This window comes from Leucoraja erinacea, chromosome 27 (assembly GCF_028641065.1).
Source record: "Leucoraja erinacea ecotype New England chromosome 27, Leri_hhj_1, whole genome shotgun sequence".
Taxonomy (NCBI): Eukaryota; Metazoa; Chordata; class Chondrichthyes; order Rajiformes; family Rajidae; genus Leucoraja; species Leucoraja erinaceus.
In genome coordinates, this window is record NC_073403.1 from 24,706,438 (window position 1) to 24,777,271 (window position 70,834).

At 42.3% G+C, this 70,834-nt stretch overlaps 1 protein-coding gene across 9 annotated transcripts; it reads right to left on the reverse strand.

Moving 5' to 3' along the window:
• Positions 1-8,595: 8,595 nt before the first annotated feature.
• Positions 8,596-56,892, reverse strand: ubtf (upstream binding transcription factor). Of its 9 annotated transcripts, none has more exons than XM_055657309.1 (21): positions 55,992-56,892; positions 53,637-53,735; positions 46,552-46,724; positions 45,553-45,636; positions 40,848-41,003; positions 40,642-40,706; positions 39,454-39,574; positions 38,524-38,634; positions 36,807-36,940; positions 34,662-34,803; positions 33,807-33,848; positions 33,492-33,620; positions 28,546-28,701; positions 25,840-26,010; positions 20,476-20,586; positions 18,565-18,647; positions 17,491-17,680; positions 15,270-15,317; positions 14,854-14,928; positions 12,213-12,350; positions 8,596-10,936 (listed from the first exon to the last, which is right to left on the reverse strand). In XM_055657309.1, exons 2-21 carry the CDS (start codon positions 53,689-53,691, stop codon positions 10,838-10,840), a joined length of 2,283 nt encoding a protein of 760 aa, XP_055513284.1. In that variant the 5' UTR covers positions 53,692-53,735; positions 55,992-56,892; the 3' UTR covers positions 8,596-10,837. The 9 variants fall into 9 exon arrangements, with proteins under 9 accessions (XP_055513284.1, XP_055513287.1, XP_055513286.1 ...); XM_055657312.1 differs by having other exon boundaries at positions 53,637-53,731; positions 55,987-56,892; XM_055657311.1 differs by lacking the exon at positions 55,992-56,892 and adding an exon at positions 55,561-55,751 and having other exon boundaries at positions 53,637-53,731.
• Between the last annotated feature and the right edge of the window lie 13,942 nt (positions 56,893-70,834).

Below are 70,834 nucleotides of genomic sequence, written 5' to 3' on the forward strand. Positions count from 1 at the left end.
AAGTGCTGGAGAAACTCAGCGGGTGCAGCAGCATCTATGGAGCGAAGAAAATAGGCAACGTTTCGGGCCGAAACCCTTCTTCAGACTGATGCCCCAACAGCTGGAGTAACTTATCGGGACCAGCAGCATCTCTGGAGAAAAGGAATAGGTGACGTTTATCCATTGCTATTCACCTATTCCCTTTCTCCAGAGATGCTGCCAGTCCCGCTGAATTACTCCAGCTTTTTGTGAATATAAGACTGGTCTAAATGATGTCTTTTGCTTGGAGTCACTTGTTCTTAAAAATTAAGTCAAAATGAACACCGCTGAAATCCAGAGTCTTTAGGAACAGTATAACTGATTATTTGATCTAAGAACAATGTGTGAAATATAAACTTACAAGCAGAAGCGCAGACAACAAAAGATAGCCTGAGAAAAAAATGGTATTGTTAGAAAAGTCAGTTAGAGATAATGGAGAGGATTTGCAAATCAGCCGTACTTCTTCCAATTTTGAAAATTACAAATATCTGGAGCAGAGATTGATTAAAGAGTAGACACAAAAGCTGGAGTAACCCAGCGGGCCAGGCAGAGAAACGGAACATGGACGTTTCAGGTCGAGACCCTTCTATTGATTAAAGAGAAATTTGGAGTTTGAGCGAAAGCCGAAGATTGTACTTGGATTTTTTAAATTAATTTGCTTCAATGTTTATTTTAAATAATCACCCGTGATTGGGGTTAACATAAACAACAAAAATTGAGAACGACGTAATTGACAGGAAATGCAAAGACATTATTTTTCTTGTTGTCTAGAGGCTGAGGACTACAACGAATAGTATTTCAGTTTATATTAATTATTTAGATGAAAGGACTGTAATGCATCCACATTTATAGACAGTGGAAATCAAGGTGTGAAATTGAGAAATTAAGCCGATAGGAATGCCAATTGCGTGCAAAGGGATGTGGGCAGATTAAGTGGACAAGAACACAAGAACGTAGGTGGTATTATAAAATGGACAAATTGCTTTAATTTTCTACAAAAAGACAATTCCAAGAGCACAGAGATAGGCATAACTCATCTATGTGGTCTATCTGCACTAAACCCGATTTGTCTAATGCTGTCCCAAATCCCTCTAAACATTTCCCATGCAAAACAAATGAGAAAAACAAGTAAAATTGATGTTCAGAAGGATAGCTCATGACCATGAATCACAATATAAATGCATCAGCACAAGCCATTATGCAGATTTTTGGGTTATAAATATACCAAGTTCATGACCTTGACCAGAATTTATGCCTCCTCAATCAAGACTATACCTGCATTATAGGATATCCAGGTAGATATGGTGGTGAGGGCAGCTTTTGGTACATCGGCCTTCATCATTCAGAGTATAGAAGTTGGGACAGACGATAGACACAAAATGTTGCAGTAAATCAACGGGACAGGCAGCATCTCTGGATGGAAGGAATGGGTGATGTTTCAGGTCAAGACCGTTCGTCAGGTGTCGGGATGTTATTTTACAGCTGTGCAAGACTCATAAGATCTAATTTGCAGTTCAGTTTTGGTTACGCTGCTAAATGAAGGATCTTGTTAAGCTGGACATAGTGCAGAGAGTCATTTGAAGACTTCAAGAGTGTTTTATTGACATATGTCCCAAAACAATGCAAATCTTAGTTGTAGCAGTACTGACTCTGTAAATCCAAAAATAACTACCAAAAAAAGATAAATGAAACAGACAAATAAATAGTAATAGTAGTGTAAAGTAAAAAATAATGCTCTCAAGTCTATATTGTTCAGAGTATATTTGAAGGTTATAGTGTTTAATAGCCTTATGATTGCAAGGAGGCTGCTGCTCTTGGTTCTGGATGATAACGGTTTCAGGCTCCTACACCTTCATCCTGATGGCTAGAATGAAATGAGAGCGTGGCCAAGGTGGTGTAGATCTCTGATGCTGCTTGCTGCCTTTGAAGCGGTTACTGTTGTATAGAAATGTAGAAAATAGGCGCAGGAATAGGCCATTCAGCCCTTCGAGCCAGCACCACCATTCAATATAACCATGGCCGATCATCCAGAATCTGTAACCTGTTCTGTATCTGATCATCCAGAATCTGTATCCTGCTTTCTCCCCATAAGCAGCAAGACATACTACAAAGTTCACAGTGTACACATACATCAGCCCTCCTGCAATGTTTTGATCCTTTAACGCTTTAGAAAAATAAAGTGGACATTACCAGAAATTTCACCGGTCTTGCCCCAATGGCGGTTGGGGCGACACAGTGGGGCAGTGGTAGATTTGTGGCCTTACAGCGGCAGAGACCCGGGTTTGATCCTGACTAAGGGTGGTGTCTGTATGGAGTTTGCAAGTCCCCCTGTGACCACGTGATATTCTCCAGGTGCTCTGGTCTCCTCTAAAGAATTGCGGGTTTGTAGGTTAATTGGCATTGGTAAAAACTGTAAATTGTCCCCAATGTGTAGCATAGTGCTAGTATATAGGATCGTTGTTCGGCATGGACTTGGCGATCCAAAGGGTCTATGTTTAAAGACTAAAAGATGCACACAACAAATGATCAAGTTGCATCAAAACTACAATCCCTCATACTTAATCACAGCTCATTCCCTTTAATTTTAACCCTCACTGCAATCGACAGCCCTTGTTCAGTCACTTGCTTTGCAATTCCATTCTCCATCACCTGCTCCCAATTCACCAGGAGAATAAAAATATTGTTCATTAAGACTGTAGGTGAGCTAAAGTACATGCATATTTAAATACTAAACAAATGCTGGAGGGTTAAAGTCGCTTCTGTGTGCAGATCCTTTTGATGGCGAAGAGGTCAGTACCTGGGACAGACTGGGCAGTGTTCACTTTTTGCAATCTTCTTAATTCCTGGGTGTTCGACTTGAATAACCAGGCTGTAATGCAGACTGTGCGCTCGACTGTAGTACACCTGTAGAGATTCAATAGAGTATTCGTTGACATACCGAATCTCCTCAATCTTTTAAGAAAGTAGAGGCATTGATGAGCTTTCTTTATGCTTGCACCAATGTGCTGGATCGAGAATAGATCTTCAGAGGTAGTTTGCATGCGTAGGAATTTTTTACTCTCTCCACCAACGTCCCATCGATGAAGACGCGGTTGTGGATCCTCATTCTTCCTCATCCAAAGTTCAGTCAGTTCCTTAGTCAGTCGATCAATCTCCCACCTATACTCTGACTCATCATCATCTGTAATTTATCCAACAATGGTGGTGTCATCGGCAAACAAAGATGGGAGTTTGAACTGTGTCCAGCTACGTTGCCAGGACTTCAGGGACCGACTGGTACCATTGATTGGAACATTTGAGGGATATGGGACAAATATAGGCAGCGTAAATGGTGCAAGTTGGGTCAGTTGGGCTAAAGGCAGTTTCCATGCTGAATGACCCCGTGTACTGGACTGACCCCCACCATGGCTGGATGTTTCTTTGAGAAGCGATCGAGTGTACAGCAGGCATAGTCCGTGGGGTTTAGAATGCAAGGAAACTTATTGAAGCAAAGTTATTGGGCAGTTTTATAAGATAGGATGTTATCGCTGGGTACAGGATCTCACACCAGAAAAGTTAATCGAAATAAAGTGTATGGACCAAGTCAGAAGTGGAAAATGTTTTAAGATTTTGAATCTTTTGGAGTTTGCTACACCAGGTTGCAGTGGATGTATAGTAATTGAATACACTCAAAACATCAATAAATGGTTGAGCAATGAGAAAATCATAGGATGGTGGTGAAGTATGGGAATGTGGAATAAAGTAGATCAGGTATGATCTCATTGAATGGCAAAGCACACGCATATGCGTCAGTTATCTTCTGCTCAGACTAATCAGTCGAAGTTCGATGTTAACACGTTAATATTGATGTTATTATTAACGTGTTAACACAATATAACTTACAAGAACATTTCCACCACCGGGGCAAAACCAGGGGGGGGCCACCATTGGTTGTTCATTCGTTTGTGCCGCTGCCCGCTGGTTCAGTCTTCTCCAAGATCTATTTAAGAAAGAACTGCAGATGCTGGAAAAATCGAAGGTAGACATAAAATGCTGGAAAAACTCAGCGGGTGAGGCAGCATCTATGGAGAGAAGGAATAGACAACGTTTCAGGTCGAGACCCTTCTTCAGACTGATGTGGGGGAGGGGTGGCGGGAAAAAGAAAGGAAGAGGCGGAGACAGTAGGACTAGAAGGAGAGCTGGGAAGGGTGAGGGGGAGGAGGGAGAAGACAAGGGCTATCTAAGATTAGAGGTCAATGTTGATACCGCTGGGGTGCAGACTACCCAAGCGAAATACCCAAGCTTGTTTCCTCACTACATTTACTGCTGGCTCCAGTCGCAAATCTGAGTTTCAGTGATCTGTGCAAGGCATTCATTGATGCTGGAATTGCATTGTGGAAATTGGAAAACAAATTTTTAGAGAAATACACAGAGGAACACATACCAAACGAATTATCATTACGGAAAAATAATGTTGACAGCAACTTCAACATTGTTATGCAGAAAATTAGAGATGAAGTTGCATGCAACAAAATATGGATCTCAATAGACGAGACAACCGATGCTGTGGGGAGATACATTGCCAATGTGGTCATCGGTACACTGGAGGCAGGTCAACCATCAAAGAAGTATTTGTTGATATCGGAAGAATTGGAGAAGTCAGACAGTTCGACTATTGCTCAGTTGTTTACATCTTCACTTGCTGTACTTTGGCCAGAAGGTATAAAGCACGAGAATGCTCTTCTGTTTGTGACTGATGCAGCTCCATACATGAAAAAAACTGCTCATGCACTTAAAAGTTTTATTCCCCAAAATGTTGCATTTGACATGCTTAGCTCAAGGACTTCATAGAATTGCCAAGCACATACATAGCTTGTTTCCGAATGTCGATCGCCTAGTTTCCAATGTCAAGAAAACCTTCCTCAAAGCACCGCCATGTGTCCAGTTGTTCAAGGAAATGGCACTCGAGATTCCGCTACCTCCTCAGCCCGTTTTGACTAGGTGGGGTACATGGCTCTCCGCTGTACTCTACTATGCTGCAAATTTTGAAAAGATAAAATAAATCATCAACTGTTTTGAAGAAGAATCTGCTGCAGTCCGGATCGTCAGTGAAATCACGCAGAAAAAGTCCCTCCACCGCGGCCTTGTGGTTATTGCTTCCAATTTTGCAAACTTCCCTTGAGAAACGTGGCAAAACACTAGTGAATAACTTGCAGGTTTTCAATTCCTTGCGATGTAGGTAAAGATATACAAGGAAAATGTGAGAGAGTGATTTAGCTAACAACGATCTTGAAGAAATACAAAACGTAGCTAAAGTTCTCAAAGGTAGTTGTTATGCACAAGATATCGACATGAATATAGAGTCTGTAGCTTGTTTCGGGTATCCACCAGTGGCCTCAGCTGAGGTAGAAAGAAGTTTTTCACAACTGAAGCATATTCTGTCTGACGACATAGTTTAACACCAGATAATTTGATAAAAATGCTAGTAATTATGTACAACTAGGCAACTGGTCATTTAATGTAGTTTACCTTTATATTATCATTTTTAACCATATTTTGGTGGTGGAAATAAATGTCTTTTTATGCCATTTTTGGCAATAAATGCCTTCTCTATGCCTTTTTTGTAATTTTATTATGCCTTTTTGCCTGCCTATTTCAGTGTTTTAGCGCCTAAACATCCTGCCTCTAGCGATCACTCTTGCAATTCCATAAAACCTGAATATTCCCCAATAACCAGCTTCCACCATCAAAAAAGCTTTTATTCTCAAAATATCTTACTGCCCAAGCTGTACAAGAGAAAATAACTCAGATTTCTATGACCAGTGGTTCCCAATTTGCTGTCTCCACAAATGCCTTGCATTGAAATTTGAGATTGTCTTCTGTTCTTGACTTCCCATTCAAGGGAACCATTTTAGTGTTTTTAAACAGGTTTAGAAGTTTGCTCACTTCTCTACTCAAGAATGCAAGCTACAGCAACGCTATCATTCGTATAATTTAAACTCTTCATGCTTTGAGTGTTACTTCATCTATATCTTCTAAAATATTACAGGATCGAGTGTCAAACAAAGGTTTTGCTTTCTGCTGATTCCACCACAATCATGAGTGGTTAATCTCATATTGAGTTAGTACATGTCTATGATCCATTTCACATAGACCCCATAAACACCAGTTCCAGTGACATGCAGAGGCTGTTGCCCCTGATTTTAGGGATGTCACATTGACCAACATTACTGTATCATATTAACTCTAGTCAAGAAAGCCAGGTTATCCCCTGGTCAGGAGTCACTTCCACCCTCACCCCACTCCACTTACCTAAGATTAACCAAGAGTGTGATTACCTGATGCTTTTCATGACAGAAAAGCCCGATCCTTAGAAGTGCACAAAATGCATAGCAAATCGACGGAAACCTCCAAACTGCATAATGCTCTAGTATTCCTGGCCTCTAGTCCGTACTCTATGTCCAGAGGCAAAAAACAATTTTATTAGCAACATGCTGTGGTATTAGGATTGCTTGTTTGATTAACTTGCCCACTCTGCTCTTCATTGTTTCAATGCCATTGCTGGAGATTGGACGGTCCTAAGATGTCACTGTTCTGAGCATTTTTTAAATCCCCAACATTCTCTCGATTCCTTCCGTCCAATTGAGATATAAATGCATCACATTTTTGAAAAGTAACGAACTCATCTTGTCCACAGTGCTAGGCTGTACAACCATTGACGTAGGTTTCAACACAGACAAATAACAAGGATGAATTTTCTTCCTCTACACACATTCTAAATACTCTTGCTATAATTCCAGCAGCAAATACTCCATGGATGGCAAATTATTATTATTATGCCAGCAGATTCGAGCCATCTCATTTAGGTCAGGTTTGAAATTAGACTCATACAATTGGAGTATGTATTTAAGAGAGTCTTGCAGGGGAAACTTAAAACAAGAAACTGGCCTGACACCTCTGGCAAAGATGAGGTGTACCCAGGAAAAGCAGACAACACTAAAGTGTTTTGCTCATTTATCACACTGAAGAGGCTGCCCCACTGCGGCGACCTAATCTGCGAGTTTAGAAGAGTTTGCCCATGACTCAAACTCGCAGCATGGTCGACACGTCGTCCTAGGAGGTCTTATGAGGTCATTGGAACTCTCCTTCATGCTCGAGGGAAGTTCCCGCATACTCGCGGCCTCAGTTTGGTCGAGGGTAAAATTTCAGCATGTTGAAAAATTTTCCGCTAGTAAAAATTGGTCGGCAAGCTTCTTTTGAACTTGTAGTGCAATGGAGTGGGATCACTATGTAGTTACAGGCAGTCGAGGGCAGCAGTAGGCAATCTCCTTCACTAACCGGGCACCCCCCCTCCCCCCGCTTTCCCTGGCTGCCGCCTTTGCGATGTGTTTGTGCGTGTGTGTGTGCGCGCGCGCAGTCAGTCGATCCAGCTCGCGGTTTCAATGCTGACAGTCAATCCAGCTCCAGGTTTTTCAGGCGAGTGCCCTCAAGCTTGAAGGTCGAAGACAGTCGCTGAAAGGTTGCGTCAGTGGGACAGGCCGTTATGTGATCTTCCAATTTAAAGCAGTTTAGATTTCTCTGCACAACTGTGAATTCAGTTAAAACATGGTATTAAATTTCATGTTTAGTTTAGTGATACAGTGCAGAAACAGGCCCTTCGGCCCACCGAATCGACCAGTGATCCCCGCACATTAACACTATCCTACGCACACTAGGGACAATTTAATTTATACCAAGCCAATTAACCTACAAACCTGTACGTCTTTGGAGTGTGGGAAGAAACAGATCTTGGCGAAAACCCACGCGGTCACGGGAAGAACGTACAGACAGAACCCATAGTCTGGATCGAACCCGGGTCTATGGCACTGTAAGACAACAACTCTACCCCTGCACCACTGTGATAAAATGTCAGGAAAGTTCTCATGTTAACTTTAGCATTCAACCATAAAGCATGATTGTTAAGCCTTTATTTAAAAAATCATTCGCAAGGTATGGATATCACCAGCATTGCTAAGATTTATATTCCACATTGACTCTGAAGTGAAATCAGTGATTCAAAATGTGTTTTGTCTAAAAAGTTATTAAATATAAAATGTGGAAATAAACAAACCCTATTTATTTAAATTATCATTCAAACTCATGCCTGTGTATCAATGGTCCAGAAGTGTCACTACTGTCCGAGTGACTTAACCCACTGTACTCACTATGCTGAATGTGGCGGAAGGAATTGCAGATGCTGGTTTCCACCAAAGATAGACACAAAATGCTGGAGTGACTCAGCGGGACAGGCAACATCTCTGGATAGGAGGAATGGGTGACGTTTCGGGTCGAGACCCCTCTTCAGCCAAGCTGAATGCCTGCTGCACTGCAACAAGAAAACATTTTCTCAGAGCCAGAGCAGGCAATGCAGCGAAAGGGTACAAAATTTACCATGTATCTGATCATGCTTTTTCAACACTTGCCATCATAGAGTTCTCAGCAAATGTACAATCCATAGAGAATCAAAAAAATGCGTTACATTGTGTTCTTTTTCCTCCTGAGCAAAGTGTATGCATGTATTTCCAGGGCAAGATCAAATAATTGTATTCACCCAGCCAACAGGTTCTTTTTTTTTTAATGGTTGCCGATAACCATTTAAACAAAAGGAACGTTTTCCCTATAAAATGTTTCAGAAGTTCCAACATCAAATTACAAGAATCTGCAAATACAAATCAGTGAGGCATTCTCTCTACAAAACAATCTTTTAAATATTAGAAAAATTTCCAGAAGGTCACAGAAGCTAAAAGTAACATGGTACGTATGGGTTACTAGCACAGCTTCACGGGAGTGCAAAAATGCACTCATTTCACCTCTTACAGTGCACACGCCCAGTGCTCCTGGCCTTACTGTAAGAACCAGAAAATAAAATGGAAAGTAAAGCTGCAAAATACAAACAACATTATAAACAGATACCATACATCCTCATTCAAACCCAATACATGTACGACAAAGTGCCTCTTTTAGTACCCTTTAAAAAGACATCCACCCGGCTCTGAAGCTGGGCACAAGCTGAAAGGTATTCAATCATGATCTGGACTTTAAGCAAAGCTGCAGTTGGAAGGAAGGTTCAGTCGCATGGTGTTCATCCATCCACCCCCACACCCCCCTCCTCCTCTCCCACCCTATTACACGGAACTATCATAGGCTTACAATGGGAATACACGGGGCAGGGGGATGGGGTTGGGTTGCAGAGACCACAAACTCTCTCCTTGCTCCTCCTTTTCCAAGCTGGGACTCGAAAACCTATTCACACTTCCTGTAGCATGAATCAACATATTTCTTTCCAATCCCCGAATTTGTAATTATTCCTTAATTCTGGTGTGCAAAGAAATTACAAACAAAAAGTCTCACCGTGTGTGTGATGCAAAGAAAAGTGCTAAGCTTGTATTTGTTAGAGATATTGCAGTACTGTAGTGTTCCAAACCCAAGTCGGCTATGCATGTGACCCGACTTCAGCAGCTCTGCGCTGCCTCTCTTGAAGGTACTCCGGTACTGAAACCTTTCAACTCTACAATTCAAAAGAAGGATGAAACAGTCTATTAAAACCTCACAATAGGCTTTGCATTTGGTTTCGTGACAAGAGTTAAATGTCCATTCCATTCAGAAGTGACAAAACAGAATGTGAAATTACAAAGCTACTTGCAGTCTTCTGCTGCAAGGATCTAGAACATCAAGATTAACTTCCACCAATATAGTGACGCTTCAATCAAATCGGATTGACGGCCTAAAATGGTACAAAATACTTAGCCTCTGCAGTTTACATCCCCCATAAGTTAAACACTATAAGGAAAGGACTACACATGCAGAAAGAGTAGTCAGAAAGTGTGTTGGGAAAAATCAGAGTCCTTTGCAATATTGAAGGGCACTGGGCAATGGGAGCACATTTCATCCTTCTGTCTGAAAATGAACGAGCAATTGCTGTGGTGCAGACTTCTCAATAACTCCGAAATCTTCTTAGTAATGTGAACATTCACAAATACCAAAACCTCCCTTAAAAACATTCCTTTGTATTTACAAGCTGCAACATCACAAAATACTCGTCACCAAGTTGAAGACAAGTTCTGGCCTGTCCCACTGTCAGACTCATCTCTTGCCCAAATGGAGCGCCTGGGAACTAGACTTGGGGGAAATATCGAAGAATAGATGGCTTCAATGCGTGCCATGAAACCACTGACTTTTCTGTTCTCCTCGAGTCGTGAAACAAAAAAAAATTGTACACGGGATCAGGTAAATGAGGCAGAAACCGAAGTTCACGATAATCATATTTAAAAAAAAAAAAATTCAAAGCTTCTGTCTGGCAATGCAAGTATGAATGACCTGATAAACCAAACATAGTTTTAAATACCGAGTGACTTCACTCTCAACACACTACTTTGATTTTGTGTGCCTAAACCTCTGATCCCAAAATTTATTCCACGCCATGCTAGAGAATTTGCATGTCAGTTTTTTTTTTTTTTTTTTTTAAATGGTCCTGAACGTTGCTCATTAGCACAAAGATGGAAGGTAATTTCTGAATAATTTGTTACTGGGATTGTTCCAGCGAAAAACCACCACAAAATCTTTATTTGGTCCATTCTTACTTGCATCACTAGTGGTTTTCAAGGAGCTGAAAGCAATTCAGGAAAGCTCAGAAAATTCGTTCCACGAAACTGACTGGACAATGATGGCTGGATCACATCAGATTTTAGCATGTCTGCTTCTGCCATTTTGTCTCTCAAACAGTGCTGGTAGTGGGCACGAGGGCTCATCTTTAGGCCCCTGATAATTTCCAGTACTGCCTGGAAGATCAACGCAGAACACTTCAGTCAGAGTCCGAGTCAGAGGACTCTTCAGACGAAGAACTACTGCTGCTGTCGGACTGGTTTTCATCTCCCTCTTCATCCTCCTCTTCGTCTGCATTCTAGGAAGTAAGCATGGAAACGTTCAGTATGCAATGGTTTACGAGTGGACTTCCTACCGTTAAAGCTAAACATTAGTGGGGACGAGGAATGGTGGAGAAAGGGGCTAAGGGAAGTTTGCTACCAAGGGACAAAATATCAAAGACATTTTTGCAATTTCCAAGTTAAATACAAGTTCATTTATGTGAAGAATTGATGACGTCCTTTGTTATAATCCATTGAAAAATGATAAAAAGCAACTTTGTAAAACAGGTACAGAAAATGTAAAATTAAGTTATTAACCGTCCAATAAACCACAATGGGTTTTCCAACAACACACATAATCCAAGACAGCATTTAAAAAATCAAGCTGTACAGTTTTCTCTAATTCACGCACTGTAGTCTCAAGTCAATGTTGACATTGTGCGACATGTGCTGCATAACCTTATGATTGCAAGTTTGGCAGTTCAATTCTATGTATGGAAATTTATTGGCAAATACAAATAACTAAAAGTTAGTACTTAGGCTGATACAAAGTATGATTTCTATCACCAGCAGCCACACCAGGTTTGGAACTTAACTGGTTATTAACAAACATTAGATAAATGGAGCAAATTTGGAGCATGGAGCACCTTGTTTACATATCTGTTGTACTGCTGCTGCAAGTAAGAATTTTATCGTTCCATTTCCGGACATATGACAATAAAACACAAAGACTTTGGGAGATGGATTTTGCATTCTATTTGCCTTCATCCACATGTTTAATTCCTGTGAGAATGTGTCCTGCATTTGTGTAACTCTCTCTATTACTCATGATTCCTCTGACATAGATGTCAGTTTCCCTACACATATGCTGTGGTGACAGTGATTAGGGCAGCACAGTGGCGCAGCGGTAGAGCTGTTGCCTTCAAGCGCTAGAGACCCAGGTTCAATCCCGACCACTGGTGCTGTATGGTGTCTGTACATTCTCCCTGTGACAGCGTGTGTTTTCTCCGGGTGCTCCGGTTTCCTCCCACACTCCAAACACGTCCAGAATTGTAGGTTAATTTCCTTCGGTAAAAATTATAAATTGTCCCGAGTGTGTAAGATAGTGCTAGTGTACGGGGCGATTGCTGGACAGCGTGGACTCGATGGGCGGAAGAGCCTGTTTCCACTTTGTATCTCTTAAGTGTCTTTAAGCTACTATGTCAGATTCTGGTGATATCCACCTCTTCAAGTTTTAATCAATTTGAGGTGAATCCCAACAATCTACCCATTCAATTTAATAGTTCAATTCAAAAGGAGAATAGTTCAATTTACCCCGTCCGCATCATCCTCTTCACTCTCCTCATCACTGTCAGAGCCCGAGGAATCATCAGAATCTGAAGAATTGGCTTTCTCTTCATCATCCTCGTCATCATCGTCATCATCATCGTCATCATCAGAATCGTCCGTTTCCTGCAACAACCAATATCAACAGAATATATACACGTCAATCCTTTAAATCTCACGCTCCACATTATCACACTTTATAGACCAGTTTGAAAGTCCAGTGTTGATTTTTGTTGAGTGGGGGAAAAAAAAATCCATGCTCAGATGAAGAAACATTTCCAAGTAACTAAGATGAAAAATAATTGCTGAACTATGTTGCACTAACTAAACACAAGATGAACTGCCACCTGTCCAAGTGTTATGAAGTCAGGGAAACGCAACTGTCAATGTTACTTAATTAGATAGCCTTGCAAAATGAGAATGCTAGTTCGCTCTGGTCATTTTAACCGAGCCCAGCACCGCACAGTGGCGTAGCAGTAGAGTTGTTGCTTTACAGCGCCAGAGACCCCAGTTAGATCCTGACTACGGGTTCTGTCTGTACAGAATTTGTACGTTTTCCCTGTGACGGCGTAGTCCTCCAACATCCCAAAGGTTTGTAGGTTAATTGGCTTTGGTAAAGATTGTTAACTGTCCTCAGTGTGTAGGGCAGTAGTATTGTGTGGGGTGATAGCTGGTCAACACGGACTCAGTGGCTGAAGGGCCTGACTCTTTGCTGTATCTCTAAAGTCTAAGATATGGAGAGGCAAATGAATGAGACCCTTCTGCTATTTCAGCTGATTAGCAGCAACTTATTTTGACATTTTCTTGTCCAATGCAGTGCCACACAGCGTTTAGCAATCAAGGCAGGGAAGAACACCACAGGAACAGTTAATCTTGGGGAGGTTTATGCAAATGATCAGGGAGAGTGATCGTCACAATCCTACTGGGTAGTTGAGTGATGTTTCCTGGGAATTTGTAACGGATTACAGCTTTTCATCACAAATGTTTGGAATGTTGGTGCTACATGTACATACTAATTGAATAGATAACGTAGGAAGATACAAAGGGACCAATTTATTTTCGGGACATCCGGGTATAAATCTAAATAGAGTTGAAATAAAGGATTCAACATAACCAAGTGGCCCAACAGGTTTAAGAGATGGGGTTTAAATCAATTTGAAGAATGTGTTCAGTAGTGGCCGAAAACAAGTGGGTTCGGTGGACAATATAGTTGAGAATTTTCTAATAGCATACTTGGCAACTCTTTAAGGCAAAAATCGAGTTTTTGCAATTCCAAAAGCAATGCAATTATAAACACTTTGTTAATAGAAAAACAACATTCCAATTTAAAGCCTCGTGTTAAGCGAACACTAAGGCACCTCCCAGAAGCCGCAGCTAGCAGAGCAGCTGGAAATGTTCTAAATTCAGATGTAAACCTATACAACCAGACACCAATGATCTTACACATTATCTGTCAAGATGAAGCTTGCAATTAAACAGGGCCATTAAATTAGCCGCTAGCTGGGGAGCGCACACCAATACAAGGTAAGATGTGGCTTTAGTGACCTCTCCATGCAATAACCACCATCAATAAATTCAGTCCATTTGATACTGAAGAATAGGAATATTAATGCCAGAAAAACGGCAAATTACGTGAAGATGCAAGGAACTGTAGATGCTCCAGCACTTTGCTTTTTTTTGGTAAACAAGCATCTACGGATCCTTGGAAAGTATTTAGCAGTTTTTCTGGCATTAAAATTCCCATTCCGCAGTAATAAACTAACTGAATTTACAGTTGAAGAATTGATGGGGGTCATTGATGGAGAGGTCACTAAATCAGCATCTTACCTTGTATTGGTGTGCGCTCCCATGTTAGCAGCAAATATTATTTCTTTGATTTTGAATAAAGAAGGGTCCTGACCCAAAATGTCACCCATCCATGTTCTCCAGTTGCCTGACCTGCTGAGTTACTCCTCATGAAATTTTACTTTATTGTATTGTATTTATAAACCAAGATTACACTCTGGACAGGTTTTGTTTCGGGTCAGGACCCCTTTTCAGACAAAATTCATGCATAATAAGTGCAAAATATCCGATATACATTTTGCTTATGATATCCCCAATTTTCATGATCAGTTGTATGCAACCTTTAAGGAAGTGGAGCATACAAACTGTTGGAAGAACTCCGCGGATCAGGCAGCAGCTGAGAGGGGAAATGGACAGATGAAGTTTTGGGTCAGGACTCTTTCACAGTCAGAATGTTCATTCCCTCCACAGATGCCGAGTTCCTCCAGGTATTGTTTTTTTTAAATTCATGAATCATGAATCGACTTTCCTGCATCTCTAAACAAAGTTACAGTTGCTTTTGCACCCAACAAATATCACACTTCAAAGCTAACATTTACCATCAACATGTTTTGGCACTAGGATATCGTAGAAACTAGAAACTGCAGATGCTAATTTCCAAATAAAGACACAACGTGATGGAGAAGCCCAATGGATCAGGCAGCATCTCTGGAGAACATGGATAGGTGACATCTCAGGTCAGGACCCTTCTTCAGACCGATTATAGAGAAGGGTCCTGGTACATTATCAAATCCCGAACATTGTAATAAGCCTACTGTCAAGTCAAAATGTTATAAACACTTACACTTGCATTCTGTGCTGGTATTGCAATTTTCATTTTGGGATTTGGAGTGGATACTTTTGCAGTACCTCTGCGTTTCTGTCAATGACACAAGTTCAAACATAGTTAAAAGAATCAACGATCAGTATTAATAAATAATTTCCTACTGCCCGCCCCTCATTCAGATCGAACAATCATTAGTATAAACGGAAACACAAACCCTACACTCCACCCCTGTATAGTTCAGACTTAAATACAATGTACCTCAACAATTTCCTTGTAATTAGGACATGTTAGTTCACAGGCTGCAAAATGCAGCACTCTTAGTTTATGACAAAAAACAAGCCAGTAGAAAATAAAAACAGAACTAAATACAAATTTCCCCTGATAAACATTTTTAAAGAAAATAAGTCTTAAGTTTGTGAAATGGGATTGCTTACATTTGAAGTGTACTCCTTGTATGCAGCTCTCTCTTGGGGCGATATGCTCTGAGGAAATAAAGCAATATCTAGGATCAAATATTATACTATCCAGTTCAAAACAAAAATGCCTTCTCGAAGTGGCTTCAAAGCCCACAATGCCAGACTCCGCTTTCTTATGATGCATTTGCAATCCATTAAACATCAGATAATGAGCATCAGTGAGTCCATTTAGAAGCCTGTTAATTCAATTTTAAAAAGCAGAGTAAGAGCAGAGGCACCAAAACATTACTGAGTTATCAGCATCGTCAAATGGCAGAGATTGGGTGAAAGAATATTGCTGGGCTGAAGGCATACGTACACGGTCTATGCTGAGAAAGTGAGAACCAAATTCCCAATTGATAATTTTCCAATATGGTAAACTAGGACTGATCACTATTCAATGCAAATTCTGGAAAAATGTCATTGCCCTTCAGTCAAAGAAGCACCCCCTTCACTTTATTCCTGCCATTCCTCTTAAAGATAGCGGAGTCAGGGGATTTCGGGAGAAGGCAGGAACGGAGTACTGATTGGGGATGATCAGCCATGATCACATTCAGGGCCGGCCTTAAACCGATTGGAACGATTACTCCCAATTGGGCCCTGCGCCGAAGGGGCCCCCGCGCTAGAGTAATCTACCCCGGGTGGAGGGGGGGAGAGGGGGGGAGAGAGAGAGTAGAGGGGTGGGGGGGGAAGAAAGGGGTGGGGAGGGGGAAAATGGAGAAAGGGGGGAGGGGGAAGGGGTGGGGGGGGGGAAGTTCGTTCAAGGGGAAGGGGCAGCGGAGGGGGAGGAACCCCTCCAGGGGGAACCATGGGGTGGGAGGGGGAAGAAATGAAGAAAGGGGGGGGGAGGGGGGCTCCAGGGGGAAGAAAAAGGGGTGGGAGGGGGGGGAGGACAGGGGTGGGGGAATGGACAGGGGGGGATCGTTCCAAGGGTTCCGGGGCAGCGCTCCCACCCCTCCAGTCACCATGCTTCATGCACACAGCCCTGGCTCCACCCCTCTCTCTCCCCGGGGAGACACGGTGAAATACAGGGATCGCCGGGCCAGGGGTTGGAGCAACGTTTACAAACATTGGCCTCAGCTCACACCCGTCCGCCCGGACCCCCAGCATCCGCTTCCGCCGCCGGCCCTCTCCCTCCCTTCCCCCCCCCTCCTTCCTATCTCTTTTCCCTTCTATCCTTCGCTCCACCCCTTCTGTCTCTCCTTCACCCCTCCTTTGACACACACACACACACACACCCACACACTTAAGTCAGGATGGGGAAGACTACCCAAAGAGTAGGATGGGGCTGAAGCCCAAAATTTCATGCCTGGACTGGTTTTTCGCCAGTGGTTATTGATTTCCCAGGATATATTTTATTACATTTTTCATTTCACACTCGACCATTAAGTCGCATGCACTTTTTGAGCGCATATTTTGATTACTTTCCATTCTACCATAGAGATATAAAGTCTATAATAACTTTAATAATATTTCTATTATTCTACAGACCTTGGTTGGGAACCTGGGGCTCACCAAAATTGTTCCCAATTGGGCCCCGCACCTCCTAAGGCCGGCCCTGATCACATTGAATGGAGGTGCTGGCTCGAAGGGCCGAATGGCCTACTCCTGCACCTATTGTCATCACTCTGCTATTCACTAGGTGACCATTTTCACTGTTTTCTGCATCCTTTCCAAATTATTCAAAGAGTGCAGCACAGTGGTGCAGCTGGTAGAGCTACTGCCTTGCAGCACCAGAGACCCAGGTTCAATCCTGACCTCGGGTGTTCTCTGTGTGGAGTTTGCGCGTTTTCTGCCGTGTCTGCATGGGTGTCCTCCAGGTGCTCTGGTTTCCTCTCACAACCCAAAGACGTATCTCTATGAATTGCCCCATGTATAATAGAAGTGGATGAGAATGTGGGATAAAAGGACTAGTGTGAACTGGTTGGTGTGGACTTGATGGGCTGAAGGGCCTATTTACATGTGGCATCTCAAACCTAAACCATATATTAATATTCTGATGAATGCAGACCAACTTCAGCCATAGTGTGCAAGAGGGAGAGAGATAGCTTGATGAAGCAACCAACTAGACAGATCTGTTCACTACCTGATCTATTGGTGGTTAGAAAATACATCAGCAACTGAAAGGGCAAAATATAATTCAACCATGCCAACTGCAACACTCTCCACATTTGAGCTGCAGACTGGAAAGTCATGCTACCTTAAGCCAGGCCTCGAGAATTATTTTGTATTGACATTGTTGTTCTTCTGCCATCTTCTTGTAACGGTCCTTTTGAGCCTGAGAGACCTTCCGCCATCTTTTCCCAATCTCCACCATCCGGTCTTTGAGATTCAAGTGGTTCAGTTCACCGCCTGTCAGTAATTCCTGGGAAAATTTCTGATAGCCATTCCTGAAACACAGAAATAATAATTCATTATATTAAATTTCCTCGGGCACCAAGTGCTAAAATAGATTTGACTTAATGAATATTTAGGATAAATTTTAACTTTACAAAATGTATTACAATCCACTTCTTTACAGGCACTCAGAAATATAAAAAATAGGTGCAGGAGTAGGCCATTCGGCCCTTCGAGCCAGCACCTTTCAATATGATCATGGCTGATCATCCGGAATCAGTACCATTCTTGCTTTCCCCCCCCAAGCAGCAACACATACTACAAAGTTCACAGAGTACACATACATCAGTCCCCCCCCTCCCCCCCCCGGCAATGTTTTGATCCTTTAACGCTTTAGAAAAATAAAGTGGGCATTGCTAGAAATTTCACTGGTCTTGCCCCAATGACAGTTGGGGCGGCACAGTGGGGCAGTGGTAGATTTGCAGCCTTACAGCGGCAGAGACCCGGGTTCGATCCTAAGGCGCTGTCTGTATGGAGTTTGCATGTTCCCCCTGGGACCACGAGATGAGATTTTTTTCCTGTATCGTTACTCTGTCCGTACTGTGGCCTAACATTGCAGAATTGGCAGCCTGGAGACCGGCCGTCGCTCCAAGCCGCGGGAGTCTGCGGCACTTTAATATCGCGAAGCTTGCCATCCCTTTGCCGGGGATCGAAGCTCCAACCGCGGGGACTTTAGCATCGCGAAGCCTGCGGTCTGTGGTAAGAAGAGTCCGACTCGGGAGCTCCACGCCACTCCATAACTTTTATTTTACGTGGCTGTGTATCTTGGTGCTTTTCATTTAGTATGGCTGTCTGGTAACTCAAATTTCACTGAACCTTAATTGGTACATGTGACAATAAACTGACTGATGCCTTGACCATGAACGGCAATACTTACATTGGTGGTTTTTTAGGTTCTCCCTCAAATTTGATTTTCCTGTTCACGTTTGTTGCTGGTGCTCGTATTTCACTTAGTTCTTTCTGAAAGAGAATGTTCACAAAACAGAATTCAACAACAGAATTTCTAGGCATTTTTGAAGCGAAAAGCAGAACACATTGACCTTTTTCATATGTAGGCCACTGTTCAAAAGATTTTCCACTTTCTTTATTACCACAATATCTAGGCAATCTTAATCCCAACAGTAGTGGCACGTGTAATAAAGTGACTGTCATATCAATGGCATTCCCTACTGAAAAATTCTGTATTCTTTTTATGCACTTTTTTTTAGTTGAAAATATGGCGTGCAGAATGAAGATAAAACACAATGTATGTAAAATTCACTTGAATTAAAAATTAATTGCTTCCTTATCTGTTAACACTTGAGTGTAAATGATGGCCATTTCCTATACAATTGGCTTTGTCATGGGCTGATCCCACGCACTGGGCTGCATACTTTCAGGTCACAAATAATGGTAATCACACTTACACTTTATTTGGTTTGCATCCTTGCAATCTTAGTTTTACCACATTATTATAAAACTCCCTGAAACACCAAGGGATTGGCATCTCTGGTGGCCACAAGTGAGCAGTCTCCATTTTCCTGAGATCACTGAGTCACGCATTTGAGTTTCATTGGCATTAATTTTGATGGCAGCAAGAGTAAAATTAAAGATTACCGGTAATTCATTAAATAAAGTTCCTTTGAAGCGTTGCTTCTACACCTCTGGCCAACAAATGGGTTCTCCGACAAGCAAAATAAAATCACCACACAATAAGCCCCTGCGATTGTGGTCAAATTACCATACTGTCATTGGCTACTCCATTAACTGACCAAAAGTACAGTCGTTTTCAATCAACCCAATGATGATAGGATTGGATAGGGAGGGAAGCACAATGATAATCTATGAATGAACACAATCTAAATTGTGAAGTTTTTACTATAAAGATTTACAAAATGTATCAACAAGTAAATCAATGATGTTCAAAGAGAAACAATGATCAACATAAAGCATGAGATTGGTTCAAAAATAGAAATGGTATAGTGGTCAGTGTTATATGGTCTTTGATACCAATGACAATAATTCTCATTGATTCCCATTGTTGTTATACCCTCAGTCCTTTAAGTGTCACTGAGGCTGTTTGATCAGACATTTTCTATATATGTCCCATTACATATACATCCCATTAGAAGATATTTTGTTCTGGTACCATTCAATTTCCAGTAATGTGAAGTACTTACTTACTGAATTAAGAACCTTTGCAAATCACAACAAATGTAGATAGGTTATGTTGATGACACAACTGAAGTGCTTTCCAATCTCTCAAAGAGAGTCCAAATTTTTTTTCTTAATTCTGTGTTCACGATATATTAAAAAGCATCATGAACATTTCCTCAAAATTATCAAAAGCACTCAAGGGCAGCAATCGCTGCTTTCCAAAACTGCATCCAAACGATCCATGCCCCAGATGCAGCACCACTTAGGCACATTGCCGCCCATGCAGCCAAGAACTGGGCAGAGGCAAAATGGAGTTGAGAGTCAATGCCCATGTGGAACTGGATTGAGATTGGTCAGAAGGGTTGCTGCTGAAGACGTTTGGAGCACACGGCAAGTGCTACATTTTTCACCCTGCAATTAAAATGGCTGCCAAGAGACAAATACTGCCGGACTACTCTGATGCAGCAAAGAAGGGTTACTACCAACTAGGGCAGCGCTGTGATAAACCCGAGCAGAAACACAAGTTTGGCAGGTTGTTTCTCACTGTGAACCAGCTGTTCAATGAACAGCAGGTAATTAATTCCCTAAATTAGCCAGGAGCCTGTTGCTTTAGCATCGAACTTGGTTTAAGGAGGAACAGAGAGGAGTGTACCTCATATCGCTTTTGATCCTCAGCCGCCTTTTTAATCCACATTAATTTCTCCTTTTTCTCCATCGCACTCCAAGTTGCCTCCATCGCTTTTATAGCCTTAATGCGATCATTCTAAAAAAAAAGCAAAAGACACACCATGAAGCCCAGCATTTTTTTGCAACGTCAAGACATGGTTCAGATCACAATCAATCTGACAGCATGCGCTTTTAAATGCACTCGCATTGCTTCAAAAACCTCCATTCTCTGGGAGTACGGGTTAAATAAGTCCCAAAAGAACTCTGGGCATAACTGGTGTGTCTATTAAGAAATGAGGGCAAAACAGTGGCCCTCAAGAACAGTGCTGAAGTTGAAGAGTTACATGCACTGTGCAAAGTGCACATCAACAGCACTATAAACTGCACAGACAGTAAACAGATCGTACGAATCACCAAGATGTCAAGATCAACCATGCCACTGCACTGATATCTCAATTTCCTCGTATGCGGAAAGGGAAGACTTAAACGTTAGTCCATAGTCTTCAAGGCCACTGATTCAATTTGAAGAAAGAAAATGCTCAAGAAACAAGCAGTCACATTTTAAAGTGGCCACAAATGTGAAGCGTTTTGATAGATTTAGGGGATTATCCACCCTGAACATGGTGTCAAAACTTGGAAGACTTCAGTGCAGCAGCTGAATTCTCCACGAGGAGTTTTAGACCCAGAATTGAACTCGAGGAACAGAAAAGCATGGATGCCAGGAAGCACGAGTCAGCCAACATTTCCATCAGGGTGGTGAGAGTGTTGCAAGGTCAGGCTCATCAGCAATAACATTTTTAATAATGCAAAACATTATTGATAGATAAATCTGGCTGGAGGGAAAATACGTGGTGTGGTCAGTAATCTAAGCCAGAAATGTCACATCTATGCGCCACATTAACCTGACATGTGCAAATTGTCTTTGCCAGTGCCATTCAAAGCTGAGAGTTCTGGTTAGATGCTAATTTGTTTTGGGACCAATTTTGCTCTTCAGAAAATGAATTTTTTACTAATCAGTGCAAAATAGTTCATGCTGAAGTCTATAAAGTACTGCTAATTTAGTATACGAAATGTTTAAGAAGGAACTGCAGATGCTGGAAAAATCGAAGGTAGATAAAAATGCTGGAGAAACTCAGCGGGTGAGGCAGCATCTATGGAGCGAAGCAATATGTGACGTTTCAGGTCGAGACCCTTCTTCAGACTGATGTTGAGCTGGTGGGGGTGGGAAGAAGAAAGGAAGAGGCGGAGACAGTGGGCTGTGGGAGAGCTGGGAAGGGGAGGGGAAGAGGGAGAAAGCAAGGACAACCTGAAAATGGAGAAGTCAATGTTCATACTGCAGGGGTGTAAACTATCCAAGCGAAATAGGAGGTCCCGAAACGTCACCTATCCCAACATCAGTCTGAAGCAAGGAGCAAGATGTTCTGCTCCTGCAAATTCCAATGGACTGACGCAATGGAGCGTGACTTCCGCCATTTCAGTAACTCAGACCCGACTTCAGCCATGCCTCTCGCAGTGTGATTTATATATATATATATATATATATATATATATATATATGTGTGTGTGTGTGTGTGTGTTTGTGTGTGTGTGTGTGTGTATGTGTGTATATGTGTGTGTGTGTGTGTGTGTGTGTGTGTGTGTGTATATATATATATACACATATACATACACACATACACACACGCACATGCTCACACACATGTGTATATATACATATATATAAATAGATATAGATATATATATATATATATAACACACACAAACCTGAGCCTCGAAGTTCTAACTCTTATATATATATTCATTATATATGCATATATGTGTGACATACATACATAAATAAATATAACACATATTCTCTTGTTTCTTTCCTGCGATCTCTAATTATTTGTTGAGCAACCTTTTTCTTTCTTTCATTTATTTATTCAACCTATCTCAACCTATCTCTCTTTCTCTCCCTACAAAATCCTAATATTGTGAATAAAATATTAATGAACACAAAGGCTGGCGGGATAGGATCAAGGGCTTGGTTTAGTCCGGGGTCGGCAACCTTTTTTTGCATATCATAACTATCGTAACTTTTAAGAAACATTTAGACAGGTACATGGATCGGACAGGTATGGAGTAGTCATAAGTTTACAACATGATGGTAGCCTGAAATTTGGCAAAATTGTCTGCAATTTGGTAATCACACGCTGAGAAGCTTTGATACAAAAAAATGGGAATAGATAACATTGCACTCAATAAATTTGTAAACGTATTGACATTAAGGTGTAGGAAAGAACTGCAGATGCTGGTTTAAACCGAAGATAGGCACGAAAAGCTGGAGCAATTCAGCGGGTCAGACAGCATCTCTGGAGAAAAGGAACAAGCGATGTTTCGGGTCGAGACCCTTCTGACCCGCTGAGTTACTCCAGCTTTTTGTGTCTATCCTTGACATTAAGATACATCATCGTGAAGATCGAAGAACTGCCCTGAGTTATGTCTGATCCAGCGTACAGAGGATTTGAGGTTTTGTTAGGGTCGCAGGTAATCCTTTAGTAAGGAAAATCCGTCAACCCTCTGCATGATTTGTTCGGCTTAAAACCCCAGATAAAATATTCAAGGGGGGGTGGGGGTGTAATGTACAGGAGATGAATTGCAGAGGTGCCTCCAAAGTAATTCCAATAGCTTTAATTACCACAGTCTGTTTTTACTATTGTTAGAGTGCTTATACATTAAAAAAAAAGAATTAAAGTGTGGAACTGCTGCATTTATGAAGAACCCTGCTTGTAGATGGCGCCGCGATGACAGAAGCCAGTTATGGAAATGTCGCAGAAGATTACCCATCAGCTGCTAAGGCTTTTTCGCGGAGTGAACCATCTTGCTCTGCTCTAAGATCTTAGGTCTGAAGAAGTGTCTTGACTCAAAACGTCACCTATTCCTTCGCTCCATAAATGCTGCCTCACCCGCTGAGTTTCTCCAGCATTTTTATCTACCTGCTAATTTAGTATATGTCAGCATAAACATTGAAGCAACTCTTTGAGAAAATCTCATTCAGCGTTCATTTTAGAATAAGATTTACACCACTGGGTTAACATTTGTCTAGAGTAAGGAGGCAGCACTGTGGTGCAGTGGTAGAGTTGCTGCCTTACAGCGGCAGAGACCTGGGTTCGATCCGGACTACGGGTGCTGTACAGAGATTGTACAGTCTCCCTGCGACCGCGTGGGGTTTCTCCGACTGCTCTGGTTTCCTCCCACGTTCCAAAAATGTGCAGGTTTTTAGATTAATTGGCTACTGTAAATTGTCACTTGTAGGATAGAATTAGCGTACAGGTGTTCGCTGGTCGATGGGCCAAAGGCCAGTTTCCACCCTGTATCTCTAATACAGAGAAGTAAAAAATCTAAAAAGAACTGTGGCACAGTGGCGCAGCCGTAGAGTTGCTGCCTTACAGCGCCGGACACCCGGGTTCGATCTCAACTATGGGTGCTGTCTGTACGGAGTATGTATGTTCTCCCCATGGGTTTTCTCCTAGATCTTCGGTTTTCTCCCACTCTAAAGACGTACAGGTATGTAGGTTAATTGGCTTGGTGTATGTGTAAATTGTCCCTAGTGTGTGTAAGATAGTGTTAGTGTGCGGGGATCACTGATCCCGGTGGGCCGAAAGGCTTTTTTCCGCGCTGTATCTCTAGACTAAGCTAAAATTTACAGACAGTGACTGAATGAACAAGCCACAGCTGAAACTAAAGGCTCCCATGAAATTGACCAGTTCTCCAGGTGAATTCTCAAGAATGTCACAAATGTTGAGCCTTTGACTGCACAGCAGACACAACAGCACGACTCAAATCAACATATCCAGGCTGGAAACAATTTAATTCTTCAATGCGAAGGCGAATATTCACAAGGAAGTGCCATGGGTGTTAGATACACCAAAAAGATAGACGAACTACGCTCCAGTATTGACAGGTTCAGGATATAGATGGTGAAAATCACTCCATCAGCAATTCAGACCGAGAATCTAGCAATGGAAGGCTCAAACTGAACTTTCATTTTCAAAATATTAAAGGGATATTTGAGCAAAGGTATTAGCCATTCATCACTTTCCAGCGCTTCAATCCTGGATCAGTCCATAAAGGATGCTTTTAAACAAAGTAAACAATTCCAAGGCGGATAGGGCTGTACTGGAATTATTTATGGCATTCCGTTAATGCAATGACATGATTTCAACTCTTTTTACAACCTCAAATTAACGCTCGAGGAAGACCAAATGTGGCTTACCTTTTAAATGGTCAAGGAAATTGGCTCAATTGGTCCAAGGTTTCCCCCAAGTCATTCCCAAATTGTTGTTGGCACTCCAAGAAACAGAACTGGCTCACTTTTTATTAACTATATAAGAGAGTGCACAGTAGAATCGAAAATTTCCTTCTGTTAAATTAATAACTACGCTTGACCTTGCTACCACTGCAGCAAGTTTCTTCATAATAACTTTATCCAAACTTTTTTCCCCCCCGTACAGAAAACATTTTGGGGGTGGGAGGCGATAGAGGTCCTTTGGATGAGTGTGCATTGCATTCCTGCTGTCCCTGTGTGCACTGCACACCAGACTGAACAGGAGAATCCAGGAGAAAGCGTGCTACCAATGCACTGACATTGCTACCATTTAGCTAGATGACTCGGGCAGAGCTGAAATGTGGAGCTCTGACATGGTGAAAACCGTAAAATGTGCCAAATGAATTGCGATATTTATTGCTAATGCGTGTACTAGGAACAAGTATAAACAAGGAAGAATCAAGCACTAAGATGGTTTGTCAAAATAAGGACAAGAACTTTCTTCCAAGGAAAAAGTGCAGCCCAACAAGACATGATAATCCAAGGGTCATTCTCGATGGCTACGAGATTCATTCATCATTTGCTTGATGCAGATGTAAAGTTAATCAAAGAAAATCAAATTCAAAGGTAAATTGTGTTAAAGCACCAGAACAATTGGCCACCCGTAACTTTGGATTAAATATGGTCTGATCTGGGGTTTTGGGGGGGACGAGGGGGGGGGGGGGGGGGGGGGGGGGGGGGGGGGGGGGGGGGGGGGATTAGTTGGGTTGTTGATATCATTAGGGAAGCAGAAAGAGCAGCCATTTTAGAGGATTCAAAGTTGTGGATGGAGCTGCTCTGATTATTATGCCCAATAAAGCTAGCGGAGCCACTTTGAAATAACCTACTCACATCAGCCAGCAAGAGACTCCTTGCATGTTAGAGCACAAACATGCTGAAGGGTCCCACCAGGATCTATAAATCTGCCAGGTTTGGCAAGTGGTCTCATTCCGCATCCATTTACAAAGTAGTCTCCTCCTCTCTTTCAACTACCCCGGTGCATACCCTGTACTTGGCCAGGTAATCGCCAATGACATTCTGCTGCCAGATCTCTTCTGCAGTCTTGGGTGGCTCTGGCAGTTTCCCACGGATAGCAGTGCCTTTTCCTTTGCCAAAACCCTGCCTTTTCTGCTCCGAGTCGGCTTTTGCCGCTGCCTCCAGGCGACGGTACTTTTCCTGTTGCAGCAAAAACATCATTAGGTCCTTTAAAAATGTTGACCCTTCCATTTAACACACAGAAAAACAAAACGTATTGCAATCAATTCACAGTTCAGACAGCTACGTGTCGCTGGGTTATTAACCTCGTGTGGTACCATTTCATCAAATTCCACTTTAACATAAAACATTGCAATGTCCTTCAGAGAAGCATTACCAAAGATATTCACACTCAACCACCTTGGGTTGACTCCTCTATGGGTCCAACCATGTCGTATTCTCCTTTCATGGACTTTCATTTCTGTGACAGCCAGCGGAATATTACTGCCCCAAATGCGCAAGATATAAAGCTTAGTTCTTACATTGCTTCACTTTCCATTGAGTGCACAAACTCAAGAGATAATAGCCAAACAGTGAATCTTGAATATCTTCAAGGAGGATGGGCATTGATAACATTTAATATTCGTTACTCAAAAATGATAAAAATCCTGGAAACATCTTTGTAATGAGGCCAATTGGAATCGTACATTAGTAGAATCGTGTCAAGATTGAACCACCAAATGCAAATACCCACACAGTCGAAATACCAACTCTCCAATGAAGATGATGTCAAGAATTCCTCTGTTTAAAATACGTCATCTTCCCCAATCTCAGTAATAATGAATACAATGAAATAAAGGAAAAGCTTGGACTTAACGCCATCTTATGAACGATTAGTTCAAGAAGCTTTCAAGAAGCTGACAAGCTGACCAAGTTAAGAAAAATAGTGCACATTACCTTCTATTTAATCATTTTCCAAATACAAAAGCAAGTTCTGATGGATTACAACTTGCTAAAAATAGATTCTACACCCCACAACCCAAATGCTTGTTTTTCACTGCCAAAAGCTGTTCAATTACAAACTCATACAAACATCTGAAGTAGCAGCACGTTCATTAAATTGCTGTTGCCAGGGAAGGAAAGCAATACAGGCTGGTGGTGTTTGAGCAAAAACAAGGGACTGGTGGGGGTGGGGTCAAGGGAAAAAAAAAAAAAAAATCATACCACAAGTAAAGAGGAAGAAGCCTCGATATAATATTGCCTTAAATTGTGGAAGTGATCTTCGGATGTTTTGTCAGTCAGAAAACATCTCTGGAAACAGGTATCTCCTGACCATTAGTCATAGGAACAGAATGAGGCCATTCAGCCCATTTAGTCTGATCCACCATTCGATCATGGCCAATCTATTTTTCCCTCCCAACCCTGTTCTCCTGCCTTCTCCCCCTAACCTTTGACTTCCTCTGTGTGGAAAATGAAAGCCGAGAGCACTCTGGGTGTGAGGAAACATTAGTTGGCAAAATCAAACGCTGAGAGTGAGAAAAGCAGGATTACAAATTTTCAAGTGAGATAGATAATAGAAGTGGCTTACATCCCTGCCGTTGGTTGTGTATTTGTCCAATGCACTCTTGCTACTGGGCTCCAGTGACAATACTGTCCTCAATGACAGGTCAAGTGTGTGCAGCAGAATGAGCTAGACTTACAGGTGCTACTGTACCAGGTAGGGAGGCTCAGGGAAACTAAGCAATAATAAAAATAAAAAAACATTAAAATAAACAAAAAAAAACATGTACAGAAACCTCATTCCAAGACCACACCTGTAATGAAAGACACAAAATGCTGGAGTAAATCAACAGCGGATAAGGCAGCATCCCTGGAGACCATGGATGATTCTCAGACTGAAGGGTCCCAGTCCAAAACGTCGCCACTGAGTTACTCCAGCATTTTGCCTTTTTTTTTGTAAACCAGCACCTGCAGTGCTTTGCTTCCACATCCATGATAATTCCAAGCGTGTAAGAAATCTGAAATTTGCTTAAAAATAACAAAGTGCCAGTTCAGGAGTTCTTTCAAATATCCTTCAACTCATACACAGGCAGCAAAAACTAATTGATAGCAGTTCTAATCAATACAAGTCACAAATACCGTTCTAATTAATATGATGCTCTTGTGAATTAACATTGCAAGATGGGTTTATTTCACTCCATGGCTAAAGACTATTTAAAGCTGTGGGGGAAAGATCAGTGATCCGCTGCTTGCTTCTAACCACGTGTGTGACCTTTAGATTCAGGTATTTGACTACCACCATCTGTTCGTGCTGCAAACTCACAGCCAGGCTGTGGATCATGGAATATTGGACGTTTTATTTTGAAGGGGATGGAAAGATTGAATCAGCTAATCAGAGTACTGTCAGCCTTATGTACTGCAATTACAACTCTGCAGCTCCCATCCGTTTAATAAAAAGGTCCAAAACACCGGCAGATTTTGCCATCCACAAGGCTAACCTGCACCCATTGCTGTTTAAAAACCAGGACCATTTGAAATCAAAATTTGACAGATCGCAAATGCTCAACGCGTTATTTCCCTTCATCCACGACCACCCTCGATTAACGTTTGATCACTCGAGGTCAATAATGCACCACAAAATACAAGGAGAGAATTGCTCTCTGAAATATTCAACCTCCAGCCACCCTCGGCCCAGCCCGCTCTGTGGTATCTCTTAGGCACTCAAACGATTGTTACCTTTTTCTTCTCAGATAGCTCAGTCCATATCCTGGCCAGTTTTCTTGTCAGTTCACTCTCCGACAGCTCTGGCTCGTCCTCCTGCAACTTCTTGCGCTTCTCTTCCGAGAAAATGAACATGGCAGAGATCGGACGCTTTGGTTTGTCAGGAGTAGTCTGATAACAAATATGAGAAGAGACCCTTTAACCATTTGCTTATGCTGGCAGCTGGTCTTCCATTTCCTTTACCACTCTCCCTTCAAGCTGCCAGGTCTAAGTCCTACTTCATTTCTTATAACCATTCTCTCTGCAGAGGCCTCATGATGCAAATCAGGAATTGCGATGTGCTCTAAGCACCAGAGGCATTCCAGGAATGCACGAGTTAACGTGGATGCAGGAGAATGACTGCACCTTGTCCAGCTTCCTCTCATCAATCCCTACTATTCCAATAATAGTAGGGGAGAAGGTACAGTAAAAGTCATTTTTTCTCTCCCAGCCTGCACACTTGTCTCTTCAATACTATCGGAACCGTCAACGCACGCAATTAATCTGCGACGCTAAGCAATGGCACATCTGACATCCCAGCTCAGAGCAGGAGCATTTACAATTTCGATCAATGGACTATCACCACCTGTTAAAATGTCACAGGGGCCACAACAGCTCCACAAGTAACCAACCAGTTGGAGATACCTGGACCCACACTTTAACGACCTTTAGTTGTGGCACACAAAAAGCCAAGAATGCAATAGGTTTGTGGGCTAAACTATATTAACACTAAAGATAGACACAAAATGCTGGAATAACTCAGCGATGTTTCAGGTTGAGACCCTGCTTATGAAGTCTGATGAAGGGTATCGAACTGAAACGGCACCTATTCATTTTCTCCAGAGATGCTGCCTGACCCGTTGAGTTACTCCAGCATTTGGCGTCTACCTTCAGCATAAACCAGCATCCTCAGTTCCTTCCCACACATATATTAACACTATATCTCCGCTCTATCAAGAGTTGCCAGGCTTTTGGCACCTAGAAAAAAAATCATTGGGGGGGCAAAAAATGTTTTTTGTTGAATCCTGCATGGCTGCACTAAGCTGGTGGACCAGGTCACCATTACATTCAATTGCTGTGCTAGTACACATTAACCACTGAACCTTTAGCTCTGTAGTACCTTTGATGCATAGTTTTCCCCACAAGAGAACCAGTAATGTCCAGTTAACAGTTCAGCAGATAATGAGGGAGCACAAATTGTGTGGGGAAGAAAAGATCAGCCAGCTAAATAGAAGTAAGAGACCACAGAAATAATCACACATCTGCCACATTGATTGGGTATTTGTTTATTAAATGATTTCAGCTGGTGATCGAACCACAAAATGCCAGTGGCCAGAGAAAGGACGAGTCGTTCCAAACACATACATCCTATTACCCATTACAGATTTACATTGTCGTAAACAATTGGAGACCACAGGTGGGCTGGACAATGGCAGTGAAGGTTTCTTTTTGGATGTGGCGATTAGCCAATGAAGAAAACAGTGATAGCACTCCAGGTGGTACCACTTCATGAAATGGAGATAATGGCAATGGCAGGAGCAAGGAGAAAGGAAACCTACTGAACAGCGAAATGGCAGAAAGATGAAGGTTAACAACGTCCAGCAGGACATCAATACCCATCAAATGGTTTGGCCGTTGTCCCACCTACCGGCCTTTTAAGTGAAACAGCAATGGGTGCAAGCTTGTACCGACCACTCTGTTAATGTGCGCTCTGCCCTAGCCAACCAACTCAATTGCCACAAAGTGCACAAACGATACTTACATACCGTTTCTCCTCTTTCTTCTCATAAATCATCAAAGGCAAGTAATTAGGAAAAGTAAAAGTAGTCAAGAACCAACATGCACATTGCTGGATAACTACAGGATAAACAAAGACCAAAAGAAAAGCAATTGGAAGAAATTTGAACAGACTAAATACTGGTAGACTACACCATTTTCCTTCACACATCCAATAATTTTGTGCATCTGGAATCAACTGTCCTAGTTGATGTAATATGCTTGAAATAACTGAGTGCTTAGAGAACCACATTACTTAAAATCACCATGGTGTCAGCCTGCCAGCAGTGGCCCCAATGCTTGAATGCAATTTATAGGCAGGCCTGTCTTTTCAAAGAACATTGAATGGATTGTAAAATTTATCCAAGCCTGAGAAAGGCCATTATAAAGATCCTTCAATACCCCCGATCACATTTAGGCTGCTGACAATAATAAAATACTTCAGGGAAAAGACAATATCAAAAGGTACTGGAGATCCTTAGAGAGATTTGCTGTGGACTTGAATGCATTCTCTAAACAGCTCAATGTCTACGCTCAGTCCGCCTGGACCTACCCGATCTCTCGGTTGCTAAACACTTTAATTCCCCTTCCCATTCCCCCATTGACCTTTCTGTCCTTAACCTCCTCCATTGTCAGAGGCTGAACACAAATTGGAGGAACAGCACCTCATATTTCACTTGGGCAGCTTACAACCCAGCGGTATGAATATTGATTTCTCTAACTTCAAAGAACCCCTGCATTCCCTCTCTCCATCCCTCCTCCCACACCAACTTTTGTTCTCGCGCAGCTATAGCTAACAATGGACAGTTTCCTTTATCATTGTTACATTTTTGCATATCGTTCATTAATTTGTTCTACATCTCTCAATGTCATCGTCTATATCTTGTTTCCCTTTCCTGTGACTTTTTAAAAAGACCAAGAAGAACTTCCTTTACCAACACCAAAATGGCCTCTAATGAAAATCGCGCCCCAAAATGCAAATTTATAAAAGACTCATTTACACACGAGCATCATTGTTTACAATTCTACACATCTATTACTGCATTAAAAAAATGCTCTTCTCTGTCTACACAGTAGATCACTGATATTATATAGTTTATTCTGAATTTGATGTTATAACTTGCAGCTTGCTCTGCTAAAAAAAATCTGGAAAATAACAAGAGCCAAGTGAGCGACTTCACAATCAGGGTGATGGTTAGAATGGTGAAAAGCAGTTTTGTAAAATATAAGGGGAGCTAATGACCATGAGCAGCACCAGAATCGCGGATATATCGAGTGGCGGGGAGAAACCAGCAATAACAGACATGCAGCCAGGTTGCACATAAGACACACTGGAGCAAGGCAAGTACGTCTTTAGAAAAATAGCCCGGATGGGAAAAATAATACAAAATTTGACAGGAGTGAACAGATTGTTCATGAAACTCAGATTTGAGAGGGGCTATCAAATTAAAAATCAAATAAAAATGTAATTTGATTGTCAAAGCCACTCAAGTACGATAAAGAGACTTTAAAAATGGGTAAATTATGGTAGGTCAATGCCAAGTATTGATCAAAAATATGGAGCAGCAACAAAGATTTGATAAATGAGGAACATTTTTCAGAGACTTCAATGCTTGCACAAGTAACAACAGCCTTTATATCATGACAAATTTGGACCTTTGGCAAACTTAACCTTGACAAAAACAAAATTTAGCTCCTTGCCATAAAACATTTTTTGCCTGTGCAGTATAATGGGCAGGAGCTAGTGCCTCATCACATGATGCAAAGCCACACCAGAACAGAGTCACAAGGCAGCATCATTGTAACCCTTCCGGGCTCCCTTGCCACCAAACTCCTAAGTAATGGATATTTACAACACTCACTCAAGGCAGGCTTGGTCAAAATTCAAAGAAACCATACCCATATACCACCAGTTCAAACAATTCCTCTGACAATCTCAACTCATCTCCAACAGGGGAAAACAAAAGCATCACAAGATAATGGCCTCGATATAACAATAGAATACACCAATTGGTGCAGGTTTGCACAGAGGGAAAAACCTTGGGCAAAAGTCTTTAAGAATTGAAACCCAGAACAAAGGATTTCCTCGTAAAACCAGTGGATCAAATATGAAAAAGAGGTTTATAGAAACAGCTACTGACCCTACTAGCCACCCAACTCCCAGTCTCTTGGCAGAAATAGTAAAACCTGGTGAAAATTCAACAGCGCATACACAATGCCTAATAGACTGAAATGTTAACTCAGTTTCACCTGCAACAGTGAATGCCTGCCATGCCTATTGTTTATAGTGCTTTCAGTTTTTTCTCAACCCGATAACAAAAACTGCTTTACAAAGCTTCATCTTCAGTTTGTAATATAAAACAGCTCAGCAGAAGCCACCAGAGATAACAAACTAGCAACCAAGACAACGAAAATGGGATCAGACAACAAAATTAAGTATACCAAATTTAAATATAGGTAATCATACAAAAATACAAGGTCCATATCCAGATTATTGTCCTGGCTTGACATTTGGTGCAATTCCAGTCCCAATTAAAAACATAGATTTTATAACCAAAGTATACACCACCAATATCTGCACAATGAGGCAACAACCCAATAAGTGCTTGCATCATCTGAACCGTGCGTATGGTGTTATATTACTGGGTTCATCCCAGGTTTAATCTCACTGTAAATAGGGCAAGAATCAACAATGAATGTGGTAGAACTGAATTGAAGGCTCCTGGATGTTGTATGCTTTATGGAACATGTCTCAATGATGTGATGCAAATGCATAGGTTTGGAGGTCATGACTTCCACCATAACAGGAGCGTACTAACACTTTATTTAGTAGTCGGTGGATCATCAAAATATGTCTTGGCATCAGCAACGAGGGGAACAGTAATGATTGACTCAGTGTTCTCAGGATTGGCACAATGTCCCTTGAGATGACCATTGCAATTTTCTTACCTCAGCATCAATACAAAACAGGCATTTCAAAACTTAATACTTTGTCATAAACGAGTTTCCAACACTAATACTGGGCACTTGTGTGCACAGAAACTGTATGGACATGCATGGATCCATTTTCTCTATAAATTTACTGGAAGAATTCCAGGTCACCACAGATGAAAATGAAACTGCTGGGCCATAAATATGTTACGCACCTTGTTGGCATCTGAAGGGGATATGGTGATGCCTTTAACTGCATTCTGCTTCAAGTTGCTTGCTTTTTTGTGTATTCCAATCATCTTTTCCTCAGACAGGACCCTTTGTTGCTCATGTTCCGGGAGGCTCTGCCGTAGGACAATAAATGCTTGATTTTGTAAAATGAAAATCCTAGTGCATAATACAGAATTGTTGCAATCCCAAGATCAAAACATCTTTGCAGCTTCAAAGAGAAAGGGCTTGATTTCTTGTATTCATTAGTGGTGCTTTCAAACTACAACAACCCAATAATGTAAACATATAATAATACCTACCAGCAAAAACCGATGAAGATTAATTTCGTATTCCTTCTTTTTCTGTGGGAAGGAAACAAATGAACCATCAAATTGTTAGAATCTTCATGCCTGCATTTGGTAACAATGCTCTTCATAAGATCATAAGGGATGGGACTAGAATTATACCATTTGGCCCATCGTCTACTCCACCATTCAATCATGTCTGATCTATATCTCCCTCCAAACCCTATGCTCCTGCCTTCTCCCCATAACCTCGGACACCCGTACCAATCAAAAATCTATCTCTGCCTTAAATACATCCACTGACTTTGCCTCCACAGCCTTCTGTGGCAACAAATTCCACAGATTCACCACCATCCGACTAAAGAAAGTCCTCCTCATCTCCTTCCTGAAAGAACGTTCTTTAATTCTGGGGCTTTGACCTCTCATCCTAGACTCTCTCACTAGTGGAAACATCCTTGCCACATGCACTCTATCCAAGCCTTTCACTATTCTGTACATTTCAATCAGCCCCCTCCCCATTCTTCTAAACTCCAGCGAATATAGCCGTGAAATGTTCTTCTCTTCCAAATCCATTGCAAGTCTAAATTAAACAAGTTTCAATATTTGGAATCCTGTCCTAACTTCATAACCCCCACAAGTGCAATATCTTTCCAAATATCATGAACGTAGCCCTATCACCCGTGACACAGTGCATTAATTCCTTCTCTGTTGACATCAACCATACTGAAATCATCAAGGACAAATGAGAATTAAAGTCAGCCTTTACATTTACTAATTACTGTGGATTCTACAGATTAACATTTTTGAATGCTTATGTTATGTGTTCCCACATTCGATTTTAGAAAGTGCGCTGAGCTGTCCCACACTTACTTGTTCGCATCGTTTTTGATACGCATCCTTCTCTTTTTGGGACAACATCTTCCACTGCTTGCTACACAGAACCATGCGTTCTGTGCTGGGAATATCTTTCATATTGGACATCAGTTCAGCACAATAAAGAGAATAGCCATTTCTAAAAAAAAAAGAGAAAATGTTGAGTTATAATGTTGTACAACCATTAGGTACATTATATCTCACTGTTGGTACAACAATATCGAGAAGGATAATCTCTGTGGGATCATGACAACTCCATGTTGAGGTAATGCAGGTCATGATGAGAAGAACAGAGGCAACTCAAGGAGACTGATAGGTAAAGAGGGTACACGGAAATGTTGACAGATGGATTACAGTGCAGGTGGCCAAGAAATTGATCATGTAACCCAGGGATAGAATAGGGTTTTCAAATGGTGACAAGTTTAAGACTGGATATCCAAGTATGCAACCAAAATGTAGTAAATATTTTACTTCGCAAGTTGGTTGCTGATACAAACGTAGGTAATTTTGCAGATAGTGGATTTGGTTGTGAAAAATTGCAGCAGGATCTTGATCGATTTCCCAGGTGGGCTGAGGAATGGTTGGTGGAATTTAATACAGAAAAATATGAGGTGTTGCATTTTGGGAATTCTGACATGGGCAGGACCTACACAGTGAATGGTAGGGCTCTGGCGAGTGTTGTAGAGCAGAGGGATCTAAGAGTGCAGGTGCATGGTTCCTTGAAGGTCGAGTCACAGGTAGATAAGGGTCAAAAAGACTTTTCATACATTGGCCTTCGTCAGTCAGAGTATTGAGCATAGAAGTTAAGAGGTCATGTTGCAGTAGTATGAGACATTGGCGAGTTCATTTAGAGTATTGTGTTCAGTTCTGGGCACCACGTTTTGGGAAAGATATTGTCAAGCTGGAAAGGGTTCAGAGAAGCTTTATGAGGATGTTGAAAGGATTAGAGGGTGTGAGCAATAGGGAGAGGTTGAGTAGGTTGGGTCTCTATTCCTTGGAGCACAGGATGAGGGGTGATCTTATAGAGGTGTATAAAATCGAGAGGAATAGATCAGGTAGATGCACAGTCTCTTGCCCAGAGTTGGTGAATCGAGGACCAGAGGACATATGTTTAAGGTGAAGGGGAAAAGATTTTATAGGAATCAGAGGGGTCACTTTTTCACACAAAAGGCCGTGGGTGTAAGGAACCAGCGGAGGTAGTTGTGGCTGGGTCTATTCCAACGTTTAAGAAACAGGTACATGGATAGGACAGGTTTGGAGGGATATGGACCAAACACAGGCAGGTGGGACGTGTAGCTGGGGCATGCTGGCCGGTGTGGGCAAATTGGGCCGAAGGGCCTGTTTCCATACTGTATCACTATGACTATCACTGTACGACTCTAAACAGATAAAAGAAAAAAGGTAATTTATGATATGGTTGCCACCATAACCACAGGTTTACACAATAAAAGGAGATGATTATATTGGCATCAGAAATCATTCATACAGACTCAAGGGTTTAGCCATGTCTTCAATATTGAGAGATATCAAACCTGGATTGAACTCTTTGAAATGCATCTTGAGGGATTGGAAAGAGATGAAAAAGGGGTCCTGAGGAAAACGTGACTTAGTAGATAAATGATTGATCCCCAGGTGTTGAGCTTAGGATAGGGAGCAGGCCATACATGAGATAATTTAGGAAACATTGCTAAATGTGAGAAAAGATAGAAGCTTAGAATTCTCTTACAAGCAAATGGCCAGATCAAATAATGTAACGTTTGAAGTTGTTATATTTTTCCATATTTGTGTAATATGGGGTCAAGGTCAGAGCTAAAGCACATCAGCCATAACCTCAATACATAGCAGAGTACCAAAGGACTGAGTAGCCCTTGGTACTGATGGTCTAATGCCAAGCAGTGTGTAGAGCTGGAATGTGCCAATTGGTAGGGTGGTCATAAAAGCAGAAACAATTCTATTGGGGGAAAACATCTTCCAGCCACAGATAAGATGACAACATCATGGTAAGTCTGCCAGAGTGTTAAAACAGTGGACGAGTCAAAATGTACAACATAGCAGTCCTTTTCCCTCTTGCAAATAAGAGTGGCTTATGTGGTTGTTTTGTTCAACTTACTTCCTAGAGACACATTTAAGAGAGATACGTACGGTGGTGGTTTTGTGGGTCGACCATCAAACTTGTCCTTGAGCTGTCGTTCAGCTTTGGTCAGAGTATTTTTGGTCAAATCGTCCAGACTGATGCTTTGTTCAGGGTGGCGTAGAACATAATCTCGCATAGCATCCTGCAAACAGAAGATCCGCATTCAAACTCATTGAGTGGTCGAAAAAATATCTTCCCATGGTCACTGCAAACAATTTCTCCTTTATCTGTTCCATCAAAATTTTTAGAAGATCTGCAGAACCTCCCCTGAAACATCTGACCCAAGAAATGACCCTTACTCCAGCTTTTTGTGTCTATCTCCAGCTTTTTCAGTGTTTCCTTCTCCACACTCTTTTCTACCCAAATGACGTTTCCAAGTGTAGTGCTCAGGTTACAGGCTTACTTACTTTTAACCACACGTATACTCACTTAATGTAAGCAAGCAAGGAAGTCATGCTCAAGGCACAACTTCAAACTGTCCTGCAAACAACAAGAGATTAAGCTGTCACCCTCACTTTAAAATCATAGCCTGCCCAATTTACCAATCATGTTTTTCTCCCCAAACAGCAGTGATGTTCCCCGATCTGAAATTATTTTTCAAATCCATCAACTACAAACCTTGAAGTGACACTTAATGTTCTTCTCCCCCATGGAAAAGTCCTGACTAATTTTGCATGCCCAACTGTTTCTGTTCTTGGACTACCCTGCTTCCCAACAACCATCAAGCTACTGAACACTCCAACTCCAACTAAACTCCAAACTGCCCAGGTTGCACTAGAGATTTTGGGCTTTGTTTTGTTTTTGCACTGTAGAGGCTGTTTTTATTTATTAATTTTCTTTGTTTATTATTATCGGAAACTCCAAGCCGCGATTGTGGTCCGATCCGTTCCGACGCCGGAATTTCAATCATCCCGGCAGGAGGGCTTGTATATCGGGCCGTCCATAGCGGTGACTGCGGAGGGTTCAAAGGCCCCGACCACGGGTGAACAAAGAGGAAGGTGACTGAACCTTATTGCCTTCCATCACAGTGGGAAACGTTGATTCCGCTGTGGTGGATGTTTATGCTAAACTCTATCGTGTATTGTGTTCTTTTTATTCGTATGGTAACTCAAATCTCATTGTATCAATTGGTGCAGGTGACAATAAATGTGAACTTGAACTATTATCTATTGGGTACTGTGTTTGCAAAGCTGCAGTGCTGCTCTTGCAAGAAAGAATGTCATTGTTCTGTTTCGGGACTAATGGCAACAAAACACCCATAACTTTCTTTTGTCTCACTGGAACATAATAGTGAAGCACCATAGGCTTCAAACTTTAATCAGAGTCCATGCAGATTGTGCACGCCAATGACTCACAAGTGTTTGCCACTTTCCCCAATCTAAGTACAAGCTGAAACAAAAGCGTGTCGGTAACAAAACGACGTGCAAGTTTGTAGGTTAATTGACCTGTATAGATTATAAATTTCCCCGAGTGTATAGGTTAGTGCTAGTGTACGGGGATCACTGGTCGGTGCTGAAGGGTCTGTTTCCGCATTGTATCTCTAAACTAAAGGAATGACCTGTCTGCATCACAGTGACAAAGTTCTTGGTCATTAAACATCAAAGTGTTACTCATGCCCATTTCTCTCTCACCAGTGGAGAATGGAGTTTCTGGTGAAAAGCATAAGTCATCATGTTGGTATATCGTCAGGTCTGGTGTTGTCAGTTCACTTTAGTCAGTATTTACCTCGTAAAGTTCTCTCTGCTCTAAGCTTTTGCCAATCCACTTGAGTCTTTTCTTGTCAGACAGCTGGGACCACTGCTTCCCCAGTGCTTCTTTGACATCCTTCATTGTTGCCTAGGAAAATAAAAAGGTTTAGTGATGCATGGTGTCCATCATATGTTGTTTACATCATTTGATTGTCATATAGCCCACTCTTCTAGTTACCAGGGGATGACAACTGAAACTCGGAAAAAGACAAAAAGTGCCGGAGTAACACAGCAGGTCAGGCAGCATTCTTGGAGAACATAGATTGATGACATTTCAGGCCAGGACCCTTCTTCAGAATCTAATTTTAGACACCCGAGGGACCCAACCCAAAACGTCACATCTCCCAAAATACTAAAGCCAATCTTGGTGCAGGAGCTCAGGGAACTCCTTTAAATGGAGATTCCAGACACTTCAATTATTTATCTCGCTAAAAAACATTAAAAGACAAAATAAAAATATTAGGGTGCACATTTTTTAATTAAACCCATTGTTATTTGAATAGACAAATAATTGCCATCCAGACCTAGATTAGATGTCTTTCATGGGCAGCAGTCTAGCTCCCCAACAGACCCAGCTAAGTATTGGAGCACCTTATGGCTGGACCATCAAGACAGATGGAATCCATGCAGAGAACGTGGAATATTGCACCTCGCATGTGAAACAAAGAACACGGTCTCAGATGTTCTTGCCGATCTCCATGTGGCCTCACTCTGGCAATGGAAGAGGCCCAGGACAAACGGTCAGTATGGGGATGGGGATTAAAATGGTTAGCAACCGGGAGATCCGGCTGCCTTTGGTGGACAGAGCGCAAGGGGAAGTTTGTGGATAAGAAACAAGCCCCTCAGGAGTTAATGTTATTTATAAAATTTGGCCCAATGGTTCAATTTCATTAAGAAGTATAAAAACCTTTGGATGCAACTTCATGAAGGCCTTCTTTTCGTGAAGATACCACAGCTGCTGAGGAGTTTTGGGTTTTTCTGGGGCATCTGTCCTCTTTACGCTCTCCAGCAGATCCGGGTGGTCCTCTCTATGTGGAAGAAATAGTAAATGCAATCAAATATTGCTAGTAGTATTTCATTACCTTTTTTGGTTTAATTAGATGACGTATATAGACCTAATGTGTAGGAAGGAACTGCAGATGCTGGTTTAAATCGAAGATAGACACAAAATGCAAGCAGTATCTCTGAAGAGAGAGGAATGGTGACGTTTCGGGTCGAGACTCTTCTTCAGACTCCTTCTCTCCAGAGATGCTGCCTGTCCCGCTGAGTCACTCCAGCATTTAGTGTGTATGTATATAAACCTATATGGACCCGCAGCGGTAGAGTTGCTTCCTTACAATTAATATTAGAAGGAATGCTGGTCTCACCAGCATCAAATCCAACATATTTGCTATCCATCTTCCTTGCATATATTTGCTGTTTTAGTGGCCAAGCATAATGAGCTGGGAATCAGGAGAGACAGCCAATCTGACCTTAGAGTGCAATAACCTAATCCAAAAAACTAGTTGGGCCAGACATTCAGTCTGAGCACACAAATGCCAATACCATGGCAAGAATAGCCAATGGCCACAAGGCACTTCCATACTTTGATATGGAAGTGTCTGCAGAAGGGCCTCGACCCAAAATGTCACCCATTCCTTCTATTCAGAGATGCTGTCTGTCCTGCTAACTAATCTAGCTGTGCTGTGGAACCTAAACACATGACACTTCTATTTATTGTCTCCCCAACATCTTTAAGTTCCTAGTGTTGGCCATGTTCCCATCGTGTTTCCCCAGTATGTCTAGGGTTAAACACATCGAAGGCTACTCATCTTCCTTATAATTTTCAAAATTTCTGACACCCTTGCAAGGATATTGATTGAGTTGCTGAGATTTTAAAAAAGAGCACTTTCTCTCCTTTCATGCATTCTAACTACTTTGGCACACAAGTTTAATCATCACACAGAAAGAAGCCTTCTGGCATACAAAGGATAAACGCCAATATGACGTTACCGAATTGCATGCAGAACAAGTGGAAAAACACCTGATCAAACGGCAGGACGGGTGGAGTGCAATAAGTGGCATCAAAGTGTAAAAGATAATACTTCAGCATTACCTGAAACGGGCCATGTTCTGTTCAAAATCTTCTTTCTCCTTCTGAAACTCCTGAATATATTTCATCTGCAGGAACAAATTAAACCTCAGCTTTCCAGCCGTACTGCAAGTTTTTCTTTGTCATACACTCTTCCTCTTCCCCCCCCCCGTATAGTTTACATCTCCTCTGCAATCCACACACCAGAGCAGATGGGGACATCCACTGACCTTTTTCTTTTCCGGCAATTCCTTGTATTTCTTGGACAGAATTTTAGTCAGATCCAAGTTGCTCATTTCAGGATGAAGTTTTGCGTATTTTGCTCTTTTCTCCATAAAGAATCGAAAGTAAGGCGTGAGAGGCTTCTTGGGAAAATCGGGATGATTCTACAGTAGACATAAAAAGAACACTCATCAGATGTCCACCTCTCCATAGATTCTGTGCCTACTACAGCATCAACTACAAAAAAGATACTTCAATGCAGCAGGGCAAAGGTTTTTACCAAGCCATGCAAATTTTAAATGTCACAAGAATTGGCATGGCAACAAACATCTTTAATTCCCAGCTTATCAAGGTACTTTGACCAGAACCAGTGTTTTCAAAGCTACTAGATTCCTTTTCAGTCAAGGTGCTTTTTAGGTGATAAATGGAATTAAGTGCATGTATTTGCTAAAACATATCAATTAACTGAAACCCATCAGTCTGAAGAAGGGTTTCGGCCCGAAACGTTGCCTATTTCCTTCGCTCCATAGATGCTGCTGCACCCGCTGAGTTTCTCCAGCTTTTTTGTGTAACCTTCGATTCTCCAGCATCTGCAGTTCCTTCTTAAAAACTGAAACCCATCGTCTGGGGAGTCTCCATAGTCCTACGTTTAGATATTTGAGATGGAATGAAATACCTCACACATACCTGTGCAAATTATTGTGCCTGAAAATTCAAACACATTTTCCCAGCACCAGTCAAATGAGAAAAATAAACTTTGAATTACTTCAAACAGAACTAGACACCTCCTTTTGCCATTTACCTTCAGGAATCCAACATGGATTTTCTTCAATGCTCCATCCAATTTGTCTACTGGAGCTTTGTATGTGAACCAGGTATGCAGGCCAACAAGGCCCGATCGCTGGACTACCTATCTAGAAGATCTGCAAGTTAATTAACTTGCCCACGTCCCTAAACTCCCCTGCTATCCCCGTCTCTCCACTAGGCATTAAAACAATCCTCACAAACAGTTGGAGGAGAACTAGACAATTCATGGTGTTTTGCGGGGGAATTCGGTAGGACAACCACCAAGATGGCCAACGTCCTACCCCATTTCAGTGTGTAGAAACAAGGAATTGCAGATGCTGGTTGGCAACAAAAAGAGACAGAAAACGCTGGACTAATCAATCTCCTAGGAGGTCAGGCAGCATCTCTGGGGAACATGGATAGGTGACATTTCACAGAGTGCCGGAGTAACTCAGCGGGTCAGGCAGCATCTCTGGGGAACATGGATAGGTGACATTTCACAGAGTGCTGGAGTAACTCAGCAGGTCAGGCAGCATCTCTGGAGAACATGGATAGGCGACATTTCCAATCGGCACCCTTCTTCAGAGTGACATTTCAGTGCGCTAGAGCAGGTGAAGGTGTGAGTAAGTGTTTTACTTGCGCCGCACATGCCACCCTAGGGGTGCCCAGCCTGTGGTCCAATTTCCACTACAATGAAGTAGCATCACGTGGGGAAACATCATAAACCAGAGGCACTGATGCAAAAAACACTTTCTAACGTGAAACAACTGGAGTGCCCATCTGAATTTTCTGAATTGCATGGTTGAAGCGACTTTTAGATCGGCACATGGATTTGGGGAATAGAGGGATATGCAGTGTGCAGACAGATAGGGGACTTGACAGTGTTTGGCCTGAACCCCTCTAAACTTTTCCTATCCATGTACCTGTCCAAATGTGTTTTCAGTGTTGTCATGGTACCACATTCTGTTCCAGCAATTTCAACGAAGGTTTCCAAAATATTGGCAGACATTATGCATTTGCAAAATGACAGTGAAAGTGGAACCTCAAAAGAATCAGCTTAAGCTATAGATTACATCAGTAATCAGGAAAAATGTCAGCAATCAAGTGAACTAAAGGAGGAAAGGTAAAAGACATACTACACTACCACTATCTAGATACATTTTATTTTTAAGTACTTGCCTGTTGATAGACTACGTTCAGATAATTGTTCATCCAGGTCTGCTTGATTTCACTTCTAAATGACCACCAACTCACTCATTAGTCTTTTCTTAACCTCACTTTCACATGAGCACAGCAAGGGATGCCAAGTAATCTATTTATAAAGCCAGGTGGCCTTTTCCAACAGGATGCGGTCCCAGTACCAGCCCAAAAACCTTCCGTGGTATCTCCCATTGCCAACATTTTAATCTGCAATGATTAATGTGGGTGGGCAGATGGGAAGGTGATCAGTCTGAAGAAGGGTCCCGACCCGAAACATCACCCATCCGTATTCTCCAGAGATGCTGCCTGACCTGCTGAGGTACTCCAACACTTTGTGACCTTCTGTGTGTTGACCGGCATCTGCAGTTCTGTGTTTCTACAATTCCTTGGTCAATTTTGCCTCATGATGACATGCAATTCAAATTATTAAAAATCAGCATTAGTGTAACCATCTCTGCATTTCTTCCTGGTGGAAAAGGTGCTGGGAGATGTCACCGGTATGTCAATAAAAAAATCTGAATTCCTGTGCTTTTTAAAAACCACTTAGCCTGTTGTGCAGTGTGCCATTTACCCAATCACGTGGCCTTGCTTCCAACTCACTGGCTGAGTATGCCAACAAATACAATCTTTCACATCCGTTTATGCAGAAAACATTCCTACACCGCAAATGGAGACATTGTCTTGCTATTTATGCTTCAATCTTCATTAGATTAAATTATCTGTCTTTCCTCCGTGGGTTTGCTTAGGCAGAGTGAACAAATCTGCTTTTAAAGAGAACATGATCGCATGACAGCATAAGAATATTCCAGAAGGCAGCGTACAGAATTATTATCCTATTCCACATTCAGCCAATTGGGGAAGGTTTCCACAATACATCCAAAAGTGAATATGCTAGAGGGATGAAGAAATTCAATATACAGGCAGAAGACAAGTATTTTGCATGTGAGAAACTGCTGCATAGGTTGTGAATGGATGCCAAGAGAAATTATGAATACGAAATAATGAATGGGGGCGATCCAATCATTGCTGGGCCAGTTAAATTTACCAAACTCAAATGTTCTGACCTGCACCATTTCTGGTGATATTCAAAATACCACATGAATATAAAAAGGAACGTAGATGTATTCAGATTTCTCATGTAGATATATTTGATGTATTGTTTATCATTGTTACCAATTGATCCATGCTCCAAGATTTCAGAAGCTCAGATAACAAATAGTTAAAATATTTCTGATCATTTTGCTCCAAATCAAAAACTGATTAAAAATTGCTGATCATTTCATCAACATTTCTCTAGGCAATAAAAACAGTATCTGCTGGTAATAAAGCAATGTTTTACAGCAGTTTATCTCTGCTGGCATAAATAACGCAAGATACATAATTACAGGCATTATTGCACTGAGCTAACTACTGGCGAACAGGCTATGACAATCCGCAATAACCAAGTCCACTGTGGCATTATCTTCGGCTGAATAAAATAGGACGGTAACCTCGTGCGCTGTTTAGTTTAGAGATACAGCATGGAAACGAGCCTTCGCCCCACCGGGTCCGTGCCGATCATTGATCACCTGTGTAATCTAATGCAATGTTGTCCAATTTTCCTCAATCCTTACACACTAAGGGCAATTTACAGAGGCCGATTAACCTCTTTAGGATGTGCAGGGAAACTAAGGCACCCGGAAGAAACCCACACCATCACTGAGAACGTGCAAACTCTCTGTACAGACAGCCCCCCCCCCCCCCAGGTCAGGATTGAACCTGGATCTCTGGCATTGTGAGGCAACAACTTTACCAGCTGTGGCAACGTGCCACCAACAATATCATTTGTAAAGCTTCAGGCAGCCTTGTTAGTACTCAAACTTGGTGGCCCGGTTGAACCTAGAAAAATTAACAATCTTAAAAACATTCATCTGGCACGTATTGCACTCAATTGAATCAAATCGTATGAAGAGAGTAAAGATATCACATCATGGAAAATAATTGGAACCGTTGCAAATTTTATCACATTCATGAGATATGCAAAAGTTGCAAATGCTTTCAAATTAAACGCTTCTCCTATGTGGCAATAAAGATAAAAATAAATTGCAAATTGTGAAGATTTACCTTGAGGGACACAAATCAATACATTTTAAATTGGATTAGTCAAGGTTCCTGAAGAATGCCCTTATTCATTGATCATACATTACCTGCCTTGTGTAATGGTGCAGATACTTGTTCTTACTGAAGAGCTGACTGCCCGAGCAAATACAAAACTAAAATTGAGGGAGACTACTTCCACAGCACGTGGTCAAGCCAGAATGAAAGTTTTGCTAACTATAATGTATTACATTTCATGAATCCAAAGATATTATAACAACGTTTCAGCTTTATTCAAGTGAATACTCAATGCGCAAGTATCAATAAACAGCTTCAACGTTATAATTGAACTACCAGAGACATTACAATAATGATTTGATTAGAATGGGTGTTAGGGGTTAAGGGGAGAAGGCAGGAGAATGGGGTTGAGAGGGAAAGATAGATCAGTCATGATTGAATGGCATAGATTCAATGGTCTGAATGCCCTAATTCTACTCCTATGTCTTATGAATAAATATTTCACATCTCACCCAAAAATATGAATACACTCAAAATTAAATATCCCAAGATTGTGTAATGGCCCGCATAATTTTCCGATATGAACTTCGATTTATTTTTCAAATTTTATGCTTGAAAAAAAAAAAAGCTCACCTTGAGTTTCTTCCCTTTATAAGGATTCTTCACGTTCTCTTGGACATCCAGTATCAGTTCCGATAAAGTGCGGAACTTTCTCACCTAAAAACAAAATTTGATATTTAAAACAAAAACAAAAATCCAACAGTGGTTCTTGAGGGTGATACAAGTTTCAATCTCAAATTGGGAAAAAAAAACTGGGAACATTAGCAAAGAGTTTATAATGCGATGACTCACAGCCCAAATCATACTGTTATGACGTTTACCTACTGATATCTTGTTAAACAGAGATGGAATCAAACAGCATCACATTCACTGAACTTAAACAATCCTATTTCACAAGTTATGGCATTCGGACCATTGAGTCAATTCCACCATTCAATCGTGGCTGATCTCTGCCTCCTAATCCTATATTCCTGCCTTCTGCGTATAACCCTTGACACCAGTTCTATTTATTTCAGGGAGCCGTCTACCCAGTAATTCTACAAAATACAATTGTTCCCACAACTGCCCATGGGGAAACTATACACCATTAAAAAATTAAGGCAAACAGAACATACCAAACTATCAGCATTATCATATCAGTTAAAAATATAGATATTGCTCAGCAGTACAGTTAAAGGGGTACATTTCCTGCTCCTACATAAATGCAGGATGGAATGAAAGATTTAGTTAATTTGCAGCCAAACATTCACAGAAATACAATTTGGCATTACCTGGTTCAACATTAAGTTCTTCGACACACATGCAAAGTTACACTTGGATAAAAGCTCCAAATTGTTAGGCAATAAATTGTTAATAATCCTCAGGAGTTTTTTTTTTTGCCTTATTAAGACAGCTGCCAACTTGTACAAAAAGGTTAATAAATGAGTCCAAAGCAATCTGACAAATAACCTGGTCCAGAAATGGAGCAGTTTGTTGGAACCACCACTTATGCTTCAAAAATAATGGTGTGCAGTAGTTTTGCTGCGTTAAGCCAAACATCTTTAAGTGCAATAGATAAACGTTGACTCTTACCTCATGCGAAATCTCCGACCACTTCCGTTTACACATTTCCCCTGTATAATGGGCGAAGGTCACCTTATTCCAGTCCATGTGTGACTCTGTTGTTTTGAACTTCAGCACGTCATTAGAAGGGACAATGCTTCTCATGCAATCCAGAAGGCCCAAGACATCCTCTTTTGTCCAATCTGTGGGGTAAGGAAAAAAAGTCATCCTCTGCACCTTAAATCCAGCTTCATAAATAATACTTGCATTTTTTTCTCCTTCCTTTTCGAAACAGCAAATACTAAGGATCAGACCGAAGTTTAACATGAACCCTTTGTTCAGAAATGGACTGCGCATCCAACAAAAGACAAAACAGGAACCCGACAACTCACCAGCATCAGAACAAAGGGTAGTCAAGCTTGCATTTCACTGGACTACCATCAAGAGGATGTTTCTGTACAGGATACCACAGGGGCAGAACAAGTGGTTGCACCAAGTAAATTGAGTACAGTGGGGCCACCATAATTGGACTAGTTATCCACCAAAGACCAAGGGTGAGCAGGGAAAGAAATGCCACCACCTTCGATTTACCCCAAGATACACAGATGGAAACTTAACATCAGGACGGCTTCCATTTTACAAGCTTGCATGAATATTTGTACATATTTCATATACTGACAGTTTTCCCACAATGACCTCAAGGGAATTACTATTTTTTCATGTAGGTCCAATGGACCAAATGGTTTAATCTCCTAGCTAAACTGGCCTTTAATTAGAAAAACAAAAACATGGACGAGCAACATAAATAGCATAGCCACAAGAACAACTCTGAGGCATGATGTTGTTGCAATGAGTGACTATCTCATGACAGCACATCTCCATTTATCAATCTGGGGGAGGAGTGCAAAGAAACATTAATCTTCTCTGGATGAGTTCAACTCCAGTGACCTGGGTGCTTAATGTTACCAAGGGCAAAGCAACTTTCTCGATTAGCACCACAGACATCAGCCCTTCCATAACCAACACATTGCGACTACAACATGCATCTTCTCCTACATGCATTGCATTGCTTACTAAGGTTCACCAATGGCACTTCCCAATCCCGTGACCTCTATTACCCAGGAAAAGGGCAGCAGAAGCCACAGGGCAGGCACTGCAGGCAACTTGCACCCTATCTCAAATTAGAAATATTGTTAGAAACGAGGAACTGCAGATGTTGGTCAATACATAAAAGTGCTGGAGTAACTCGGAGGGTTAGACACCATCAATCGAACAATAACTTATCCATGTTCTCCAGAGATGCTGCCTGACCTGCTGAGTTACTCCAGCACTTTTGTGTCCCTTTAGAAATATTGGTATGTTCGTACCACATATACCATAATACAGTGAATGATTTTATTTTGTGTGCTATCCAGTTGAAATATATCATGAGTACAAGAGGTGCACAAAGAGAAAACACCCAGAATGCAGAATATAGTACTACAGCTTCATAGAAAGTGCAGATTAAAGATGTGCAAGGGCTGCAAGGAGGTAGGTTGGGAGATCAAGACCTCACCCTTGATATATGAAGTCTGATCAGTGGTGTGATAACAGCAGGGAGTGTCATTTCTGAATCCAGCACCTTTAAGCTTTTATATTCTCTGCCTAACCCAGGAGGGAGGGGGGGTGGAGAAAATAGGAAATGGCTGTGGGTACAAGTGATCATTGATTATATTGGCTGGCTGATTTACTGAGGTGCAGAATGGGGGGAGCAGGGGAGAAAGGTGGAAGGCTATTTTATGTTTAAGAAGGAAAAACAGATGCTGGAAAATCGAAGATAGACAAAAATGCTGGAGAAACTCAGCGGGTGCAGCAGCATCTATGGAGCGAAGGAAACAGGCAACGTTTCAAGCCTGAACAAGTCTGAAGAAGGGTTTTGGCATGAAATGTTGCCTATTTCCTTCGCTCCATAGATGCTGCTGCACCCGCTGAATTTCTCCAGCATTTTTGTCTACCTTAGGCTATTTTATGTGATGGATTGAGCTGCATCCACAAATCTCTGCCATTTCATATGGCCCTGGTTGGAACAGTTACGTAACCATATATACCAAAGTAAATATAGTTTACTTCCTGACCCTCTCAGTACTGTGGACTGCCGTGAGCTCATGAAGCTCTGCATGACAAAGCCAAGAACAATTAGGTACACACAAGAAATGCTAACATTGACAGCAACCGCTCTACCGCCTAAAACCAATGAAGTAGCTCCCATTGTGTGCCTAGTTGGGTGAACTAAGCCAGACTAGTGCAAAGCCTCGAACTGCTGCCGAGTATTCCACAGGGTGGAGTATCAAAGAGCAGTTATCCGGACGAAGAAGAAAAATAAAATCTATCGTGCAAGGCTCACAAATGTCCTTGGCTTATTCCATGCATGTTTATCAGAGATCAACAAAAGAACACTGGAAAAAGCTTGCAGAGTGATTATGTTTCAGCATTAGTGCTGGGAAAGGACAGGGTGGTTTTGACAATATTAAAGTTGCTAGTTATTAAATACATGCCCTTAAAATGTTGTTCCCCACGTAACATATTGTTTATCTGCATCATGGGAGCCATTACAGTTCACAACCCAAGGCATTATCTGTTGTAACTTCACACCACACATTTAAACTCACCTTTTCCACAAGTGTAAAAAAGCAAAATATTTCTTGGATATGTGAACAAATTAATTGTCCATTGTGTCTATCTTCATACATTGTTAGTGCCCGATTGACACTGGTTATATTCCCTGAAACACTTACGCTCTCCCCCCCCCCCCCCCCCCCCCCCCCCCCCCCCTTCCCCCTGGGGCACAAACAGACATTCGTATTTAATAATGGAAAACATTGTCAGGTAAATCGCCAGGGCACAAAAAGCTGACAGGGCACAAAAAGCTGACACACCAAAAAAGCTACACCCCAAATATTGCAGCATGAACTGAAGGTGACTAGTATTTTACCATGCCACCAGCATCCAGAGTCCACGTTACAATGATAAAGTTGGTTAATGGCAATAATGGTGGAATAGTTTCCACCCCTCCATCAAACTTGGTCTTAGACCAAGCACAAGCAGTTGTGTGACTAGCAATCCAAACATAGTGCCCTCTGCAGGAGATCTTGGACCTGTAGCCATCTTGCTTTAACACTAGTATGAAGAACACTAATAGCCCTGTCCCACGGTACGAGTTCATTCCAAGAGCTCTCCCGAGTTAAAAAAAAATCAAACTCGTGGTAAGCACAGAGAATGAACATATTGGGTACGTCGGAGCTCGGGGACGTCTCTTAGCTGCTCGTAACTCTAACGGCAGGTACTCGGGAAGACTCGCTAACAGCAGGTAAGCACGGGAAGACTCGTGATGATTTTTTAACATGTTGAAAAATGTCCACGAGAGCCCCAAGTTACGACGAGTGGCCAATACCATAAATCTCTAAGTTCGAATCAGGGCAAACTCGGGAGAACTCTTGGAATGAACTCGTACCGTGGGACAGGGCTTTTACCATACTCACCAAGAGCCAGAAAATGGCACGTTATGATATATAACCTAAATCCAATCATAGGCAGAGAGTAAATGCAATACATGAAAAATCGCACCAGTGCTCAAAATCCCCAACTCAGTGGCTGACAATTATCAAGGCATTAAAAATCTACAAAATGAACAAACCTAGAAATTTCCTTGTCGAGTTCCACGTGTATGATGCTGTTGTGGCAGCTTCTGAAGCTGGGAAATATAGAACAACACCCTGCTCTTAATGTTTAACAAACACTTACCAGAAATTAGAATTGACTTCCATAACACGCTGCTCTCATAAATTACAAGTTATTGTGAACTTCTGCCAACAACTGGGCAACACAGTGGGACAGCTGGTAGAGTTGTTGCCACCAAAATGCCCGAGATCTGTGTTCGGTCCAGACCTCAGGTACTATCTATGTGGAGTCTGCACTCTCCAGAGCACGTTGATTTCCTACCACATCCCAAAGTCATTGGGGGAGGGGGAATTGGTCCCCTTTAAATTTTCCTAGTGTGTCGGGAAGTAGATGAGATAGTGGAATAACATTGAACTTTTGTGAACAGGCGATCAATGTTTAATGTGGACTCAAGTGTGTGAAGAGCCTGTTTCCACCCATATCTTTTAATCAATTCAACGACATGCCTTTGAAGCTGTTGAATCCTGGATTGAAATTCCCTATACAGCAGCCATACATCAATAGAAATGACCAAATCTCACAGATTCAGCTGAGAAGGAAAACAATGTGGCCACAAGCCCATTTAAAAAAAAAAATTAAATCAAGAAATCATCGCCTGATTTTTGCAGGACCAACAGCAGAAGTGTGTATATATGAAAGATAAGTGTGTGTATATATGAAAGATAAGACACAAAAAGCTTGAGTACCTCAGCGGGTTAGGCAACATCTCTAAAGAAAAGGAATAGCTGACATTTTGGGTTGAGGCCCTTCTTCAGACTGGAGAAATCGGAAGGGTTATTTTCTCCAGAGATGCTGCCTGATCCACTTGTATATCAAACTGTATTGCTGATCCGTGTCTGGTTTTGCTGCTGATGACCTGATCCATAATCCATGTCAGGTTTCCCACACCACCGCCACCTGTGCATGCGGACAGCCCTGTTGTGTTTTAGTTATAACTTACAATTCGGAGCCTACAGTACTCATCTCGATGGTCTCTGTATGTATACAAATTAAAGTTCTTGTTATGATATATAATGACTCTGTATCATAAGTACTTTGCACATGGTGCCAGAAGTGGGATCCAAACCCACAACTCAAGTTGGAGACCACTGTTATTCCAACTTTTTGTGTCCATCTTTGATGTAAACCAGCATCTGCCGTTCAAACAATGTGTAGGAATCAAGGGATATGGGGAAAGAGCAGGAACAGGGTATTGATTTTGGATAATCAGCCATGATCATATTGAATGACGTTGCTGGCACAAAGGGCCAAATGGCCTACTCCTGCACCTATTTTCTATGTTTCTAAAACTAGGTAAATATTAAGATACGCATCTTGGCTCTGCAAAATCAAAGCTTTCAAGACTAGCAATAATTTCTGCTGCAGTTCCACTCAAGTGGAATTACGGTATGGTGCTGCAAGAAGTAGCTCTGTGTTGTGCTCCAGAGGATGACAGCTATGAACTATGATCCATCCACCAAGCTGCTCACAAAGTACTCTTGATTCTTGTGCTCTGGAATAAAACCAGTATTTGTTAAATTACCAGCTAGTGACATCACTCCTGGACTGTGGGATGAAAAGACAGAAAGAACGACTGAATCTTCTCTGGTTGAACACGACTCCAAGGTGACAACCTCAATCAGTGTCCTACCCTGCATGCTGAGGATTAGAAACATAGGTGCAGGAGTAGGCCATTCAGCCCTTCGAGCCAGCACCACCATTGAATATGATCACGGCTGATCATCCAAAATCGGCACCACGATCCTTCTTTCTCCCCATATCCCTTGATTCTGTTACCCCAAGAGCAATATCTAACTCTCTCTTGAAAACATCCAGTGAATTGTCCTCCACTGCCTTCTGTGGCAGAGAATTCCACAGATTCACAACTCTCAGGGTGAAAAGGTTTTTCCTCACCTCAGTCCTAAATGGCCTACCCCTTATTCTTAAACTGCAACCCCTGGTTCTGAACTCTCCCAGCATCAGGAACATCTTTCTGGCAATCGGGAACATTTTTCCTGCACTAATGGTATGGTAAATTATTAACTAGGCTAATAGCAAAATGATTACCTGCAATCAGGAATACTGTAAGATTTCAACTAGATGATAACCTTGTTGAATATTTATATCTCGACTCTTAATTTGCTTGATTCGATATGAATAGCACAATCTCTATTTCAGACATAGAGGTTTGCGATTTCCCTCTGATGCTGTTGTAGAGTGATGGCATTTCTACTTGTAGTTGTGTCAAAAGTCATTCAATTAAAAGAAAGTACTAGCCATTGAAAGATGAAGCTAGTGACATGGTATTTGCAGGAGTTTCATTCAAGGAATAAATATGGCATGTACTTTATTCCCAATTTAACTTGTCCCCAGTATGCAAGTATTTGTTTGGAAATGTAATGCATCAAATGACACCACACTTTCTTCCAACGTTATTTTCCCGCACTTTATTGCAGCACAGAGGGGAGACTGGGAGTTGTTGCAAAGTATGGTGCAGTCATAGCTGTCCTCCAATAGAAGAAACCAACTCAGAACAACATTTAGAGACAAGTGTGCCTGTTGAAGAGTGATCAAACATAACATGGCTTGACAAACAAAAATTATTAGTGCTAAACTCAGCGGAATTGGCAACATCTCTGGAGAACATGGAAAGGCAACATTTTGGGTTGGGTCCCTTCTTCAATCTGAAGTGTCCCAGCCTGAAACGTCACTCATCTATGTACTCCAAAGATGCTGCCTGGCCTGACGAGTTACATCAGCACTTTTTCTTTGCAAACCACCATCTGCAGTTCATAGCTTCAACAAATATTATATTTTGGCTGAACCAAACGTTGAAACCTAAAGACAAAAGGATGATTAAAATAAAATAAACAGATTAGATTGCATAGTATCAATTGCTAGCTGTAAAAATACTAAAACGTGCCGCTCAATAATAAATCTCATTATAAGAGAATATGATAAACATATCCCTCCCAACACATTAGTGGGAAAAAAATTGTCCATCATCTACTTTCAATCTTATTTTTGATGGCTCATGAATCAACACCTGAATTTAATGTAGGCTACTAACAAGGGGGTTATTTCCAAAGTATGTCATTCAATTGTTTTTGTAGATATTCTATTGCTTAATTAATAATTGTTTTAAGACACTATTGCATATTTTATTATTTCCTTCCATACCAAATTTATCTTGACAAGTTGTCGAAACCATAATTCGATATGGAAGGGAATTAAAAAAATATGCAATAGTGTCTTAAAACAATGATTACTTAAACATTGTAATTTCACACAACACGAAAAAGTATTGAGCAAATATCAGTTTAATTGAATCAGTATGGAAGTATTGATGCTAGATATTTTTTCCGGGTATACTATAAACATAATTCCCGGGGTCTGTTTCAAGTTCTCCAATCACTCACCTTCTTTTGCAGTGTTCAATTCGGTCGTTTCAGCCATAGCTGTCTCACCGTTCATGCTGCTCGACTGAAACACTCGACCCTTTTAAGTCCTCCAACTACCTGAATGGAAACAAATGAGACAAGATTAGGCTGTACCACGGGAGCCAAGCTGCAACAGCCATTTCCCCCCTCTGCGTGTCTCTATCTCATGCTACTCTAGTCAAATCCCCAGTGCTTACGTCTCCCCTCTCTCCCTCCTCTTCCTTTTCCTCTTTATTTTCTCCCTCCAGTACCAGCGAGTAAAGATCAACGAGTGCATCGGCTTGGAGCAGCTGTTGTGCTACAAAGCCGCTCCCCACCCCCCTCCCCCCCCCGTCACAGCTTGAGTCCGGACGGGAGCGGCGCTGCGAGAAGCGGACAAAAGAGGCAGCAGCAACGGAGAGTTGGCAATGCGCTGCAACTCTGGCCGGGGAGGGGAGCGAGCAGCCCGGGCCAGCAGCGACAGCAGCTCCTCGGTGGGAGAGTGGAGGGAGGAGGGGATTGGCGACGAGACGGTGACGAAAGGCAAGGGCGAGAAGCGTCTCTACCGTCTACCTCTCATCCGCTCCAGACCAGCTCTCCGCCTTCCCCCCCTCCCTCCCGCGTAGCTCTCGGCTTCCTCTAACCCCCGCCCGCTCCAATGCACCAACGCCAGGCGGGAGCTCCGAGCTCCTGCCTCCCTCCCTCTTGCGTAGCTCTCGGCTTCCTCTGCAACCCCCGCCCGCTCCAATGCACCAACACAAGGCGGGAGCTCCGACCTTCTGCCTCCCCTCCCTCCGTGGTGTACGGCTCTCGGCTTCCTCTGCAACCCCCGCCCGCCCGCTCCAATGCACCAACACCAGGCGGGGGCTCCGAGCCGAGCCCGCGTCGCTGTCGGGAGCAGAGCCATCGGCTCGTCTCTGTAATCCCCGCCCGCTTCAATCCACCAACACCCGGATGGCGAGAGCCGCAAGCTCCCCTCCCTCTGCCGATGCACGGCTTCTTCTCCGCAATCCCCGCCCGCTTTGAAGCACCAACACCTGGCGGGAGCTCCAGGCTCCCCTCCCCCGCTCGCTCTGCAATGCAATCCTCCCTCCCCCGCCCGCCCGCTTCAATGCACCAGGCTGGAGCTGCGATCCCGGCCCCCGCCCTCTCTCCTTCCTTCCTTCCTTCACTCGCTGCCCCCCGGAGGCTCGGCTCGGCCCGGCCCGACGCGTGGCTCTCTCCTTGTCCCAGTCATGGCGTCTCAGTTCCGGCTGCATTCGCAGCACCCACGGCCATGTTAGACGAAGGGCTGGGGCGCAGTGCCCTTCCCGAGCCCGGCGGACGAAAAACCGTGCAAAGTTTACCTTGCTCTTAAAAAAAATTAACGCACCAAATTAAAATATTTTGTTTAAAAAAAAAACCTGTAATAAAAATCGAGCGAATTTTAAAAAGCTTAAAAAAAAACAATCGTCTCAAATTTAGTTATTAAAATCTACGCGGAATTTTATGTGCAATTTTTCCCCACCGATTGATTGTTAATAGTTTCCCTGCTAAGCGGCGATAGCAATTTTCGGCGGGGGGGAAGGCAACGCTACCGGGGATGGGCGATGGATTCAGTCCGCCATGTGAGCGCCGCAGCCCGGGCTACAACGCGGCACCGACCCCGACACTAAAAGGCAGAAAAATCAAAGCAGCCAACGCCATCGGGCCCCCCTTTGTTTTCAATAATAGATTATTAATAGAAAAACAAGGAAATTATCGAACTTTAAAAAAAATCCTGTTGTATTTTAAAAATTAAAAAAAAAATTTTACCCGAGCGAATTGAGTGCAAGGACGAGAGGCGATTACAAGATTCCCGCAGAGAGACGGATAGAGAGAGAGAGAGGGGGGAAGAAGCGGGGGCAGCCCCAGGGTGGTTTATCAGGCGGCTACAGTCACTCACCCAGCCCGGCAACCTCACACTCTGTTCGCAGAGAGAGACGCGGTAAAAATGGGAGCCGAGCAGAGAGAGCAGCGATAGACAAAAGGGGCCGGAACCGAGGGAATGAACCCGAGACAACGAGCCCCTGCACTGGCGCGGCTACTCGAGCCAACCAGCTTCGCGCTGCTGTCGACAAGAGGCGGCTCCACGGCGCGACCGTCTCGGCACAGCCCATGCCGAACCCTCGCTCGCTAGCTCACACTCACTCACTCTCCTCTCTCAGCCCGCTCGGCAGCACCGCACCCACCCGCCTCCCTCTCTCTCTCTGCATTGTTTCCAACACACCTTATTTAGTTTTAAAATCCTTATTTTTTGCCAGAAGAGAATGCGGGATTTTTTTTAATGCATTGTTGTTGTTTTCAGAATGGGTAGAAATTGTTAAACCACCTTACCTTCCCGTCTAGTCGTCTTGCAAAACAAGGGTAGCTCGCCTGAGCTAGTCTGAACGTCCGCCAGAACCGCGGCGCTGGCCTCGGGCGTGGACGCTTTCTAGTCCCCGTTGAGTGCCGGCATGCTTCGCGATACTTCCGACCTCTCCAATCCGCTTTTTCCGGATCAGCTCCTTCCCCCATCCCCCTTGCGCTGGTTTCTCCGGCTGGTTTTGTTGTAGCGAACAGGCGGCAGAGTATCTCGGCCAAAGACGCTCCTCGCCACCAGCAATCTTAAAACAGCCAAGACCCAACAAAAAGCGACGCGCAGAGAAGGGAAGGAGGAACTCCTTTTTTTTTGTTTTAACCAAAGACAACAAAATATCTTCTGTAATAAGTTTTGGAGAGTGAAGTTTGTTATTAAAAATAAAAAGCAAGCCGCTGCCCTTCCCCTGCGGGCGGAGTGCTGTTTGTCGCCGGACTAATTGCCAGTGTTGGAAGAGTTAGTTAGTTGCAGGGAAGTGCAGCTGTTATACATATAATGCCAAGCCGCAGCTTTCTTCGTTGCTACATTTTTATTTAATTTCCAACTCCACCTTTGTTGTGTTGCACGTCATTCCCTGTCGAGCCAATCCAGATGAAAATTTCTTGAAATAAATTAGTGAATTTATACAGAACCAGGCGGCAATTGTTTTAAAAGAAGCAATCAGGAGAGTGGCTCCCGGTGTGAAATAGGAATTCTTAAATTGAGAGTAGCGCTTCGTTAATAGCCCAGCTAAATGAATCTCCCCAAAGCACTCGGGGTTGTTAGCAAGAGCAGACCCCGGAAAGAGAAATATCCCTCGGTCGAGAACTGTTGTGATAAACTCTCGAGGTTTCACGCCTTGGGCTTTACGTTGGAGTTGGTTTAAAGGACAAGTGATGTCAAGCGGGTTGGAGAGGCCAGGCGACGGGTGGCGTTTGGTCGTCTTCAGGTTGAATCGGGCACACTGATGACCGTGCCACATTGTAACTACATGCCCCGTAAATATAGGATGTGTTGCGAAAGTGGAGAACGAGGGCAACATGAAACTGACTGGTTGGGTTTTGTGAACGGGGAGGGAGGGAGTTTCCAGTCACCTGTCTATCACGGGCTTGGTGCCTCCTGTCGCCGTGATGTTGGTAGGGAGGACCCTTCTGTCAGCCTACCCCTTGCAATATAGGCTACGCGTTTGGTTATAAGAGTGCGCTTCACCCACGGAACCCCAGCCAAGTTTATCACACGGGCCTGTTAAACACACAGTGTCAAAAGCGGAGCAAAATTTACTGCGTTTAAGCTAAAGCGGATTCAATTATTTATTGATAATTGCGCACTCTCGCGTCAGTGATTTCCGCATGCGATTTCCTCCCGGCGGATTTCTTGCGGACGTTGTAAATTTGGAGGTAATGAGAGAATTGTCGGAATAAGTGCAAGATGAAAAATAACCGTGAACGTCGTCAACAAGTTTGCTGCGATATATCTATATATATTTTTGTTTTTGAAAGGCTTGGTAAACAGCGTTGACCGATTGGTTTTTTTTCTCTATCCCCGTTCTACCTGGAGAGAACGGAGCAGCAGTCTTTGGGCGACTGCTGTGCGAGGTGAGGTAACATCGTACAGAATCAACCCGGCTCCGGATCTTCTCTCCCTGTACAATTCCACCTCTGCTGCCCGTAGCCAAATTACAGCTCATTCCAGACACCAAGTTCTATCTAATATCCCTAATATGCTGCCCCACCCGCTGAGTTCCTCCAGCATTTTATGTTTTTGCTCAAGATTTCAGTTTCCGCAGTTCCTTGTGTCCCTAACATTCCCAGGTCTCATTTATCCAGGGCCCCCTTCCCCAATGATGCGTTTACTCCATCCAGCGAAAGCAAATTAAATCCGGAGTTTACCAAGTGTTCTCTGAACCCTCCAATTGCATTTAACCGTGACGGGAAGCCGAAATGGGTGGAGCTCTACAACACAATGTTCCTTCCTCGGCACCAAAGATTCGGCATCTTCCTCGCATCTCATAGCTCTCAGCTCATTTTGCTTCTATTTAAACACTTTTCCTCACCCATTATGTTTTCTGCTCAAATTCCCACTGGAACCTGTGGGTGGTGAATATGTGGAATTCTTTACCACAGAAGGCGGTGGAGGCCAATTCAATGGATATTTTAAAAGACAGAGATAAATAGATTCTTGACTTGTACGGATCTCACGGGCAATGGGGAGAAGACAGGAGAATGGGGTTAGGAGGGAGAGATCGATCAGCCACGATTGAATGACGTAGACTTGATGGGCCGAATGGACTAATTCTGTTCCTATTACTTATGCCCCTAAATGCTCACCCCAGTCGCTATTACCTCAGTTCATCCGGCCTTGACATAATTTGGGGAATTGAGTCACTTCGTCCTACCACAATCTTCTGACACTGCTACTCCGAGCCACAACGTGTTTTAAAAAATGTGCTACATATATTCTGAAGTGTAGCACGTTTCATTTAAAAAAAAAAAAAGATTCCAGTATATATGCAGCACATATGAACCTGGACATAAAATGCTGGAGTAAATCAGTGGGTCAGTTACTCCAGCACGTCGTGTCTATCTTCAGTGTAAACCAGCATCTGCAGTTCCTTCCTACACATGTGAACCTGTGATTGTAATATTGTACAGAGGTCACATTTCAAATGCCACACTTTATTTTACATTTCGTGTACGTGTAAAAGGAACTTACAAATTAGTCCCTCTGGCGTAGCCCAAACATTTCCTATCCTTTTATTTTCATTTACTGATGACAGATTTATTATGATTAGATCTTACAAGTTTATTAGCAATTATTTATTGCAGCCTGCCTGTAAAGAGGGATAACAACACCAGGATCATGTAAGACAGACTAAGACAGCTAATAGTTTCAAACAATTTGAAAGGTCTGCATCTAAACCATTTCTTGTCCGCTTCCCTCCACAGATGTTGCCTGACATGCTGGGTCCCTCCAGCAGTTTTTTTTAAATGCCAGTTCATGAACTTAGAAAAGTAGACGCCTGGCCCACAATGTCTGCAAAATATAATACGAAGAAAACTAACCTAATGTTTTATTATTCATATTTTATGTGTCATTCTTAATTGTTACTGTGCGTCGTGTTGTTACTTGTGAGCGGAGCACCAAGGCAAATTCCTTGTATGTGTACGTACTTGGCCAATAAGCGTATTCAGTTCTTCATTTAGCTTCATCCCCATACTCCTGGATTTCCTGCATATCCATGTTTCGAGTTAAAAGCCTCTCAAACACTGCTAGTACACCTGCCTCCACTGCCACCCCTGGCAGCATGTTCCAGGCACCCACCACTCTACAAAAAAAAAACTTGCCCTGCACATCTCCTTTAATCTTTGTTCCTCTCACCATAAATCTGTAACCTCTAATTTGTAACATTTCCACCCTGGCAAAAAGGTTCTGACTGTCTACCCTTTCAATGCCTGTCATGATTTTATATCCAACACACACTAAGTGGGACCGGTTGGATCCCAGCTTCACACTGGAGAGCTGGTCCCCCAACGCAATATTCTATCTCTCCACCAAATCAATCTCTCTCTCTCTCTCTCTCTCTCTCTCTCTCTCTCTCTCACACACACACACACAAATCTATTTGCACGGCTGAGCACAGCCTTCCCACTCTGGGGCTTCCGCAGTCAGCAGCACTTCCGCAAGCAGGGTGACCCCTATACTAACCAGAAATTACGCAATCAGCGCAACCTGTCGACTAAGTGGAAGTCACGAAAATGAGCAGGACTTTTGGACTAAACACAGTCGGACCTAATAAAGCATTTATTCCATCCAAACACAGTCGGACCTAATAAAGCATTTATTCCTTCCAAACACAGTCAGACCTAATAAAGCATTCCAGCATTTAATTTCATTTCCAATTAAGCATTGGACTTTCAGGCAGGGCAGCAGTCCAAACAACTCATAGCATTGTCATTAAGGGCTAACAAATAATTTATTGCAAGTACATTGCAGACTCACAGTGCATTTGATTCACAGCTTAGAATGACAGTTGTTGCCTCTCCCTCGCAATCTTGCAGAGTGACTGACTCACGTGTAGGCATCTGGGGTTTTATAGTCCTGCACCCCCACCCCCCCGGAAGGGGCTTTACCGTCATCACGATGATTGACAGGTGAGAGGAACAATCAGCTGATCTCAAGGTTTTTTTAAACACTAATAACTTTTATTTTTCATCGATCGGAAAAATCCTCGGGGCTGGCTCAGCGGAGGAGGACTGAGTAAAATGGCCAAAAATCACAGCGATATAGGACTTTTTTCTAAATTCAGTATACAGCACAGACAGGAAGTGGTCAAGATGAGACTTCTATATTACTAAAAGTCTGATCTTGACCACTTCCTGTTCTGTATATTGATTTTAGAAAAACTGCCACTTACGGCTGTGATTTTTGGTCATCTTACTCAGAGTACCCCTCCGCTGTGCAAGACAAGAGGATTTTTCCCATCGATTAAAAATAAAAGAGTTATTAGTGTTTAAAAAATGTTGAGATTCTCTCTCCTGAAGGCCACTCCCCTTCCGGAAGGATTATAAAACCCAGAAGGGTTGAGTGCCTCAGTCAGTCTCTGCAAGATGGGGGAGCGATAGGGTCACGTCTCTCAGTCTGAGCTGTGAATAACACTGAACACATATCTACTAAACTGTGAGTGGTTTTACTGACCTGTCAGTGCCCTTAATGTGGTTTGAAAATATAGTTTGCAAATGCTGAAGCTGTGTTGCCTTTGGTTTGGAAATGCTAAAGCTGTGTTGCCTTTGGTTTGGAAATGCTAAAGCTGTGTTGCCTTTGTTTTGGAAATGCTAAAGTTGCCTTGCCTAATTAAAGTTGCCATGCCTTCTATATAATTAAAAGTCTAATCTTGATCACTTCCTATTTGCGCTTTATATTGATTTTAGAAAAAACGCCACCACGTACGCTGTGATTTTTGGCCATCTTAGGTGCCAAAGATTTTTCCCATTGATTAAAAATAAGAGAGTTATTAGTGTTTAAAAAAATGTTGAGATTTTCTCTCCTGTCAATCATGCCATGAAGGGATTATAAAACCCAGAAGTGTGGGCATGACTCTGAAAGATGGAGGAGGGAGAGGTCACGACTCGCTGTCGTTAGTGGCCTTGCACCCTGCTTGAAGTGGTACGAAACTGCACTTGAATTTGGTGGCCTTGCACCCTGCTTGAAGTGGTACGAAACTGCACTTGAATTTGGTGGCCTTGCACCCTGCTTGAAATGGAATTTCAAGGAATAGCCGTGAGTCAACTGCCAGCCCACCAGCCGTGAGTGAGTGAGCTGCCAGCACAACAGGCTTGAGTGGCTGAGCCGCCAGCCCAAAAATCCATTTGGCCCACAATGTCCATACTATCCCTCTGGAAACCAGTCCCTTCAGCCCACAACACCTATACTAGCACTCTAGAAAGCCCTCCCCCCCCCTCCCCCCCCACTGACCACCAGTATTGGAATTGGTGGAGCGGTGAAATATTGCATTGGGGGACCAGCCCTCCCTTGTGATGCTGGGATCCCACTTAGTCTAGTTTAATTATATAGATATCTGGTCTCCCCTCAATCTCCAGCATTCCAACAAAAATAATCTGCGTTTTTTTCCCCTCATAACTATTTAGCGCCGAGTCTATATTTGTATTACTCCTTTCCTGGTAATCAGAATAATTTAATAAACACTGCTAGCAGCTCCCTAGATTTTGAATTAGGTCATTAATTCAAGATCAACACAAGTGACTTAAGTATCCTTAAGAACTTGAAGCATCTTGAAGTAGGGTGAAGGAATTTAAAAGCTCTGAATTAATTTCAGTTGGGTTATATGGATACGAAATGCATGTGTAAACTAGTTATTTCTTGATATATTTTATTGCCTCATATTTTGTTTTCAAATTTTAAGTATTAAATAATAACTAAATAACGATACTTCAAAGAGAAATTTGTCTGCATCATTCTTTATCTGTACATACTGCTATATTATGACTAATAAATGTTTATTTTCAATCAATCTCAATTGCTTCTTTCTGAAAGGTTCTCAGTTCCCTTTGTAGTTTGTATGATCCCTCTCTGCTCGCTTATTTTATGATAAACCAGTGAGCAAAATGGGACAGCAAAATAAAGTAGATGCCAAATCTAGCATTTTCAAGCAGTACTTGTGCTATGTCGCTGTTCCAGGGAGATGCTAAATGCATTTCGTTGTCTCTGTACTGTACACTGACAATGACAATTAAAATTGAATCTGAATCTGAATACTTATCTCAGGAAAGCTTTTAATCCATTATAGAGAGACTAACAGTCTCGGGTATAACACGGTAAATGTGTCTGCAGCACAAGGAAAAAACATGCATTTTTAATTGATACTTGAACAATTAGAACTAATTAACAACACCGTGACATTGTCTTCAGTCACTGATCACATGAAACAGACTTCACAATCTCAAGACAGAGTATAATCTCTGATCTCTTTTTATTTCTGTGCTCAATATTTTCTGAACTGCTGCTCCCTGCAATAAATAATGGCAAAGATCAACATTGTTAATTGTTAATAGACATAAAATGCTGGAGTAACTCAGCGGGGCAGGCTGCATCTCTGGAGAGGAATGGGTGATGTTTCGGGTCGAGACCCTTCTTCAGACTGACGTTTTGGGTCGAGGCCCTTCTCCAGACTATTTAAGTCAAGGAAAACAAGAATAACTGGGTCAATCTCTTTCGAGACACAGGCATCAATCACTGCGATGGTATTTATTGTCCACCCTTACTTGCTCTGAGAAGTGATTCATCCCTTGAACCATTGTTTCTGCTGGATGAGTGTTGTTTGAACGGCTGTAGTGTGCACAGCAAACCATGCAAATGCAGGATTGAACCGTGGTGGGATAGATCTGCAAGGACATCAGGATTCCTTCCCCAAGGATATGATTGAAAGAGGCAGACATATAAAGGGTTCAGTTAGAACATAGAACTGGACTGCACAAGAACAGGCCCTTCGGCCCACAAAGTCTGTGCCGAACATGATACAATAACCAACTCTTATCTACCTGCAATAGTCCATATCTCTCCATTCCCTGAATATCCAAATGCCTATCCTAAAATCACAAACAAAATACATTTATTTCTACTTTTGTTTTTTTGTTCTTGAAGTCAAATTACCATCATGGGATTAATTGTTGTTTAGATAAGTGGACATGTTGTGCAAATCATGCATTGTTAGATATTATTCAGTGAGACGTAGCCAAATTTTGTATGATTTAGACAATAGACAATAGGTGCAGGAGTAGGCCATTCAGCCCTTCGAGCTAGCAGCACCATTCAATGTGATCATGACTGATCATCCACAATCAGTACCCCGTTCCTGCCTTCTCCCCATAATCCCTGACTCCGCTATCTTTAAGAGCGCTATGTAGTTCTCACTTGAAAGTAGCCAGAGAACCGGCCTCCACCGCCCTCTGAGGCTGAGAATTCCACAGACTCACAACTCTGTGTGAAGAAGTGTTTTATGATATTTGTGTGCTGTTATCTTTCAACTTAAATACCACACATTTGATCCTGCAAATTGTTTTGTTTTATTATATCAATAATTGTAACATAAGCACCAAATATATTGATATTTAAAAACCGATATACAAAATGAATAATTTGTACGTTTATGCCCACTTTTATTCCTCGCTGGAAGCTGTTTCATGGATAGCTGCCATGGAGTAAGGGCAGAAGGCAGATTTAAGATCACTAGTGAAATAAAGTACATGGTCACTGGCTCTTAAGGGAAGGTATGGATGGAGTGCTGGACAACATTGTCTAAAATACAACTGGGAAAAGATATAATGTCCTAAGAACAATATCACATATAAAAAAGTTTGAAAATGCGTACCTCTAAATGCAGGGACAGTTTCTTCCCAGCTGTTATCAGGCAACTGAACCATCCTATTAACGACTAGAGAGCTATCCTGCCCTACTATCTACCTCATTGGATGTCCCTCGGACTAGCTTTAATTGGACACTGGACATTATCTTGCACTAAACATTATTCCCTTTCTCCTGTATCTGTCTGCTGTGGAGGGCTCGATTATAATCATATATAGTCTTCCTGCTGATTTACACAAAATGCTGGAGTAACTAAGCGGGACAGGCAGCATCTCTGGAGAGAAGGAATGGGTGACGTTTTGGGTCGAGATCCTTCTTCAGACTGAAAGTCATGGGAAAGGGAAACAAGATATAGATGATGATTTAGAGAGATATACTGTAGAACAAATGAATTAAAGATATGCAAAAAAGTAACAATGATAAAGGAAACAGACCATTCTTAGCTGTTAGGTGAGAAAGAGAAGCTGGTGCGACTTGGGTGGGGGAGGGATGGAGAGAGAGGGAATGCTGGGGTTACTTGAAGTTAGAAACATCAATATTCATACCCCTGGGTTGTAAGCTTCCCAAGTTTTCCTGCTGTAAGTCTGTGGTTGTAAGTCTTGCCGCTTACTAAATAGCAGGCAACAAAAAGCTTTTCCCTGTACCTCGATACATGTGACAATACACTGAGCTAAACAAAACATTTTTCACTCTGTTTAGCTTTGTATCTTCCATGAAGTTGGTCATCATAGCCCAGACCGGATTAGATTAGTTTATTGTTATATTCACCAGGGTGTAATTAAATGTCCCCAAAGAACACAAAGTGCTGGAGTGACTCAGCAGGTCGGGGAGCATCTCTGGAGAAAATGGATAGGTTGAGACCCCTTCTTCAGACTGTTTGTTGGGGAGTGGGGAGAAAGTTGGAGAAGGAGAGAGTCTTGTTTGCCTGAAGTTCATGGAACAAACATGGAAATGACAAATATGACAATGAAGATGACAAAGAATACCGAACGGCAGAATGGTGCAAAGAACCTTGTGCAATTTGAAGTGGTGCAAAAAAAGTAGAATGTAAGGATAGATTAACTAATTGAGGAGGAGCCTTCACTTTCCATGGATCTCACTAATTTGAAAAAGGCCTGGCCAGTTTAATGCCACTTCCAGCGTTAACTCTAACCCAACAGGTCATTCCTCGTTAAATCTACATCCTGTACATTAAGTGACCCCCAACCTGCTGTCACTTACCTGGCTTTGTCCCAGCCTTTCGAAAAGTGAGGAGGATTTTGCATGTATATCTTTCAAGCATTGAGTTCCATCTCCTTACAATGCTGAGGTTAAAACAAATCTTTAAAACCCCTGCAATCCTCTTAAATTTATGCTCCATGGATTCTGCCACTCATGCAAGAGAAAAAGTTCACCATATTTAGTTTTTGTAGGCCCTTGTAATTTTATACCTCTTACTAATGTCCCTCTCAGCCTCCTCTATTCCAAAGAAAACAGCTGTAGCCATTGATAGAACAGTACAGCAGAAGAACAGGCCCTTCAGCCCACAATGTCTGTGCTGAACATGATGCCATGACCAACTCTCACCTGCCTGTGCATTATCCATATCCCTCCATTCTCTGCATATCCCTATCCAAAACTACCTTAATGCCACTATCATATCTGCCTCAACTAACTTCCACGGCAGCACATTCCAGGCACTCGCCACCCTCTGTGTAATAAAACTTGCTCTGCACATCTCCTTTAAACTTTATCATAAAGCTATGCTCTTGTTATTTGATATTTTAGTCCTGGGGAAAAAGTTCTTAACCGATCAATGCTTATAATTGCATTTACTTCTATCAAGTCTCCCCACAACCTCTGGCATTCCAGAAAAAAACCATTTCAAGTCTATCCAACCTCTCCCTGTAACTAATACCCCAAATCCAGGCATCATTCTGGTAAAACTCCTCTGCACCCTTTCAAAAGCCTCCAGGTCCTCCCTATAATGGGGCGACCAGAACTGCACACACCACTACAAATGTTGCCTAACCAAAGTCTTATAAAGCTACATTATGACTTCCTAACTCTTATACTCAATGCCCTAGCAATGAAGGAAAGCATACCATATACCTTCTTTACCACTCTACCTATTTGTGTTGCATTTTCACAAAGTTTGGGACTTGGACCCCAATGCTATTAAGGGTCATGCCATTAATTGTATCATTTCACCTTACATTTGACCTCACATAGTGCAACACCTCACACTTGCTCAGATTAAACTCAATCTGCCATTTCTCCAGCTGCTCTATATCCCACTGTATACTTTGACAACTTTCCTCAAAGTCTGCAACCCCAGCAATCTTGGTGTCACGTGCAAACTTACTATCTAACCGGTCTACGTTTACATCCAAGTTATTTATATATCTATATATATATATATATATATATATATATATATATATATATATCACAAACAACAGAGGTCCCAGCACAAATCCTTGCGGAATTCCACTGGTCACAAACCTCCAGCCTAAATATTGCCTTTCCACCGGAATCCTCTGTCTTCTATCCATAAACTAGTACTGAATCCATGGGACCAAATCACTGTTAATCCCATGCATCTTAATCTTCTGGATCAGCCTACTTTATCAAATGCCTTATAACAACATCCTACCATCATCGATCACCTTCGTTGGCTCCACAAAAATACACAATCGGGTTAGTAAGATATGACCTGCCACATACAAAGTCATGTTGACTGTACCTAATTTACCCATTCTCTTCCAAATGGGAGTAAGTCCCATCACAAAGAATCCTCTCCAATAGTTTGCCTACCACTGACGTGAGGGTCACCGGCCTATAATTCCCTGGATTCTCTCCACTTCCCTTCTTTAATAAAGGAACAACATTATCTTCACTCCAGTCCTCCAGGACCTCGCCTGTGGTTAAAGGAGATGCAAAGATCTTTATCAATGCTTCCGCAATCTCCTCTCTTGCCTTTCTTGATAACATGACATAGATCCCATCGGGTCGTGAGGTTTATCTGCTTTAATGCTCTTCAAGAGCCCCAATACCTCCTCCTTAATCAGATTTAGATTCAATCTTTATCCTTATTGTCATTGTGCAGTGTACAGTAGAGACAACGAAATGCAGCTAGCATCTCACCCAGAAGAGCAAACATAGAATAATGAGCAATAAATATATATGCGTACATACAGTAGTAGTAGTGCAATTTTTCTGGGGGAAGGAGGTCCGGGGGGTGGGGGTGGGGGGGTGACTGGCAATCACCAACGTGCAGAATTAAGTAGTGTAACAGCCGCAGGGAACAAGCTGTTCCTGAACCTGCTGGTCCGGCATCGGAGAGACCTGTAGCGCCTCCCGAATGGGAGGAGGGTAAACAAACTGTGGTTGGGGTGAGAGCAGTCCTTGACGACGCTGCGTGCCCTACGCAGACATCACTTGCTTTGGACAGACTCAATGGAGGGGAGTGAGGAACCGGTGATGCGTTGGGCAGTTTTCACCACCCTCTGCAGTGCTTTCCGGTTGGAGACAGAGCAGTTGCCATACCATACTGTGATACAGTTGGTAAGGATGCTCTTGATGGTGCAGCGGTAGAGGGTCACCAGAATCTGAGGAGACAGATGGACCTTCTTTAGTCTCCTCAGGAACAAGAGACGCTGGTGAGCCTTCTTGACCAATGTTGAGGTATTGTGGGTCCAAGAGAGGTCATCGGAGATGTTGACCCCAGAAATCTGGAAACACGTTCCACCTCCGTCCCGTTAATGTGGATGGGGGTGTGCGTGCCGCCCCTAGACCTTCTAAAGTCCACAATGAGCTCCTTGGTGTTCTTGGAGTTAAGGGCCAGGTTGTTGTCAGCGCACCATGCTGCTAGGAGCTGGACCTCCTCCCTATAGGCCGACTCATCGTTGTTGCTGATGAGGCCAATCACCTAGTTAATCGCAATGACCAGTTAATCTCCAACTGCCCTTGCTTGTTAGTATTCTCTACACTGATCTCACAGTCCTCCATGTCCTCCATTGTGATAACAGATGCAAAATACTCATTTAGTATTAAAATACTCACCTACATTCCCAGGCTCCAACCACAGATTCCCTTCTTTATCCTTGACCGGTGCTATTTTCTCCCTGGGTAGCCCCTTGTTTTTAATGTAGGTATAAACATATTTGGGACTTTCTTTAATCCTTCCCAACAAAGCCATTTCATGACCCCTTTTGACCCTTTGAATTGCCCATTGGAAATATTTCCTCTTTTCGTTACATTTCCCAAAGGCCCTGCCTGATTCTTTCCTCTTAAACCTCAAAGCTTGCACTTCCTTTTTCATTTGACTGTCCAATTAATCCACTTAGGTAAATGTCACCTGTTCTGGCAATCCCCTTGCTGATCTCCACATACTCTGCAGACTAACCATATCTCCTCTGTAGTGCAATCCATAATGTTCTCAGTTTTCAAAGTTGTCACCTGGTGATTGGACCTCATATATTCTAAGGTTTGACTGTTTGAAAAGCATACTAAATGGCTTTCTAATCACCTTATTGGGCTTAGTTTAGTTTAGTTTAGCGATACAGCGGGGAAACAGGCCCTTTGGCCCACCGACTCCGTGCCGACCAGCAATCCCCACACACTAACACTATCCTACACACACTAGAGACAATTTACAAATTGTATCAAAGCCAATTAATCTACAAACCTGTACATCTTTGGAGTGTGGGAAGAAACCCACACGGTCATGGGGCCAACATACAAATAGCACCTGTAGTCAGGATCAAACCCGGGTCTCTGACGCTGTAAGGCAGCAACTCTGTACCATAGTGCTGCCCTGTTCTACCTATTATTTTAAAGAACTGTGGGCAGATACCCCTAATGCAGCACCTCATACTTCTCGGGACTGAATACTATCTGGCAATTTTCTGATTAGATTGCAGAGTAAAGTTTCCTCCTTTACTGACAGCCACATGGCCATTTTCTTCTTCTTCTTCTTCTTCTTCTTTGGAGTTTTACGGCAGCCGGCATCCGCAATGTTGCATTGCTGCCACCTTCTGGCTTCATTCCACAGTACTCATGTCTTTATATTAGATCCTTTTTATAAGCCCAGAGGCCCTCAAGAAATCAAACAACAACTTTATTCCTTTTCCTTTCCCTCCACACTCTAGAATGTTCTTTACTGATATTTCTGTCAATCCAATTTTCCTCATTTCAATGATCATAAATCCTCTTTCTGTCTCATATCTCCTACATGCAACTAGGGCATGCTGAACTGTTTCTGGTTGATGGCATTCCTCACACAGCCCAGTAGGGTGTTTTCCCAATATTTTTAATGTGCTGTTCAGGTGAGTGTGTCCTATCCTCAATCTTGTTAATACTACCTGTTCCCCCCCCTCTTCTTGCTGTAATGCCCACTCTGTTTTGTAGCGAATAGAGGTGTCTCCCCTTTGTCTCCTGTTCCCAGTATTGTTGCCATTCCTGATTTATTTTCTTCCACACAATGTGTTTTCCTTCAGATTTGGATAGTTGTAAGTTTACCTCTATGTTTCTTTTTTTTTACAGCCTCCTTTGCCAATTTATCCACCTTTTCATTCCCTAGAACACCAATGTGTGCTGGGACCCACAACAAAGTCACGTCACTGCCCCTCCTTGTCACTTGGCTTAATAGTAGCAGGATTTCATAAACTAAGTCATGGCCATTTTCTATAATTTACAAACTTTTTATCATGACTCCACTGTTTAAACATGAATCATTAATGCACACATTTAAAAGATAATTAGAGACTAAGTATTGAATCCTGTGGAACTCAGCTGATAACAGTTTTCCTGTTGTAACCATTAACTGTGGCATCGTGCCACAGAATCAGTTTTGGTTTTAATTTGCCTCTGGGTCCCATGGGCTTTTACTTTCCCAGTAAGTCTGTAATTTCATCTTCATTCATTTATTCATCACTGCCATTCACTGCGGTCCCTCTGCAATGGGATGCATCGGATTCATCGTTATGCTCACTAACTGCTTGCCAGCAGTCATGCAGCTGGTAGTGCTGTTGCCTCGCAACGCCAGAGACCTGGGTTCGATCCTGACCTCGGGTACTGTTTGTGCAGAGTTTGCCCTATCTCCGGGTGCTCAGGTTTGTAGATTAATTGGCTTTGATACAATTTGTAAAATTGCCCCAGTGTGTAGGAATTGATAAGCAAGTGGGATAACATGGAACTTATGTGTAGGAAAGAACTGCAGATGCCGGTTTAAATCGAAGTAGACACAAAATGCTGGAGTAACTCTGCACGACAGGCAGCATCTCCATGGAACTAGTGTGAATGAGTGACCGATGGTCGGCATGGACTCGATGGGCTGAATGCCTGCCATTGTTATGCTGTTCTCAACAAGAAATCAACACTCTTCTGGATGTTCGATACTTAAGGATCTGGCTTTTTATTGACATAATAACAACCAGGAGCTCCACAGAAAAGAAAAAACAAATTAAAATCGTCACTATGTTCTTCAGAATTTTTTTCTAAATCCAGTTAACAAATAAAGTGGTTGAATCAATTATTTGCCACCAATTGAAACAGGTTTTAGTCGATGTCTGCATAAAATGGACATTGACCACATCCCACTTCTCTCTCTTATATTCAGATGGCCAATCAAAGATGATCAGTTTTGCATCCAAGGAACAATCATACTTAAGCATTTGGAAAATCATTTTCTGCTTCCATTTTAATGGCTAAAGAGCAATTATTGGGCCATTGGCGTTTTCTTGTTCCCATTTTATCTGGTTCAGTCTGTATCATAATTGAACTTTTATTCAATTATTGGGAACAGTTTAACTTTATCTTCTTTAATTTATCTCATCGCTCTGAATGGTTTTAATAACTTACAGATTAAAAGCACCAATTACAGTATGTTAGGTGTCTCATTATATATCCAGAGACCACAGAAGGGGAGTCATTTAAATTATTATTTTGGGAGTGAAAGAAACCAAAGTACCATCTGTGGCAT

Coding starts and splice junctions, on each gene's coding strand:
- ubtf (XM_055657309.1), bottom strand. CDS start 53,691: ATGAACGGTGAGACAGCTATGGCTGAAACGACCGAATTGAACACTGCA. Junction 45,637..46,551: donor GGTCGGAGATTTCGCATGAG/GTAAGAGTCAAC, acceptor TTTTGTTTTTAG/GTGAGAAAGTTCCGCACTTT. Junction 28,702..33,491: donor CCCCTTCAGATGCCAACAAG/GTGCGTAACATA, acceptor ATTTGTTATCAG/ACTACTCCTGACAAACCAAA.